The sequence below is a fragment of the Salminus brasiliensis genome, chromosome 17 (genome assembly GCF_030463535.1).
Source record: "Salminus brasiliensis chromosome 17, fSalBra1.hap2, whole genome shotgun sequence".
In the NCBI taxonomy this organism is placed as follows: domain Eukaryota; kingdom Metazoa; phylum Chordata; class Actinopteri; order Characiformes; family Bryconidae; genus Salminus; species Salminus brasiliensis.
The window spans coordinates 8,940,334-9,012,422 of NC_132894.1; the positions used below are offsets into that span (position 1 = coordinate 8,940,334).

The 72,089-nt window shown below is 39.9% G+C and overlaps 2 protein-coding genes across 2 annotated transcripts; one reads left to right on the top strand and one right to left on the bottom strand.

Moving 5' to 3' along the window:
• The first annotated feature begins 3,517 nt into the window (after nt 1–3,517).
• On the top strand, nt 3,518–31,148 carry lingo3a (leucine rich repeat and Ig domain containing 3a). The gene is made up of 2 exons (XM_072660833.1): nt 3,518–4,123; nt 26,669–31,148. The coding sequence occupies exon 2, from the start codon at nt 26,713–26,715 to the stop codon at nt 28,525–28,527; it is 1,815 nt and encodes a 604-aa protein (XP_072516934.1). The 5' UTR covers nt 3,518–4,123; nt 26,669–26,712; the 3' UTR covers nt 28,528–31,148.
• Nucleotides 31,149–43,594: 12,446 nt separating this feature from the next.
• On the bottom strand, nt 43,595–56,690 carry LOC140538214 (uncharacterized). The gene is made up of 2 exons (XM_072660666.1): nt 56,472–56,690; nt 43,595–45,399 (listed from the first exon to the last, which is right to left on the bottom strand). Exon 2 carries the CDS (start codon nt 45,270–45,272, stop codon nt 44,481–44,483), a length of 792 nt encoding a protein of 263 aa, XP_072516767.1. The 5' UTR covers nt 45,273–45,399; nt 56,472–56,690; the 3' UTR covers nt 43,595–44,480.
• Nucleotides 56,691–72,089: the final 15,399 nt, after the last annotated feature.

Sequence of the window (72,089 nt, forward strand, 5' to 3'; positions counted from 1 at the left end):
TGCACTTCCACTGCCTCTGTCTCAGAAAGGTCAGGCAGTCTCTTTTGGGGTAAAAAAACCCCAAATATCTCATTCCTGTATCTTCACAGTCCCCTGTCTCCGCATTATTCTGTCTAGTTCTCTCCAACTTCGCCTCAGACTCCCTCCATCTCTTGGACATTTTAATTGTGCTGCGGCTGGACTGTGCTGTGTGTGTCTGTGAGACGTGGGGGTGTCTGTCAGAGGCCTCATGCATCTCAGTTTGGCCAAGGCCATTAGGAGCACCATTACTTCTCCACTGTGTAGGTGTGTATATGTGTGTGTGTTTTGATTTCTGAGCATTGTTTTCTTAATAAGCGTGTTGCCGTTGACAGTAATGTGTCTGTTAACAGTAGCTGAGTTGTGAGGGGGTAATTTTCTGGACGAGAATATCTTTCTTTCAATTTGTCTGTTGACAACAGTAAGACATCATGTCTTAAGTCAGTAATAGTCAGTAATAGTCAGTAATAATCAGTTTGGAAGAAAAATAGAAAGATCGTGACCATTTGGTGCCCTTAAAGGTGCACCTAGAATGCATTTGTTGAGTATTGTAAAATCTAAAATCTAAAAATGCCCATACACAGTTTTACAAGCCTATTTACCACCCTGTTATTTCACTTAAACTGGAAGCTCAGAGAGCTTTGAGACACGTCACATATTATAGCACATATTGTAGTTTTAACACTTTAACAAAAGCCCTGTAATTATTAGTCATCCTCTTAGCCCTGTGTGCTGTTAGCAAGTTACAGACATTGTAACCAGTTAGCTTTTATCCTAGCACCCATTCACTCCCCTAGGTTTAGCTTTCTTGAATCTTACCATTAAAAGGCCCAAACTGACCCTTCTGATTTGTGTTTAGCTGTGGTAGCCCAGTTTGTTTTTGAGGGAGTGGCCAGTGATGAAAAAAACGGCAAAAGCTAGTTGGCTAGCGTTAGCTTTTAAAATAGCCAGAATAGCCCTGTTTGCTTGCCCAACTTTCATGTCATCCCATGAGTTTTAACATTCCTTCTGTAGACTCTGACACAGTCCTGTTTAGTTCCCATAACTAGCAGAATCTGTTGGTGATGTGCTGCTCTCCAACAGATATTCACAGTATCAACAGATATTCTCCTAAAGCAAAGTGGTCACATTTAACCAAATCGTCAGCTTTGACCAAGGCTGAGGACCCTAGTGGGCTAGTGGGCTGAGTTTATGTACATTTTGAGGGTGTGAAAAAAAAAGTGTCATGACTGCTGGAATTGGAATTTTTACAGCTCTATGTGGATGATGCCGGACGTTCAACATATGGTTGGAAATATTGCACTTGCATGTATCGATCTCTAATTACTCATCTATGCCAAGGTAAATACAGTTTGACATTTTATGGTTCCTTTAAATTTATTAGCTCTAAAAATTGTCCAAAAATTGGATGATTTTTTTTAACATGCTTACAAAAACTTTCTCACCCCTGACATGTACACTCAAATTTACACTTCGCGTTAATAACATGCTTTTTTCAAATAAGTGATGACATAGTGGGACCTTAAGTCACATGTTGGGCAACACAGCCTATGTTTTCTGCATTAACGTTCTCAGCTTAAAAGTGAAGTGGGACAGGAACTTCAGCCCTCACTAAATGGGCCACTGCCTGGTGTCTTTGAACTGTTTGTGCATGAACAGCTGAAGCTGAAGAGGGCTGCCTAATAAAAGTTTGAAGGGTATAAATGCTCATACAGAGGGTATGATATTTCAGGAAAGACTGTATTTACACTGTATTTACAGTGCCATCGTTGAGTAATGAGAGTTTGCTAGATAAAAGTGACAAAGCATGAGCACTGTTGTCTTTTGATAAGAAAAGAAACAGAGCTGTAAAACAGGCCCATTCCAAACCCTTAAAACTGTATGTAACAGTCTTGAGTGATTTTATTTAGACCCCCAGAATTTACATGCACACAGCCCACTAGTGAAAGCCCTGCAAGCCCCGGTCAAAGTGGCACAGGGGGTAACTGTAGTGGCCACTTCAGGAGAATATAGTTTTGCTAATCATTTTAGGGCTGATCTGGTAGGGCACATCACCACCAGACCCTTCAGGTTAAAGATTGCTACGTCATGCAGGCCTTGTGCCACTGTCCTTAGAAGGGTAACTCAGACTCACAGAGCGAGGAAGCTAAAGCCGGGAAGGGAGCAGGTGTCCATGCTGGAATGGAATTATCGAGTAAGACTTGGTCAGAAATAATAATCCCCAAAACAACTCCAGTGTTCTTGGCACAGTGCTAAAACATAGCTAAGCTATGCTGTGCTATGCTACATGGGTTCCAGTGAGCCATTGCAGTGATGTAAACCAGCCAAAAAAAGCACAGCTCATCATTTTTTCACAAGGTCTCACCATAAAAGGAAGAACAGCATGTTTCATTGTGAGGCTATTTAACAGGGTGGTATATACGCTTGTAAAATTGCAAAACAAATTAAAACTTTGTTTTATGTTAAAACAAAGTCACATCTTTAATAAATATATATATCAAATAACAATGACAAATACTGAGTAAATGCATTCAACACCTTTATCTATGAAATGGGTCAGTACAGAAGGAAAGGGACACATGTTGCCCTATATGTGGCACATAGCTTTTATTCACCAGTCACGTGATATGTGAATTTCACTTTGGTTAAATCAAAAACACAGAAAAGCATTAAAAAATATCATAAATGGATTTGATTAAGATAAGCTGAGACTGTGTGTTCGCTGAAACAGTAAGACTGCAGCTGCTTGTTTTCCTGTGGAGTAAAATCCAATCCTCACTGGAGCTGGTTGCCAGCTGGTTAGGGGATCAAGTCGGTAACAGTCAATTAGGAAGAAAAATGGAAGCGTATTTAGCATTCTGAGTAATTAGTGCCCTTAATAAAAGTGAACAAAAAGTCATTCGGTGACTCGATTAAATTTGCTGTTTTACTCAATCGAACAAAATTGTATTTTGTTTGGTTCAGGAGAGGCAGTGAAGTCCCTCAAATGTATACATGTTTTAAGATGTATACATGTTTTAGCCCACAGATGCATCCATAGCTTCCATTTAGGGGTCATATGATGTGTGAATCACATTTTGGTTAAAGAAACCTTTAAAAACAAACATAATAAAAGAGATCTTAAATGGATTACACCCTAATCAAGATGATCTAAGGTCATGTGTCCCCCTAAAACAGTGAGATTGCAGCTGTTTTTTTCTTTCCTATTGACTACAATCCAATCCTCAATGGAGCTGGTTGCCAGCTGGTTTGGGAATGTGTGGCAAAGTCAATAATGGAGCCTGGAAGGATGGAAGATGCTGTTGGCGTTTTGAAAGGTGTGAAGTCTGTGTAATGTAATTCATGAGTCAGTGCCGTTCCCTCCTTCAGATGTCATTGTGGTGGTGCCAGGTGGATCTCTGCCCAGAAGACTGGCCCTGTACGTTTTTTCTTTGGCACACACTTTTTAGACGATCCCTAGGTCTGTCTATTAGCTGGCAGAGTGAGTTTAGAAGCTGTGCAGCCGTAGTGGTGGAGAGAGAGAGGGAGAGGGAGCGAGGGAGAGAGAGAGGCAGGAGCTTTCCCCCTTATGCATACACATATACACACACACACACACACACACACACACACTCACACGCACACGCACACAGAGAGAGACAGCAGCTTTAGGGAGCAGAGGCAGAAATAGGACTGTCCCTGACATACAACAATCTTTCTTCCAATATACACACACACATAAGCCAGTGCTTACGCTCCCACCCCCCACCAGCTCTCCTGTCAGTGGGGCAGTGTGAGCCTCTCTGACCGATGCCTATAGGGAGACAGCAGTAAGAAACAAAAGAAGCTGGAGGAAGGCTGGCTGCTTCTCCCTGTGCTCCGGCACGGGCTGAGATTGGAAAAGAGAGGGAAAGCTGATTGTCCTGAAGAATAGAGAACGCTGGGCTCCATGTCTGATAGCACAGGCTGATATAGCTGCATCTGCAAGCCTTATTATTGGAAGATTCCAGTGGAGGGAAGTCCAGAAGAGGAGCACAGTCAGAGCGTCCAAATGCGTTCTCACACGCTTGAAGAGCTGTCAAGGGTTGCTGATGTGGAGGCATCAACTGTCAAGTTCCAGTCCTGGGTGAGTACTCTTGCACTCTAACCCAACACCAGGCTTCATTTTTTGGGGATCTTGGAAGGAGGTGATGGTAATAAGAAGGTCCGGCATGCTTCGTTTATCTCAGAAATTGCATAAATTAATAAACTTCTGCTTTTGGAGTTAGTGATTTGTCTCATATTGGCTCATGGTATAATGTCCAGACTTTGGAGCCTTTGCTTCCACAACTATAGCATCTCAAGAAGAAGTAGTGTCAAAACGGATGATAGGCACCAGTGCCGTTTAGATTCAGGCTTAATTGTCCCATGAATTCCTAGTGATTTGTCTCATGTTGGCACATGGTATACCATCTAGCCTTCTTCTCAAACAGCTTCCGCAACTATGGCTCCTTCAGAAGAAGTGATTTGTCTGAAATTGGCTCATGGTGGAAAGCGCTGGCTTGCTGAACAGTTTCAAACAGTGCCAGCTTCAAAAAAGAAAAGAAAGCTACAAAGCTATCAAAGAAAACTACTGATGTACAACAATGCTGTACAACGCCTCCCAATTCAGGTTTAACTACTTCATGTGGTGCCCTGTTGATGTTCTCAGACCAATGGATCAGTGTCCGACTCTACTTGTCTGCTTGGTTTATAATATAATGCGTATCTCCATGCCTTCACAAGCTCCTGCTAAAGAGCAATGTGCCCGGGCATTATGTGGGTTAGCGCCATTGTCTGTGTATCTCCTTCCCCTGTATACACTTACAAATTACTGGACATCGCAGCCTCATCACCTTACAGTCAGCCAGCCGATAATCGCATGCATCTCTGTGGCCAGCGGCGGTGGCGGCAAGCTCATCACCCAGCGGAATCACTGATAGAGGTGGCACCACAATATGTGTGAAGCACATTAAATCGCTCTGATGGCTGGAGGGAGTGTGCTGGCCTGGATGTTAAACTGCCCACTGCATCGTAAGTGACAAGGCGTCTCTTTATAGGATCAGGGAAGGTGGAGTAGCGTGTTATTTCTTTGAAGGGAGGCTTTTGTGAAAGGAAGCGTTGGGATGCTGATGTGGATTTGACAGAAGCTGTTGGGATATGTGTAGGCTCTGGAGAGTTGAAGATCTGGAAGGCAGGTCTTATAGGCAGGAGAGCAAACACAAGGTTAGGGTTGGGTGTCCAGGTTTTTTTTTTGCTGTAGGTCACCATACCGTTTGAACACTGGGATTGTGTTACAGCAAGCAGAAGATGCTTGTAAGATGACGAGGTATGTGGTGTTCAGACACGTAAGTGCAAACAGGGTTAAGAAGTGTAAATGGCTCGAATCAGTGCTGTGCCTTTCAGAGAGGAGCTTCTGTGAATGCAAGTTTAAGTGCTATTGCTGACTCTGATCTTAGAGTGAAAGGAGACACACGTCCATGGATGTCTACTATTAATCATCCTGTATGAGGAATTACTGCCTGAGCTGTTTGCTTTTGGCAACACGTAGGTAGTGCAATAGCTCACATTGGCCTGCATCTGATGGACTCCATAAAGGATACATTGAAGCACTCCTGTGCCCCTTCTTTCCCTCCAGTTCACTTTCTCAGCTTAACATATTCTCTTTTTAGTGGAGTCTTTGTCAAACTGCGCTGTGCTCAAAGCTAATGACGTTAGCCTATGACCCCACTGTATCATTAAAAGAGTCAAGCAGCTCTGGGCCAAAAAAGCATGAATCTTGAAAAGACGAGGGGCAACTGGGAAGCTTGTGTTTTGCATTTCACTGGCTCATTTGCGGCACCAAGCAAGCAGAGTTACAAGCCATTTTTTGTGCCTATTTTTGTTTTGCAGAACTTTAACAGATCATTAACAGTATCGCCGGGCTTGTGTGAGCAGTCACAACAAACCTTAAGATGCTGATCGCTGAACAATGAGTGTCAGCTTCAGAAATCCATGTAAACATTTTTTCTCGCTGGTATCAAGCGCACATTGATCCACAAACTGTGTGTGCTCGCCATCAAGCTCAGTTCGCAGTGGTCTTTAGCTCCTTGCGGACACCAGCCGAATGATCCTAATGCACCCAGACAGGGTGGAAAAGTGGGACTGCTGTAATTCTTGGAGTGGGGGGCTCGCTGAGTTTGCCTGCTCTGGCACGCCAAAGATAAACGTGACTGCTCCTGTCAGTCTCTCCCGTCCATTGTTTGAAGGATTCTCCAGGGTTCTGAATTGTAAACCACAGTTATAGATCTCAGCAGGGGTGGAGAAGATTAGTCATTGGGAATATCTATTTCCACTAGCAGATTGTGTCTCTATTTTGTAGCCTTGCTGTCTTGCTGTCCCTAGAAATCGCTTTCCTGCTGTCCTTAGTAGATTCCCAATGCCTCTGGAGGAGCTCAGGTTACACGTCTTTCCCATTGACCCTGCCCTCGGCCTGCATTCTTCCAGCTCTTTAATTTATGTAATTGGATTACCAACACACTCGTCAAACAAGCCCGAAGCCATTTGTCCTCCCTTGCCATTATGTGATTGATTTGATGGGACTGGTATTTGATTACCTATTCCTGTATTTTTCCTCCCATCAGTTGCCAGCAGATGGTAGTTGATTAATTTTTAAAATGCATGCTCAGAACAGCCCCTTCACACTGGAAATTCACCTTTCCACTCCCGCCAGGTTACACAAGGGCTGGATATCTTGCGTAAGATGTAATTGATTGCTCAGTCCTATCTGGTTGAGATGTTGACATTACATTGATTAATCAGGAAGCCATGATCTTTACACAGCTGCTCATAACAGATTGGAAATCTGGTAGAGGGAGTCAAGGTTTGGACGCTTGCCTTAAAAGTTCCACTCGGGGCCAAACCTAGCCTGTCATCATGAGCCTATAGAAGTAGTCAGTCATTGCCTGGCTATGACCGTGGGCTCAAAAAACTGTGATGGAAAAGAGAGTCCTGTACACGGGCAGAATTCATTCTCTTGTCATGCCACTGGCCCTAATACCAATTTAAAGGCTTCTATCTTGCTTCTTTTCTGGATTACAAAGTCATGACTCATCTCACTGACACTCTTCACAAGGCCGATACATCGGCAGAAAAAAAGCAGACAAGGCAATTTAGCTGGGTGTCACGTAAATTCATAATTCATCTCTCCTCACGGGAGGGCAGCACACTGAGCTAATGATGGAAAGACTTGTTTTTGTCCCCTCATTAGCCTGGCCTAATGCAGTCAATTGTCTAGCAAGTAGCACTAGAAATAATCCAGAAAGTTCTTTAATCTAACTGGTTCAGGAGACTGTGTCCTAGATTTGAAAGTGACTGATATTAGCAGCTACTGCAGTAGTTAAAGTGACTGAGTGTGATGTTCGTCATGAAAACACAACCTGCTCCCTATGGATGAATTTAATTGTTAATATGCCTCTGCCGTGCCTTACCCTACAATATGACGCCAGATGGTGCATGAGATCAATCTAAACAGACTCCTTCCCGCTTCCTCTCCCCTGTGGTATCTGTCAAAAAGACCTAGATCATTTAATCAGATGGACTTCGTAATGATGCTCAGCTTCCAACTACAGTGGAATCGCGAGGGAGATTCCTTGCTACAACGTGTCAAGGTGCATTTGTTGATAGTTGCAGGAATCAGGTCACATCTAGACAGAATACCACAGGATCTGCTGTAGATTGATGTCTAAGAGTGGCCAAATGAGCTTAGTTTGAAGGATATTTTTTGTCTCTGTTGCTTTATAGCCTTTTTAACAAACATTGGGATGGAAAAGCTGTGAGGGTAGGGAAAAAAGCTATATTTCGATGCGTTTGATCAGAAATGTTCACAAGTTGCTTTTTGGGAGTCAAAGTCAAGTCTTAAATCTCTGGGGTGCAAGTTTGAGTTGATTTTCAAGTCTCAGTTCCAAGTCTGATCTCAAATCTCTGGGGTCTGAGTCACAAGCCTCTGAGGTGTGAGTTTGAGGTCAGTTTATAATGAACTGAGTCTACAGTCTTTGGGATCCAAGTTTGAGTTGAGTCTACAGTCTTTGGGGTCCAAGTTTGAGTTGAGACTACAGTCTTTGGGGTCCAAGTTTATGTTGAGTCTACAGTCTTTGGGGTCCAAGTTTGAGTTGAGTCTACAGTGTTTGGGGTCCAAGTTTGAGTTGAGTCTACAGTCTCTGGGGAAGAGTTTGAGTTGAGTCCATAGTCTCTGGGAGAGTTTGAGTTGAGTTTAGAGGTCTTGACTCTCTGGTGTGAGTCTAGGTCGAGTCTTAAGCCTCCTAGGTCCAATTTTGAGTTAAGCCCAGAGTCTCTGGGTTGCGAGTTTGAGTTGAGACTTAAGTCTCTAAAGTGCAAATCCAAGTTGAGACTTAAGTCTCAAGGTTGCAAGTTCGAGACGAGTCTTGAGTTTTTGGGATGCGAGTCCGGTTTCGAATTCCTAGGGCGTGAGTCTGAGTTGAGTCTTGATTCTCTGGGTTGCGAATCCAAGTTGAAATGTAGGGAGAGGACATAGGAAAGCGGCAAAGTGACTTAAAGCAATTGGTCAGTTTGTAATTTGCATGGTAAATATGCTAGCTTGTGTAATAGCTAATCAAGCTGAAGTTTTAAAGCAGATACAACAAAAAGGCTGAGTTGATTTGCAACTTTGTTTAAGGTCAAGGTTGGATTTAGTCATGAGTCAATCCTCATCTCTGGCAGTAACAAATACCCGTGACAATGCTTTATCTTTTGGATGAGCTGAAAATGCTCCTGCGTTTAGCTGGACAGGGGACTCATGATGATCATCTAAGCATTGTATTCCACTTCCTCTAAGCCCTGCAGGGCAATACCAGAGGACGTATCATTATCCTGATGACAATGTATCCATCTCAGTAGGCTGTGTTCGCATGGCCAACTCTGACAGAACCTGTGCCACGAATTTCTCATGTGTGTTAAAATAGGCACGCAGCAGACTTGGTCGTCTCTGGGCTGTCACCCCTGCGTAGCTAAATTATTCACTTTTCCCAAGAAACAAATTCTCATGGTGATCCCAGAGTCACTGATTGAAGCACTTTCATAGCTGCAAATGAGCAACGTTCGTTTAAATTCAGCCTTCCTTATTCTTCCCTGCTTTGTTTCTCCCATTGCTTCCTTGTCTCTTCTCAGCCTGTCATCCTGGTTCACCTTGACCGCGACACTCTCTGAGGAATGCTCTGTCGTGCTGAATGAAGCGTTTCAGCAGGGGCAGGTGGGCAACGGGGTCGTCCTGGTATTGCTTTGCCTGCCGTTGTCAACTAGGGGTATTCATTGCACAGCACTGTTGTTCAGGGTTTGGTCTTGATCAGGGGATGTTATGGATATATTCAGCATAACGCATTACATAAGCCCAGGCAAGTACAGTGATGCCGAGGACAACATGAGTCTTTTCGTGTTGTATAATGCCAATTATTCCAAAACCCTGCTATTCGGAGCTCGGATTTCTTTGTTTCTGTGAGCCGTTTTCTAGTCACAGACCTGACGAAATGCTGTTCAGGGTTCCCTGTGAGCTGAGGTGTACCCAAAGAAAGCTGCACTTAATGTTCATCCCTGGCACTGGGGTCAAAAGCCTTCAACTTGCTTCTTGAGTTTCACAGCCAGCACACAGGGTCAAGGAGGGCCTTTGGAAGTCTTACGGCTTGACGAAAAGGTGCTGAGCACTCAATATTCTTTCTGCTCATTTCTCCTTCACTCATCTCTCACCTTCTCTTTCTCTCTCTCTCTCTCTCTCTCTCTCTCTTGCTCTCTTTCATCCCTCTCTCTTTCTTCCTCTTTCCTCAGCCTTCCCCCTTACTGCTCTTAAGCTTGTCTCACAGAGGCCTTAGGATTGTCAGTCATTTGTGGGGGCTCAGAGCTAAGTCCCCTCAGATTCTTAGGCATCGTCCTGGTCTCTCTGCAATTGGATTTTCACCTTGACAGCCCAAAACAGGTCCTAGCAAAGAGGGAGACGGGAGCACCTGTCAAAGTCTCATCCAATCATGCTGCCTTCATTCGAAGGGCCTTGGATTTTGCAAATCCTCTTCTCGGTTGCCCCTCCTCTCTCTCTCCTCTTCCTATAATCCTCATCGAATTTCCGAAACCATTTTGCACTTTTTTCTACATTCAGTCCCTCACTCTATAATACAGTAAAACTTCTTCCTAAGGTCCGAGAATTGTACGAGTGTTTTTAGATGACCATTAGGACATTAGGACATTAGGATTTTCTGACAGAGTTGAAATCTTTCAGCCAATAGGATGCTTTTGCTGTGAGTCATCTTAGTCCAAAACATTCTGGACATAAGGACATCTCGTCCAGTTTGTGAACAGCAGTGATGTCTGATTGTGTGTTAGAGCCCTAGTTGTTTTGGCAGGCAGGGGATTAAACAGTAGCACTAAAAGAATTATCTCAAAGCCCAAACTCAGCAACAACAGCTTTTAAAAACAGTCTAGGTTTCTAGGAGTGATGGCGAGCGATGAAATACAGTTAATTAAATTTTCTATTGATCCATTCCTCATGAAGTGTTCACACAATGTAAACAGCAGCAGATAATTTTTTGGACAGCAATGATGCCTAATAATGATGAGAGCAAATTAATGTTTTTTTTTTGGATGTATTAAAAATATTATTATATAACTTATTTTAATAAACAATATAATATTATATACTTTTTAACATTCATATTTATTAAATTTGGAACAGAATTTAAATAACTTTTTAATTTTCACTTCCAGGAAAAAAAAACCAAAAAACATGTGGATAAGAAATTTCACATGAAACTGCAAGGGTTTTGCAAGGGTGTTATTTTATCCAGTTTTGAGACTCTTCCTATCATCGTAAAATGTCCAACTTGTTTTCTCCACTCCTTTATCCTGCATGTGTCAAAACTTGTTTCTCTAAAATGAGAAAAAGGACATTGTTGTGTCTGCTCTTTTTCTGTTGTGTCTGACTTGTATTACTAGGAAAGCACTGTGTGGAAAACTGGACCTTCCCCGGCATGCAGGAGTAATAGAAGCAGCACAGAAGTGTTATCTGAATTATTTAAAATGTAATCTGTTGCTGATTAATGCCATTTTAATAATTCAGCTGTTGGTGTAAACAAGTTCAAATTCACCTGCCTTTTAAGTATATCATCACAAAAACCAACAAAAACATTTTATTACATTTTCTATTGACCCATTCCTCATGAAGTGTTCACACAATGTAAACAGCAGCTTCTATATTCAGAAGGTATCAAAAAATAAAAATAGATAGATTTTTTTGGACAGCAATGATGCCTAATGATGATGAGTGCAAAGTAATGGTAACATTTGTTAACAAAATACTTTTTCTTTGGGTGCTGTTTTACCTAAATGATGATTGTATTAAAATATTATTATATTATATTATATATTATTATTATTAACTTATTTTAATAAACAATATAATATTATATATTTTATATTTATGTTTATTAAATTAACTTTTCACAGTAAAAAATACTGTGTTAAACATCAGCAGGCAGCATGTTCCTGACCAGTTCTTGGAATAACTTCCTGTAGCTTTTAGGGGCATTAAACTCTTAAGATATTAATTTATCACTTTATCATTTAACAATTCTGACTCTGTACATTTCTCTAAAATGTCAAACTTTACTAATTACATTTTTATCTTATATAATAAGACTTTATTAATATTCTATTCTAATTCGTAATAGTTTACATTTATTTACAATGTAATTGTGCAGAAATGCTAAATATTTAAGTAATACCCATTGTATTTTTCTATAATCATCTATAAATAGACATTTATTTACAATTTAATTATGCAGAAATGCTAAACATCTGATTATAGGAAAGAATGATAAACCAGATGTGTAAGGTGACATAGTAGAGCAGGCATTCACTACTTTACTGTATCAAAATCTAATGAGAAAGTTCCACTTCTACTGAAGCAATGTTTCACAGATAGTGTCACAACTTTCACTCAAGCTTTGATGTACCACCGGCTCCACGGCCGACTTCTATTTCTGTTGTTTTTACATCGCTGTTTAACCAGTTGCAGTTTAGTCTCATTTTATTCTACTGGGGTCGGTTGTCCCCGACAGCCGTCTGTTGTCTTGTCTGTGTGCAGATTAGTGCGGGTTGTAGGTAGCAATAGAAGCTGGCAATGTGCCACAGGATTAGGGGACCACTCTGAACTAGGCCAGGCCCCATATTCAGCTCTAAAAGTCAGATGCTGCTGTCACAGAATGTAGGCAGTGCAGTGTGTTAATCCGTCTCTTTTACGCGGTCACGTGTGTCGTTTCACAGGCTGGAGACGTAATGCGGATCGCTGACTGCTGCTAGCGATGGAAGGAAATTGTGTGTAGTCCCTACTTTTCTCTCATCAGAAATTCTATTACAGTGAATATCAGCTCTCTCTTTTATCACCATGCAAAGATAGTAAAATTGCTTCTAATTTTCAGGGGCTGCAGATGTATTACGTGGTGCTGTGCCAGTGGTTCTTTGTTGGTGAGTGCAGCAGTAAAATTAGCAGATGCTCCCCCTGCGTGGTAGCCAGTTCCTTACTCTGAGCTACCATTTAGAGCCACCATTTAGTTACCCGGATGTCTTATGAGGGACATTTCTGGTAATGCGGCGTGAAGACTGCACCATGTTTTGTCTGTAACCGAAGCTGGGCTGTATAGGGTCAGCAAGGTCTAATTTTTCAGCCTGAAGCGAGGGGCCTGCTTAGACGCGTGCCACCCAAACCTAATTTAAGAAGATCAGCACTGTGACACACCTGTTAAGAGGAGGTCAGCTGTGACTTGGTGATATGTAGCTGCTACTCTGTTGTCAAATTGTGTATCCATGTGTATGTATGTATGTGTGTGTGTGTATATATATATATATATATATATATATATATATATATATATATATATATATATATATATATATATATATATATACACTAAACTCTTTGTTGTAATTTGCTCTGAAAGGTTTTGGATGCTAAAAGTAGGCTAAAAGTGAGAGAGCTGGTGCAGTGCGGGAAAGACAAAACCACCAAGGAGAAGCTTATTTTAAAAAATATTCAGTTCAGTGAGTTTTTGTGGTGATTCCCAAGAGAAGTTTATGGGTGCAGTATGATTGGGGTAAAGGACTACTTAAAGTCAGGCTAGCATTATGCAAATTAGTGCAGTCGCCTTATTGGAGCAAGTTACTTACTTTTGAAAAGGTGTTCTTTTATTGATACATTATCTAAAAATTTTAATTTTGTCAAATATAACTGCATATATAACAGATTTTATATAGTTTAAGATTCATGTCTTTTTGGGAATACTGAGTTCTGTGCACAAGTGTGTGAGTTCTTACTGAATTCCACACTTTTATTAGTTTGAATGCTCTCATCAGCCCTGTATTAAAGCATGTAAATGATATACAGTGAGAGCTAAAGTAGAGCCTCCGCACAGCAGGATTTAAGGTGGAAATTTAAAACGGCATTATAAATGGCCTCCCAGTGAAAACAATGACAGAAGTCCATATTTCCCAATATACAATAGACATTGTTTGTATTTTGGTGTGCTGACATTTCCTTAATCTGTTTTTTTGGCTTGGAATAAACTGGTATTATTAAAATCTTATTTTAATTCATTAGATCTGCTTAGTCATGCAACAAAAAAATTATTGTATGCCATTTTTACTTTTTGACTAAATGTGAATCTGGCAGTTCTTTACATTGAACAGTTTAAAATTCATGAAAATTCTCCAAAATGACTTCAATCTTTTTCCATAGATTTTTTTTTCCCCTTTTATAAAGTTGCCATTTTGGAGTCTTTTTGTGTGACAATGATGATATATTTATTTAAATATATTTATTTATTCATTTTTATGTATTTAGATTTAGATTGGAAAACTCATCTTAATCAAACAACAAAAAATGAACTGGTTTTCTGTTTCTTTTTTGTATTGCTGTAACATTGACTGTTAAAACTAAACCCTTAAAGCTCTATTTAGATGGGATTAGTTTTACATCGGGAGGTGGAATAATGTAATTTTACTACAGGAAGTCTGTTAAATGTAATAGGGAAAGTTTTTAGATTAGCAGTTACATGTTCATAACTTGTATGTAGGCTATAGGCTACTTTACACAATGACTTGCCTAAAGCTCCCAGAAGTGCCGTGCCTCGAAGTGCTGTGCCTTGCTTAATTTTTAACAGAATTCGATTGGAATATTTACCCACATATCGAGTCACACAGCAGTAATATAACCTGCGGTTAGTTTTATGACTTGTTTTACAGAAGGTAAAAGGCACAGGAATCTTTACTGGCTCAGGAGCATACAGTCCATGAAAATGACTGACATGGTGCATTTGGACAGGACTAAAATCACTAAGACACTACATTACTAGTAATTACATTACTCCACCAACTCATGTACAACCAATCATGTCTATTAAAATGAGCCTATTCCATGGAGTAAGTTGTAATAGTACTACAAAGTCTGGAAAATTGATGAAAACATAATTAATTCATCATGGACCAAATGAACCGACATGAACCAAATGAGCTTTACAGTTAAAATTGATAAAAATACATGAAAAGAAATTAGTGAAAAAGAGTCTGTATTATTGGGTACCCCACTAGTTACGTTTTCTGTTGGAGCAGTGATGTGGAGGTATATACAAACCTCAGCATTCAGGTTAGTTTAGATCTTAAGGGCCTAAGTCTTCATTAGCAAGCCTAATAGATGTATTAAATAACAGAGGCTCCTGGTCACTTAAGTTCTTCTCCAGTCTAATGGATTACTTACAGGTTGTCTCACCACTGACACTCTTCCCTTGGATTTAGAAGATAAAGGATGAAACGCTGTTAGTGGCACTGATGTCAGTGATGTTCCTCACTGCATCCTCACCCTCAAGCTTCGTCTATTTTTTCCAATGATCCTTGTTTTCCACGTATCGATAAAAAAAATGTAACCTGAGAGCCTGTGAGATCTTCACAGTATGGTTGTAGTTTAGATAGATGTCTTAATGGATCTTAAATCTCCAGCTGTGTAAGGTACCCTGTACAAGTGTGTTCTTCTCTAATTGATTTAGAGTCAATGAGGAGTAAATTACTGTGAGTGTGTAAATAGGCCGTTGGGAGAAAAGTGGAAAAATTAGGACCTAGGAGTTTTGGAATTCAGTCAGCAGGGAACACCTCGGCACAGGCTCTCGTGGCTTCTTGACAATTCCAGTTAATAGTGTTTAATTGCTCTTGCTGATCTGTAAGCAGTGTGAACCCTGATTAAAAAAGACTGAATGATGCTTAGCAAAGACACAGAGTGAGATGCCAAGAGCTGGGGCCGTGGGTCTAGCTATCACTGCATTCAGAAGCAAAGCAGATCTCAACACTGGGGAGGACCACTGAAACTAAAGAAAGTTAATTAAGCTTATGCTGATATGCCTAATCATACCCTTATGTGATTGGGTTAGATATTGGCTATATACCATGATCTATAGTGCTGAGTTATATACCACCTATATTGATGTACTGTGATATTAACATTAATGAAAGAAAACAGTCCAATCACAACAAGCTAGGAGATGTATTTAAGAGTCTAAAGTAGCAGCACTCAGGACTCTTACAGCACCCACCTAATTAATACTGAACTATATATTCTCTGGTACAATAATCATACTGTAAAATACCTGGGAAATATATAAAAATACCACGTTTACACCTGGTCACTTTATGCATCTTGAGTATCAAGGTTATATCTGGATTATTTGGAGAAGGCCAAGCCACATAAAAATGCAAGTGTAAACACACTCAAGACTCATTTAAACCAGATTCAAACCTGATCACTAAAACCACTTCAGGAGGTGGTCTGAGACGCATTTGAGCTACGCAGTGTAAACACATCCGTCTCACCAAGACACATTGAACAACCAAAACTCCTTTCAGTACAACCCAAACACCAGTAATAACTGCCCTGCAATGAGTGAATTTGCATATTCCGTCCCACACAGCAGTCGGATTTAAGTCTAACTAACTGGATTACCAACAGTAAATGCATGTGGCTTATCAGGATACAATGCAGATACTAGTCCCATGAAGTCACCAGGTATTAACTGGGACAGCCTGAATCCATGGATCCAACCTGCCTTGTGTCCAGGCTGGTGGAGGCAGGGGCACGGCCAGAGAGTTTGGGCTCCTAAAAAGATAATACACAGGGCCTCACAACTCTCACAATTCTGCCAGCACACTCACATAACACATTAATATGATTGTGGCTTGAATGCTGGAGCCTGCTTGAGTATTGCTGCTGACCATGTGCATCCCTTTATGTCCACATTTTACGCATCTTCCATACTGGCTTCTGTAGTGTATGGCCTGAACAGCGTTATACGGGCTTTGAATACTTGATGTTTCCAAAGAAGTACTCATTCTCAAAACCACCTTTAAAAACAATAATGTACATATACAATAATAATTATAAAATTCTTTATTATTATTTTTACTGCAGTTCACAAGATATCCAGTAGGCTGCAACAATGTATTAATACGGTACCCCATGATATGCAAATTAACTGAAGTGATCTGTTTCTAAATCTGTCTGGTTGGAGCTAACAGGCTGAGCATAATGTGTAAGAGATGTAGACAGACCCAACCTGCCATGTGTCAACAGTCTAGGCTGCTGGAGGTGGTGGGGGAATAGTGAAGGGAATGTTTTCTTGGCCCAGTCTATTTGAATATTGTTGTTGACCCTGTCCATCCCTTCATGACCACACTTTACCATCTTCTAACGGCTACTGCCAGCATAATAATTCACTATGCATTAAAGCAAAAGTCTTCTCAAACTGGTTTCATGAACATGACACTGAGTTCAGTGTTTTTCTCTGACCTTCCCAGTCACCACACTCGAATCCAGTAAAACCCCTTTGGGATGTGGTAGAACGGGATATATGTGCTTCTGAAAAATCTGCAGGAATTGCATGACGCAATCATCAGCGTCAACATGGACCAGAATCTCAGTTTTAAACATCTTGTTTTGAGACCAATAGGAGGCCCAACCCAGTATTAGTATACTTGTCCTAATAAAGGTATTAATATAGCTCAATAATTAATAATCACGACATTAACATGACTCTACTTGAGTATGCCCAAATCTCTAAAGAATGTATCTCCAATGCAAACGAAAGTCAGACCTTTTACAGGAGAGACTAAGCTTGACCCCATACCCTGCACACATGTCCAGTCTAACGGAACACCAACAAGCTCCCCACCAGGCAGAGCTCAGGTGAGTTGAAGTGATGCATCTTGACAGACTCAGAATGCCACTGAAGGGTGTCCGTCAATCCTCCAGACCCAGACTGAGGAAATCGTTCTCTCCACACTGCAAGACTAACTGTCCAAGCTGGACTGCGAGTTGTGCTCTTTGCCTGAAGGTGTTTTTTTCATACCATGTATGTCCCCTAGTTTGTCTCCCCCACTGCTCCCTCATCCCATTTAATTACAAGCTATCCAGCTCATTCTGACTGAATCAGTTATGCAACTCAGTTGTCCTGTGTTTACATGTAATTGGCCCCCAGAGTCAAACTCCATAATGAATTGGTGAGAAGGATAAGAGGCATCTTGAGAGAACCATGATAGGAAGTGTCACAATTAGGCTTTGCAAGTCTAATGATTCAAGGAGTGCCGTAGTTGAATTGCTTTGCTGTTGGTATTAGAAGGGTACTGAGTAGGTCAAGAACAATTTTAAGGGAACATACCAAGAGTTAGAAGTAGTTGATAAACACGGTTCACGCCTCTAAATGTACTGCTCCTATTCCTGCCCATATGGACACTAAGGTATTAAAAACTGCCCAGTATGAATGCCTTGTTTTTGTGACGTCTCCAGGACCTGTGCATTTGCATAACTTACATTCATAGCAGTTCAGCCCACTTATACATGCTGAAGGTGTGTTTGTTTCTCAGCCTGAACTGCTTTTTGAATAAGGCATAATACATGACAACCAATTAGAACAGAGATCATTTACATATATCTTATGTCTTAACCCTTTTAACCCTTAAGGCCTGTATGTTAGCATGTATGTCAACCGACAAGTTAGCATGTAGATTCTGAATAATTAGTACTTACTGGATAATAATTAGTAGATACTAAATAGTAGTATATTTTAAATAATTAATAAATATTGAATAATTAGTTGATACTGAAAAAATGGTATGTACGGAATAGTTAGTATGTACTACATTAGTAAGTACTGATTATTTAGTATGTATAAAATTAGTTGGTACTAAATAATTAGTATGTTGTAAATATTTACTAGGTACTAAATTGGGTACTGGTTGATTAGTATCTACTTAATTCGTATGTACTGAATAATTAGTAGGTACAGAATTAGTAGGTACTAATTACTAATTACTAAGTTCTATATAATTAGTATTTACTACATTAAGAACTAATTCATTAGTATTTAACTAAATGAGTAGATTAATTAGTAACAATTAAATTAAACTAATTGATAATTAATTTTAAAGTAAAAAAAATTAATGAGTAAATTACTTAGTATTTACTACTTGATTAGGTACTGAAGAATTAGAAGGCACAGAATAATTAGTAAATACCAATAATACAACTCAGAAATAAGGTAATGGATTTAAGGGGTTAAGGAACAATAACAAAGACAGCCTGTGTAATTCTAGGGGAGTAAATGAAAAATTATTATGTGAAGATGAACTGAAAAAATATGAACTGTCAGATGCATAAAACAGCACAGGCATCATAGGGGGAAAAATATTAAATAAATAAAGTTCGGATATGACTTTTTTAAGATGTTATGCCAAAAACATTTTTTTGCCTTCTTGGGAAGGAAGATGTGTGCAAGGCTGTGTGCAAGGCAATACTTGTTATCTGCGACCATGACCAAAGTGTTTCTTCTCAACTGATTCCCAGGCTTTCCTGAACTGAAGGAAGAAGGAAATAGCTTTTGCCTAAAAACTGTAACTCTGCAATTACAGCTAATATCCAGTAATTGCTTGAACCTTCTCAAAATAATTGCAGAAAGGATGAGAGCTCTACACGCTTTGCTGCCATCTCGTCTCTTTTTTACCGAGCGGTCTCTGATAGCAGTCACGAAGGCATTCCTCTCTTGCCAACTTGCACTTTTGTAAGTCTTACAGAGAGGATGTTCATTTCAGTGTGCTGCTGCCTGCACCCAAATGCCAGGGGTGCTGCACATGGCTGGCCTACTTTTGGACCCCGGCCTTATGCATACTCACAACAGCGATGTCGGAACCCTGGCTGCCCCGTGCAAGTCATTAAATCTTGCATAAGCACCACTTGACACTGATCCTGGACAAGCCAGTAGAATAGTAAAGTATTTTTAAACACCATTCACTCTTGTAAGTGGACCTTTGTGGCGGTTTGTAAAGAGGAGAGTTGGGCTGCTCAGCTGTCATGGAAATGAAAGTGTTTGTGCGAGAATCATTTTAAGGTGATGAGGAAACGAAATGCCGGAGGATCAAAATACTTTTGAGCTTAGGAGAATAGCTCGCATTGTGTTAGTCTAGCAGAGAGAGACACTGGCCATTGCCTTTGGAGCAATTCGCTTATCCAGGCTTGACATACTTGACTGTCCTCTTGCATGCGAGAGAAACATGTCTCCTTCTGAGTTAATTTAAGGAATTATGTATGCTATGTATGTATGCAGTAAGCTGTTTTTCACTGACATGAGAGCCTTGTGTGCGAGAAATTCTGTCTGATGACGGAGCCGATACTGACCTTGGAGCATTCTTCTAATTTAGACATTGCATATCATTACTGTCCGAAAAACTCCCCATGTATCTCCAATTCTTTATTTTGAGTTAGTTTCTTTTTTTTTTTTTTACATGATTTGAACACACCAGCTGTTCTTCACAACATTTCATGGTGAATGTTTCAGAATCACGTGGAATGAAATGTTTTACATTAACTTTGAAATTACACAGAACAGAACATTTTCAGTTACTATATTTTAAATGGACCAGCGGTGGGTCAAAAGTGATCCTACAAACTTCTATTACCAAGGAATAGACCCACCAGTTTGTACAGACGTCCCTGTAGTTACTGAGTACTACACCTTAGCGTGTAATAAGCTCTGCTGCTTGATAATATGTCACATCATTGTTATTCAAAACCCGATGGGGGAGATGGAAAAAAACTTCGTAACTTTCAATGGAAGTCAAAGTAAAAAGAATTGATTTTGGTCGTTGAGGGGTTGTTTAAACACTTCAGCAGCACTGCTGCGTCTGATCCACTCGTATCAGCGAAACACACACTACTAACACACCACCACCATGTCAGTGGAGTCTCTGCAGTGCTGAGAATGACCCACCACTCAAATACTACCTGCGCTGTGGTGGTCCTGTGGGGTCCTGGCCATTGCAGAACAGGATGAAAAGAGGCTAACAAAGTTGCAGAGAAACAGATGAACTGCAGTCTGTACACAGAGCTCTTATAGGGTCAGTTGGCGCTGACATAATGGGCCATGTTCATTCCAAACCAGGGGTGGTCCTAATATTCTGATGTGACTGAAGTCATTACTTGCATAGAAGTAGATTACTAACTCTTTCTGTACACACTGCGTCTGCTTCCAGTCTCACACAGGTAGAGATAAAAGACAAAAGCCATTAGATTGAAGATCAAAGGCACCAGCACCCATCACTACACCTACTGCAGGAGTTCTCATGAGCAATGACATTCTGTCCCTGGATGCTTTTTGTGTAGCAGTCACCAAGTTTTGTCAGTAATTGTTCCTGAAAAGTCGGAGTATCTGTGCCTATCTGTCCCTATACGTAACTTACTGAATATTATCCCTATGAGAGGAGGAGGTCAGTATCTCTGTCAGTGGGTCATGTCCATAGACCATGCAGGCCTCAATAATTCATGCTCGTCAGCGTGCTGTACAAACCTTTTGGTGCGTGGCGTGGAGCGCGGTTTCTTGTCTTTCACCTATCAAATATACATGTTGGACAAGTCTTGTTCCCTGCTTTGGGCTACGCTTTTGTCTTTCCTGAAACGCACTGATATTCAATCCCTTGAAGAGTCATGTGATGATACACGCAAAGTGGTTTGGAGTTGATCTGCCACCACAACGTAAAAAAAAAAAAAGATGTTAAATTTAAATATATTACAATCAGGTCTATAAGTATTTGGACAGTGATATGATTACATGATAAATTATGGAGATGGAAGGTCTGGAGCTGATTATAACTGTTATAAGTGAAATTTGGTAGCTGTTTATGGAAACTCATGGGAAAGTAACACACACTATATGACGATGTTTTGTTGCAATCATTGTTTCTTCCAAAATCAAGGGTATTAATAAAGAGGTTATGCAGGTTTTTTGGTCTCTACTGTCCAAAGAAGGCTTTCTACTAGATTTGGATAGATTGGAGAATTGCGTTAGTGAGGTCAGGACAATGGATGACCACTTCCCCATCTCATCCACAACTTATCCCAAAAGTATTGGATGAAGCACCATCATTCCAGAGAACACAGTTCCACTGCTAAATGCTGGGGGGGGGGCTATTTCATTTTTTGAAGCATAGGCTAGGTGTGCTTGACTTTGAAATGAACGCCAAGGCTGTTTTCATACCTGCACATTTTAGTCCAGTTAAATCTGACCCTGGTTCGTTTTCACTCTTGGTCGAATTGACAGGGGCAGATGTGAATATAGTAATTGATCTCAAAACAATCGTACTAAGACTCGTGAGAGTAGGTGGTCTTGGTCTGATCCCAAAAAAACTCTGGAGTGGTCTATTTGTGGTGAGAACCTGATCTGTCCTTGATCTGACCCAACTGTCAGGTGTAGTCTACTAGATTGAGCTAAATGGCTACCATAGCCAGGAGTTAACCTGATATACAGCCTAGATAATCACTACAACTATGACCAAATGGCATCTCTGCCAGTGCTCCATGTTAAACTATACAGAAATCTGCACTAGTCCAGAACACAGGATCTTCTTTCTGTATTTACTTTCTTGCTTGCGCCCCCCAGACAGTTCTGACCAATCAGCGGAGAGAACATTCTTGCATGGTTTCTTGTGAAGCAGATTGGCGCATTTTTCCTGTGTGAACACAAAACAATGGAAATGGAAAAATGCTCATTATGACCTTTAATCAATGGACCAAGGTGAATCATTTAAAAAAAAAAACAATAGATACCATGATAAACCTTTGCCAGCTGATTACGGATATTCTGACAGGCCAATGTAATTAAAGTTTAGCCACCCAACGGTGTCTCCATGTAAGTAGCACACAAGAAAGTCGTCCCTCATTTACAGTGACTCCAGTGCTATCGAGGCACATAATGTGAGCTATTTAGAGAATCCGCTCTTCGTTTGTCATTCCCTTTGACCTCTTAGTCCGCTGAGTATGAGAACAGACGTGAACTCTAGCAGCCCGCTGCATTTCAGCGGGAGGCCGCTGTCCTTGTCCGCTTTGTTAGGCCAGCCCTGGCCCTGCTGTCGTGATGTACCCGAAGACTTTGAGAGTGGACCTCCTGGGAATGGGCACTCGCCCACAGTATCCATCATGCTCTTAGCTTGCCTTTCCACTGCCCTGCAGCGCCACTGTGCTCCCCTTTCAGCTGCCTGTGATGGATTGGCCACCTTAGACGATGTGCGTCCGAGCAGAAAGCTTATGTATAGGTACGTGAAGTGTTGTGTGGGCAGCGAGCAACTGAAATCGATGCGAGTTGAAGAGGGCCATCAGCTGAGCTAAAACGGTGCAGCTCAAGTGGTGATGGGCGGGTTGGAGTACAGTTCTGATGCCCCCACATCACTTGCACTAGCCTGCAGCCATGCTTACGGGCTCCTCCATGTGCTCCAGCAATGCCTGTACCTGACCTGTACCTGGAGCAAGATGTTTGTGTGCTATGCTTGCTCAGTTTCTATGCTCTCTATGCATCCATCTGGTTTCCATTTTTTCTTTTTGTCAGTCTGCCTCAAATATTTACATTTACACTGATCTGTGTGTACCTGCTTGCTGAATTCACTTCTTCAATATTGGAATACCAATGGAAGCTTGTGTTAGCATCATCAAAACTGCATGCCTTAATCATCACCTTGTGTTATCAATAAACGAATACCATATGGAGTAAATTCAAGTTCCTAGATGACAGCTGTCACTATTGTTTACCGACACTCTGGAGAATAGAGGTGCTAAAAGGTTTGTGGAGTGACACCAAAGAAGAGCAACTTTGGGTTCTTCCATGATTGTGAACACCACTTTTAGAGTGGACAAGGCACCTATGTTTATTTTTCAGATCACAGTATGTGATACAGTGTCAGAAACTATATAAGCAAGTATTTTCAAAAGAACTTAACAGACTGGTTTGGGAGTTAAATCGTAAGTCCGATCCCATGTAAGTTTAAAGACACAGCCATCCCTGGCCATGAGTCTAAAGGAGTATGTCTGGCCCTCCCTCTTCCCCCATCAATGGCATCAGTGTTGCTAAGCAACCGAGGTGTCTGTTAGCTGATTTGTGATTAGCACAAATGGCAGTTAGTGTTCGACTCCGAGCGTGTTCAGGTGTCCAGTGACATTGTATTAGCAGTGGTTCAAAAAGATGTGGCTGGCTGGCTCCAGAAGCTCTGCAGGAAGGAGTTGTTTGACCTAACCCTCTCAGTGCTGGTGGCATCATGTGATGGGGGAGCCCTATGGTAAGAAGAGGCTGGAAATTGGCAACAGCAAAATGAGGGTTGGGACTATTTGACTCTCAAGACAAACCAAAGCAATGATAATTTAAAGCAACAGCATGTAGAATTTTTACCTTAAAATGAAAACAGCTTCAATATCAGAGATTCTGCACTGGCCTGTAATAAGAACAGCTTATCATTTGTTGCTTTTCCAGGCAAACACAGCAAACTTTCCCCCACAAATGCCTTTGCACGTCATCTACATTTGGGCTAAGGGCAAAAATAGTGTATATAGATTTCTGGCTGATTTGAGGCTTTTTTGCATTATGAGGGGTTTCATAAAGAGCCCATAGGATGCTCTAAGGCCCTGACTGCTGATCATTTGAATGTAATAGATGCTTTTCTGAAGCCTGACCTCTTATAATTCCGCAGGGCACACAGAGACCCTTGTCTCCATGATTACATAAAATGCATTAATCTGTAGACAGACCAGCCGAAACACTGCGAGTAGCTGGTTCGATTAGGCAACACTTCAGCGGTGCCCTTTTCCTGATCCTCGTTTAATATTGCTGATGGTCTAACGTGGATATTTCACACTTGACGGTCCTCGGCAGTGCCGGTTTGTAAACATGGCCTCTAATCTCTAAACTCAAATCCACACATTTGCTTAATTTGTGCTTGGTTTTTCCTAACAGCTGTTACGTAACCCTCACACGGGCGCTGAGCACCTGGCCAAGGAGAAACGTGTTGTGTTGAGATGCCCAGTTCTCTGTGGCCTCTACTGTACCTCATATTTAATCTTTCTCTTGTTACAGCATTTGCCCTGAAATGTGATACATGCCTACCTATGCCTGGGCTGATTAGCCCGATGTGACGCATGTCAGGGCCTCCAGTTGAAAGTCTGTGGGTTTGTTTTTCCTAGCTTGCGTGCTCCAGCTCCTTTTAGGGACTGGGAGATGGGATAGCTCTTGGCCCTGTGCCTCTTATGAATACAATGATGCCATACATTATTGATTCTTCCAATATTAACTGAAGCTCAGGTGCCTTCCACTGGCATCAGTATCCATCAGTGGAGCAGATACAGAAATTCATGCCGTGGGTTGGTTGTATAAAGTAACAGAGAATTTAAAAATTTAATCTCATGTGGAGCCTTGAAACGTAGTTCTGGGAGCAGTATGACAGGGCAGTTATTCATCAGCGTTCCTGCTTTAAGTGTTAATTGATCTGGAGGAAACGGGCAGTTAACATGCAGTTCAAATAGGCTCTGTGGAAGTGGAGCTTAGAGGGAGGTGTCAGTTCGTAAATCACTGCTATGGGCAGTAATCATCATTTCCAGCATCATAACCTTCAAACCAGCTGAGCCTGAGAAGCCGGAGATGCTTGAGGGGTTCTTTCGAGGCAAGAGTGTCTCGTTCATTTGTGTCGCAACTAATGTCCTGTACCGATTCCTGTATGCCACCTGTCATTCGTTAAGGAGGTCAGTGCTGAATGGAGGGATTCTGAATGTCACCTGATAGGGGGTTCAGTGAGAGGCTGGTCATGTGTCTGGGTTACCAGAGACTACGGGGGGTGGTTGAGAGAGGAGGGATGGGCTCTTGGGGTCCTTATTTCTGCTTAAAGGGCACTTTTTCTTTTACAGCTTGGCATTTGAGAACTTAGGAAACAGATGTGTGTCCTGGTCCCTCATTATGGCAACCTATGGAGCTTAGGTTTTGAGCAATCTGTCAAAATGTACAGCATGAGAAAAATAACTGCCTGCAATATATGGGTCATTGCATAGCAGCCTGTCTAGTTATATTCTGATCAGTCTTTTTTGTTTTACATGCCTAAAAAAGGCATGTAAAACAGATTTCAACATATTTTCGAATGTCTTATATTTTATAAATTTGTAGTTACTTATTTTATATATTTATACACTTATTTTAGATGTCAGTTCTACCTTATATTTTATCCTGTTGTTTCATGTGAGCGGACAGTTGTCAAAGCATTTCACTGCTAGTTGCACTGTGTATAATTATGTATGTGACATATAAAACCTTAAAACTTGCAACTGTGATGATGACGATATTGAGCTCAACACCATGGTAGGCATCACATAACTATGGTCTTGCGGTGATATGATTATCGTCACAGCTCTTATCATACAGTTATCGTACAGAACCTCGTGAGCTGGCAAGGAGAGACACACACGCACCATTTCACTTCCCTCAAATATTGAAAACTGATAAATCTCCTGCTACACTCTGTTTAGAGGCAATAACCATGCATCTCCTTAAGCTACATCAGTCACCAACCCTGCCAACGCAGGGAAATCGATGCAGTTTATGTCAGTACATTCCAAAGCACTCACCAAGGTTCAAGGGTACTGTTGTTATTCTTTGGCTGTTTGACAGAAAAAATAACATTTATGCAGTACAATGCCGTGGGCAATCAGAATTGGTTTTGGGTGGGTGAAAGTGTGTGTGTGTGTGAGAGAGAGAGGATATTGTGGATAGTGCTGGTCAGGCCAGAATGGTCTAAAAGTTATTCCTGTTGGCTTTTTTTTTATATTCAATGACAGAATGCTGTCCAGCATGTTGGGTCTGCACAATGACCTACATTTCAAACCTTAGTCTGCAAGATTTCTGGAAGACAAGTCTGGCTTTCTAAACTGATATCCAGATTATATCACCTTGCATGCTAGAGCACATGTGATCACCTACATGAGCTCTTAGTTTCCACAGTCTTATTTCACTGACACATTTCTCCCCCACTAATCCCTGTGTTTTCCAGCCTAATGGTAATTTCCACAATCCCGTTTTACTCCCAAATAAAGTGCTGATGTTAATTTTTTTGTGTTAAACACAATTCACAAAGCTCAGTTGTAGAATCTGTCACACAAATCCATGTTTACATCACCCATTCAAAATCTACAGCATTTCACATAGTTGGTTATTTGATTATTTCCAATAGAAAATCAGATCCCATTAATTAAATGTATATTCTGTCTTCTGTTTGTTGTTGTGTCTAGGTGTCTGGTGCACTGATCCAGCCCCAGTAAGGCAGAGAAGGGGCATGGCGGACTGTCCAGTCCTAGGCTTGCTGGGCCTTCTGCTACTAGTCACTGCACCCATATCCCAAGGACAAAACTGTCCACAGCGCTGTGACTGTGTTCCCCAGAATAAGGCTGTGCTTTGCCAGAACAAGCGCCTGAGTTCTGTTCCTAATGGAATTCCACTGGAGACACGGCTGCTAGACATGAGTGGAAACAGTTTGCGTTGGGTGGAACATGGAGATCTCTCGTCCTACATTAATTTGGAAGAACTAGATCTTAGTGAGAATCTCATTAGTGTGCTAGAGCCTAATGCGTTTTCCAGCTTGCTGAATCTACGGGTGTTACGTCTACGCGCCAACCAGTTGAAGCTGGTGCCAATGGGTGCCTTCTCGCATCTTGCCAATCTCACAACTCTGGACTTGAGTGGGAATAAACTGGTCATCCTGTTGGACTTCACTTTCCAGGATCTACGTAGCCTCCGAAATTTGGAGGTGGGTGATAATGACTTGGTGTATATCTCAAACAAGGCATTCCTGGGCTTGGTTGGCCTACGGGAGCTCACCATTGAGAGGTGCAACTTGACCTCTATCTCAGGCCAGTCCCTTTCCTACCTCCGTGGTCTGGCCATGCTGCGACTACGCTACCTCAGCATCGGCTCGTTGGAAGAGCAGAACTTTCGTAAGCTGGGTGGGCTGCGGGGTCTTGAGATTGACCACTGGCCGTTCCTACAGTACATTTCCCCTCACAGTTTTCAGGGTCTCAATTTGTCCTGGCTGTCCATTACCAACACCAACATTACCACGGTTCCCACTGGTGCCCTCCGGAGCCTGATGCACTTAGCCAGCCTGAACCTCTCTTACAACCCCATCTCTGTGCTTGAATCCTGGGCCTTGCGGGACCTGGTCCGTTTGAAGGAGCTGCATCTTGTTGGCACCAACTTGGTGTTGGTGCAGCCTTATGGTTTTGGAGGCCTGCAGCAGATCCGTCTGCTTAATCTGTCTGACAACAGGCTGGTCACTCTGGAAGAGGGCTCTTTCCACTCAGTGAACACACTGGAAACTCTGCGGGTTGATGGCAACCCACTTTCTTGCGACTGCCGCCTGCTGTGGATCCTGCAGCGCCGGAAGACTCTCAACTTTGATGGCAAGTCACCAGTCTGTGCTGCACCAGTAGAGGTGCAGGGTAAGGCTCTGAGCTCCTTCTCCGACTCGGCACTCTTTGACCACTTCACCTGCCAACGGCCGAAGATCCGCAACCGAAAACTGCAACAGCTGACTGCTCGTGAAGGTCAGGTGGTGTCGTTTTTTTGCAGGGCAGAAGGTGAGCCAACTCCGGTCATATTTTGGATTTCACCTCAGCGCCGACGCATCACCACCAAGAGCACTGGCCGAGTCATTGTGCTACCGGAGGGCACACTAGAGATCCGCTACGCCCAGATAACAGACAGCGGGACCTACATCTGCATTGCCAGCAATGCAGGAGGCAATGACACTTACTTTGCTACACTAACAGTCAGTGGACTGCCACTAGATGCAGCTGTCGCAGCAAATCGCACCTACTATGCTGGCGACCTCAATGACACTAACCTGAACGACACGCGTGTCTTCCTGAAGTTCACATTAGACCTTAAGACCATTCTGGTCTCCACAGCCATGGGCTGTATCACCTTCTTGGGTGTAGTTCTGTTCTGCTTCTTGCTTTTGTTCGTGTGGAGTCGTGGGCGTGGGCAGCACAAGAACAACTTCTCGGTAGAGTACTCTTTCAGAAAGGTGGACGGTCCTGCTACCAGTGGGGGCCAAGGAGGTGCTCGAAAATTTAATATGAAGATGATATAAGGTTCATAACCCTAACCGTGATGACAGGGTAACTACAGTAAGTTCTGCACAGAAAGATTTTCTGTATGCATACGCACCCTTCTGTTTTCTAGACCGGGTTTTACATCTTCGTGTCATGATGTCCCATTGTTTTAGAGAATTAAGCCATGATTAAAGCATCATTACTGTAATGGGTTGATGACACTTTGCTTCAGCAACTTGCTCACTTTAATTGCTCAGTTAATTACAGGGTGGCACAAAAACTAATTAAACTGAATTAATATTTGTATAACAGCATAGGGTGTTATTATGTCATCATTTCAAGTATTGACACGAGTTAAAGAGAGCAAATAACAAGTCGGAGGTCATTTGCACATATCCTCATGCTCTGGATGCATTGGAAAGGGTGCTCTCTGGTTGCCAAGGAAATGCCAAAACTTTATATGGAGAAACTTTATATGAAGATTTGGATAAATACATAAATAAATAAATATATATATATATATATATATATATATATATATATATATATATATATATATATATATATATGGATTTTGTATTCTGCCCTAATTATCTCCTAATGTCCTAGAACTTTCCAGTTATCAGCAGCAGTATGTACAGTTTGCACTGCCAATCATCAACCAAAAGGTGATCATCAACCTCAGTTGTTGGAAAACCGCCACCTTTTTCACCCAGTGGCAGGAAGAACTATTTGACTGTTTGTTTTGTGTTTTTGCCTTTTTAATGAGGGACTTTGACCACATTCTCATCTTACTTTGCTCTAATTGTGGTCAGTCTCACATCCGGCGCACAAACCTGCTCACGACCAGTAAGAGATGTTCACAGCGACAAAGCAACTTTTTTTTCTGTTTCAGAGGAAGTCAGTTATGCACCATTAGCAGCAGTGTGGTATTTTTATTGTATACATGTTCAGATGTTTGTATCTTACCTGTATATATGGCTGTTTTATGTGTTGTACTTTCTGTGCCCAGGTTTGTTGTCGCATCGTTTTGATAACTTTTGAATGCCTGCATATCATCAAATAAGATGTTTATTCTATGGGAAGCTTTCTAAACAGATAATGCTGGACGTAACACACATTTATAAACACCTTCTTCCTTGGAAAAAGGAATTGGGAAATTGGGAAATGGAATTCCACGTTGTGTCTGGGGCTGATTTTGTGTTCGATTTTGTCACATGGCAGACATTATGGTATCAAAATGTAGCAAATAAGTCTGCCTCTGCTCTCCGAGATTATTAAACTGAGCTACTCTGCTGCCCTCAGCTGGTATGAAGTATTTACTAGCACAATGTTTTAAAGAGTAGTTCCAATGGATTTATATCCAAAAAATGTGCATAATTCAATTGTTTAGATGTAAAGAGCCATTCAGAGTGATTTGATGTGAAACTGTGCACAGTAGAGAAACATTCGTCAACAGGAAACAGGGGTCACGGTGTCTGCAACACAAAAAGTAAACCATTTTATTTACTGTCCATTTACCACCAGCGAACACACACATCTGTTTTAGATTTGTAAGTAATGTAGACAACAGTAATATAAATGATGTTAATGATATATGATGTTTTCTTTGGGGACTATTTGCATTACAACATGAGCCATGCAAGGACTGAAAAAAATACATTTTAGGCCAATAGTGTATCTCTGAATTATCGTAAAACAAGGCATCTCAGGCATTGCAAAGGTATGTAATGTACATAATAGCTTTCTTTGATTTCTTTGATACTTTAGAGGCATTGGAGGAAGTAAACACATTGAATTAACCATTCAGACTCAACATATTTCACATGAAACCACACCAAATGATTTCACTTTCATCTCAGCTATTTAATTATGTAGAAATGTGGATAAATTGGTGGAATTCCTCTTTAAAACCCTAACTTAAGCCCTTCACATTTTTTTTCATTCAAAATTTTGCAGAACAGCTGTCCTCACATAACAGCTGTCCACACATGGCCTTTGGCTCCCTTGCCATCGCAGAGTGAGTCTTTTACTCGGTCATGTGCATTCATTTGCTGCTGTTAGTAAGTGCGGATTTGCAGATAGAATTATAGGCCCCGCTCCATACGGTCTATGGAGGTACTTTCTTTTGTCTTTGTAGTGAAACCACTTTTGGTGTGCAGGTACAACCTGAGGTTCAGTAAACGCCTCTGTCATTTATTCTGATTTATTTGGTGTATAATGGGATCTGAACCTGTCATTGAACAGGCAGAAATTTAAGGCACTTTCATTTTGCACTAGAGAACAGCGTCTTTTAGAGTTCTTTATTTATTGTTGTGATATCTTTTCTCCTGGCAAGGTTTAGTAAAGACTGCCTAGAAACCATTTAGGGAGTGACATGTTTTTTTGGTCCTTCAACATCTTTTATTTTAAATAATTATAATCTACACATTATGAACACATTTGCTGTTGATACACAGGATCTGAAAACTGCCATAAATAGAAAATAAATAAATACTAAAACATGTTATTTTTTATCTTTTTTAAGATGTATCAAGTTCATGTCATGGCCTGAACTAAAGAGAATGAACATAGAAGATGGTTTTATTCTTTCATTGTCAGATGTATTATTCTTATCTTGTACAAATTATCACTGTTTATAAAAGCATGTATCCTAAAATGCCTCGGTTGTCTTTTCTTAATTATTCATACAATTTGTTTTCAATGAATGATTAATTCCTTTACCAAACGCCTTTAGTGTTTCGACAATTCTACAATTTCTACAATTGCACTGTAGAACCTGGTGAGTTAATGGTGAGATGTTATACCCTGTTCAAGGAGTTAACACAGTTCCATGGGGTCTTATTGACATAAAGGTCAGTGACATGCTTTGGTCAAAAAAAATCACAAAGATCAAACACCCAGAACCTAATTATAGGAATGGCTGATTTGAGTATCTGTTATTCAAAATGATAATGAGCCACTGCTTTCACTCACCCTTTTTTCCTGCTCCTCTCCTGGCCACACAAATTTCTAGACTTTCTAAGTTTATTCTCATTTGCCATGTTTGCAGTAGCTAGCTAAGGTTTTACTTCACCTTGAGTTCACATCTCACGCTTAGCTTTTTAGTGTATGACATTCTAAACCATTTAAAATATTATATATAGACTAAATAGCTAATAGTAAACTAAGAGTAACCCAAGCTCTGAAAATCTAGTCAGACTAAATATTGGTGTAAGTAAAAATGTATAAATTGAAGTATTGTCATATTATATTTTGCAGTACTGTTTAGATTGTCAAAAACACAGTAATTAATAGTTTACAGGTAAATATTGGTGGCAGACAGTGGTTCATTTTGTGTTGTGTTTAAACCCTGATCACTAGATACAATAAAAAGTCAAATTTTCTTTTACCCAGATTTGATGTATATTTTATGTTTTTTTATCTATGAAAGTTTTCCAAATAATGTCATATAAAAAGCTACAATATAACACCTAGCTTTCAATATCACAATATACTTATTGTATGGCCAAGTTTTGTCAATACACAGCCCTAACACTGTACAATTGAAAAAAAGGCCAGTGATGCAAAACAGTCAAAATAAAAAAGTTGAAGTAAAGTTACAGTTATGTTAGTTCTATCATTCCATTAAGAAGTGCAGTTTCTAGTCATCGAGTCCATGACATTGCTACAAAACAAAGTCCTTAAAATTATGAATTACTTTACATGCAGAGGTTATTCGTTGGAAAAAATAACAGGTTGCCGTAAGCACCTTGTAGTACAGGTGCACATTATATTAGACGGACTGAAAACATCAGGAAAAACTACAGGTGGTTTCCCTGGCACATGCACCGGTGGTGTAGCCACAGCTATGTTATTACATAAAGTGTTTTACTCTGAAAACTCAACCACATCACAAAACATTGACTTTCCGCAGTGATGTGAGCTTTCTGTGTGCTATTTCTGGCACTGACAAAAAGGTGAGTCAAAAAATCTTTTTTAAATAGTTGCGTGACCACTTGTCACATTTTAATTATGTAAAGTCAAAGAAACACAAGGTTTGAGAAAAGTGGCACTGCAAACATCCATGACTCTTATCCGCTTCTTCCTAGTCAGGGTCGCAGAGAGCCTACCTGGAATTACTGGGTGAAAGGCAGTAACAGACTGCATCCTGGACAGGGGGCCACTTCATAACAGAGTACCACACACCCATCGCCAGGGAGTAATTTAGCATAGCCAATTCACCAACCATCTGTGTTTTTTTGGGAAGAAAGCAGAAACCAGGTTACCTGAAGGAAGCCCACGCAGACACAGGGAGAATACACCAAACTCCATACAGATAGCATCTCTCCCAGACAGCATAACAGGCCTCACTCTTTCTGGATAGGCAAAATGGTCCATCTCTTCCCCCCCCATTAATCACCAGTGCGATGCTAGCCAGTGTGGGCGTCTGTTAGCTGATGTACCAGAACTTGCAGTGAGCTTTCTCCTCCGAGAGTGTTCAGCTGTCCAATGATGTTGTGTCAGAGGCAGTTTGATAAGATGTGGTTGGCTGGCTTCATGTGATTCAGAAAAAGCATATGCTAGGCTTCACGATCCCAGCATGTTATAGAGGGAGCCTTAGCTAGTGGGTGGGAAATGGAAATGGCTAAAACCATGGATTGAGTTAGACAGCGAGATAATATCTTATTCCTATTTACAGCAGCACTGTGTGAGAATTGGTATTTCTTGCTCCTGGGCTCCCTCTAGAGTAGGGAAGTGGAATTTGTGGTTTGAGCCACCGTAAAAGGATGCGCTTCACACATGGATTTCTGGACAAGCTAGGAGATACAGAACCATCACTACAAGTGGAAGAAGCATGTGAACTGAGACGGTTACAGGATTTTACCCAAATAAGACTCGCAGCATTAAGCAGTTTTCCTGGAGCTACAATGATGGAACTCTGTCCTTTCTATTACAGTGGAACATCAACAAGATTTTACATACCGTTGCTTTAACATGCTGCATTTCTAGTTCCTTCTAGCCATACAAGTTGCAGATTCTCTTTGAAATTCTCTTTAGTCTCCTGCATATTTGTAGCTGAGATGGAAGCTGAGCCTCATGGCCACAAGCCTGAGCACTGCTGGCTGGATGGATGGTGGTTTGGCTTGAGTACTGTAGCTCACAGGTGCATTCGACTACATGAAAACACCGGCTGCCGCATGCCAAAAAAAAAAAACGGTGCAAAGAATGGTGCAAGCAATTAAAAGCATAAGAAGCAAGAGACTGCATGAGGCTATGTGGACAGAAACCAGTTGAGTCCTGCACTGAGCAGCTAATTCAATTTCTCATTGATAAAGGCAGAGAAGTAAGGTAAGGAATATTTCTAGTTAAACATTAAGCTGCTGTGCCTCGGCAAATCTAGAAATCAGTGTCTGTGCGCCGTCAAACTGCTGGGGTTTCGGAAGCATGAGCATCAGTGTCGTTCAGGGCAAGGATTAGGTTACTACTACTGCCTTTTGTGGTCTTTGAATACTTCTGAAAAACATACGTTCTCTGGAAGTTTCACTTTCGCAGAGGCAGAGGGTTCAGTTATGATAGAAACTGTCTGTGGAGAGGAAGAGTCATTCATTTTACTGATAGATTCTGAGTAATGCTAGGGCTATATACTTACAAAGTCCCATGTCCCATCCCATGTCTTATAGTATAATAATAAAATAAATAAAAATAAAATAAGGGAATAACCACCCTTGGCTTGGATTACACTAGCAAGGTCATGGCACGGACAGTTTTAGGTGACGGGAGGTGTTCATAATAAAGGTTAACTGGGGCACCACTGTTATGCCATTGGGATTTTCATTCTCGATCCATTCTCAGTACACCTTCACTATGGCGGCTCTAGAACATCCCATGAAGTTAGCGCTTTAAAACATGAGAAAGGTCTTGTGGGTTTGTTGGTATGTAGTGCTCAGTGTCTCAAGAAGCGGTGAACCAGCAACAGGGTCGAGGACACCTAAGGCTCATTGATGCGGTCCATGGAGGCCCGAAGCTCACAACTTACAGGCCTTAACGGATCTGCTGCTAACGTCTTGGTGCCAGAGGTCTTGTAGAGTTCATGTGTCTTGTAGAGGTCAGTCTGTTGTGGCGGCATAAGAGAGACGTACTCAGTATTAGACAGGCGGTATTAATATAATGGCTGATCGGTGTATCAAGTCAATGTCATAAATGGTAGTGTTGAATTAAAAGAGCCCAATATTTAAGGTGATCATGAAACAAACAATACACAGCTGTTTACAAATCAACGAATCCATGCGTTTTAAGTTTCTAATGGCCTTTAAATGTCAGACTCTGGGATTGTCCTGTTTAACACTGATGTGTCAGTTAATCACTGTTAATAAAGCCCCGCGTTCACTGCTGGTTTGAGGCTGACCTATGATATCATTATTACTCAAAGGTGCGTAAATAACTTATAACCTTATTAGTCTAAGGTTTAACTAGTAGCAGCAGTCTTATTTCGCAGCACCTCCATTGGCACTCCACTGGAAATGAAGAACTCAGAACGAAGGATTGTTGTACATGGTTTACATTTTTTACTCAGGAAAAATCATAAAAGTACACACTCCTAAATGTACTTCAGATAAAAAAGTGGAAAGATTTCCTTCTAATTACTTGATTTTAAACATTTATTAAATATCGTATGCTTTTTGAATTGAATATTGAATATGCTTTTTTAGTTACAGATGAACGTAACCATGACATAATGGTTTCTGCTAGAACTGCAGCATCATCTGCAAAATCATACACATGACATTTTAATCTCTGACTGTTTCTGTACAGAAAAAAAATAAAACTACTGTAATTAAAATACTGAGTTTATCAGTTTCATGTTCCGCTCACAGATGATAAGTGTGGTAACATACAGTTCTCAGCTCCGATACCCTGAACATGTGATTGACACTACTTGCCTGTTTCTGTCTTTTCACACAGGCCTTCATTTTAACACATTTACTTAAATACTGTTTTAGCATTTCTGTGAGATCATAATCATTTTTTAACTAAATTAAAAACTAAGACCATCCATCTGAAATCGACAACCCCTCAACTTCAACTAAACTGTGCTGGTTTCCAGTTATTTCCTGGTTTTAAGAGACTGATGGTAATGATACAGTTTATCCAGATAAATGGTGAAATGTTCACCTTTGTCCGTGTTATCCATTCAGAATTGGAAACCCGTTTCTCAGACCAGCATTCCCACCGCACAGGACTAACTGATTAAATTCTACTGAACTGGTGAAACTCATGATATGGCTCTTGCTAGCTATACAGAAGAAACGGTACTGAACTCTACTCGTGGCACGCGTCAAAAACAGACCCAAAGCACGGTCCTGCGTGACTGGTACAAAAGACATTAATTAATAAAGGATCGGATTGCACATGGCATGATGAACCGTGGTTACCACGTCTGGTGTGAAATGGACTTTAGTTTTACCTGGCTGTCAGATTTAGCTTTAAACGTAACCTTTTTTTAATGTGAATCAGGTCAGGGCCAGATATCGACAGTAATCTGGGACACATTTGTCTGTTTTGTTAAACATTATGAGACAGGAGAAAGGGTTGAACACATACTCACAGAACTCCCTCAAACACGTGGTGCAAAATTCACTACAGGCGCTACATTTTCCATAATGGCCCAGCGTCTTTCCAAACCCTTGATCAGCTAACGTTTTCGGGTAAGAGCCAGTATACATTGGTTTGTTTCACAAAGCAATGTGCACTCGTAAACATTTAAAAGAAAGTCTTGGTTGAGACCACTTATGACTGTATAACCTACCAAACATACATATTAGACCACTGAAGCAAAAGGATTAATTAAACTAGGAAAGGCATCAGTTAGTGCTACATTAGCATAGGCTCTGTTTGTGCCAGCAAGTAAAAGGGGGTGTTGATAACACAAGCTTCGAGATCCAGGGTCGAGATCTAGTCACTACAACTACCTATGAGTTCTAGCGTATAGTTTTATGCCAGAAAGAAAATATTTCATGCATGTGTGACAGTAATAATACTACTATTTTTATAAATAATAAAACAATTAAGGATATCATTACTCATTATTATTATTATTTATTATTATTTATTAACCAGCAATATTAGGCAAGCTGGGGGCATGGCTGTGCCCTTCTAAAGTCTGTGTGTGCTCCAATGCAACAAGAAGCCTATGAACACCTTTGATATATAAGGAGTAAAAAGTAGAGTTGTACTTTGAAATGTAAAAAGTATTAAGTGACAGAAATATTTAAGTACAGTACATGAATCTACACATTAAAGAATAGAAGGCCTCTAGTCTTCTGAGCTTTCATGAGTGGTTAAACAATCATCTCTATGATAATACTCATCTCTGGAACCCCTAAAAATAGACTATTAGCAAGAAGGGTACTTTACAGTACTGCTGAAAGAGGTTCTTTGACTCGTAATGAGACTGCAATTCTTGCTGGTTCATGTGCAAAATGTTTCCATCAATGTTATGAAGCTTTTAACAGGCAAAAAAAGTGCATCCAAATGTTTTTTTGGGTTGACGTGCTACTTTATAGAACAATGGCCAACGGTATGTGAGCACACATAGCATGTGTGAATGTGAATGTGCGTTCTTGGCATTAGCCCTCATGTTTGTCAGTCTAAATCTGTCAGGAAGGAAAAGTAAAGACGAAGACACAGTAACTGGCTATTAAAAGAATGCCATGCAACTGACAAACAAATAAGACAATAGTGTTTCAATGCCGCACGGAAATTAGGTAGTCTGTGATGTTGTGTAATGATTAAAACTGCATACGAGAGTTATGAGCATAACAATGTACACCAGGAAATGTTTGGTTGCTTGTGTGCAGTCAGTGCTAAAGAGATACTAAAACTACGCAACCAGATTATGTACTTCTGTCTTCTGTAATGTAGAGCTCATTTGCATTGAGGATGTGGTATAGTGATATAAAAGACAAAGGCTCTCTTTCATGTTCCTCTTTTCTCTTCTTTCCTGCATCTTTGGTGGGAAACAGCAGAAAAGCAGAAAGTTGAAGAGATAGCTCATAGTTCAGTGAGAGCTGTAAGACGCCACATCCTCAAAGCTAAACAAGTAACCCAGCTCTATTATATCTATATACACCAGTCAGCCATAACATTAACTGTGCCACCAAAACAGCTCTGACCTATCAAGGCAGGGGCTCCACAAGACCCCTGAAGGTGTCCTGTGGCATCTTTCACCAAGACGTTAGCAGCAGAAGTCCTGTAAGTTCTGAGGTGGGGCCTCCATGGACAGCAATGAGAACAACAATGAGCCTTGGGTGCCCATGACCTTGTCGCCGGTTTGCCGGTGCTGACCACTGCTGAACACCCCACAAGACCTGCCTGATGTTTTGGTCCTTGTTGGAGTAGCTCAGATCTTCACATTTGCCAATTTGTCCTGTTTCCAGCACATCAACTTCAAGAACTGACTGTTCACTTGCTGCCTAATATGTGTATTTTAACTCTCAACAGGTGTCAATGTAACAAGTGGTTTAATGCTATGGTTGATCTGTGGAGATATCCACCTCTTTGACATGTTTGACATGACTGACCTCTTATCACACCTTGGGTATAGTCATGACACCAAACTGACTGTAATACTGTACTGTACTGTACAATGAATGCACCTTCAAACAGAGCACAATGTAAACCCATATACACAGTAAAAACGTGCAGCAAGTCAATGTTACATTTTGTTTTTGTTCATCTAAACTAACATTTATTTGCATTACCTAATTCAAAGTCTCAATTTGAGTAAAAAAACTATTGAATTGCTTGTTTACCATATTAAGTCATTTTAAAGTTGAGCTGGTGAGTGTGAGTTAGGTTAGGTGCATTACTTTTATGTTCTATTTGTATTATATTTCATTTACTAAGACAATGTGAGTGACATGAATTGCTGTTGCAAATGCTAACAGATTTCATATTGGCAATTGACTTTCACAAATTCCACTTTTTGTATGCACATCATGCCAGTCTAATCTGAAACTGGTTGGAGATTTACCTCAACCACATGTTTACCTTTATACTACTAACATAAACCTCAACACCAAACACTCTTATTTTGGCAATAAGAATTTATTTCTTACATTTCTTCTCCTAAAGCTTTGAAGTGCACCTTCTAGTCCCTCTTTGTCTGTTACTTTTCCTCTCTTTCCTGCCCAAAATATTATGGGTCACCAGTTAAACAGGAAAACAAGAGTGAGCTGTACCGCTATGCTGGCAAAAGCTACTTTTGCACCTCTGTGGCAAATTTAAATATCATATTAATATGATGGAAACTAGAGGTATAGACAAAACAGAACTGCAGTGCAACTTTTAACAGAACAGAACTGCAGTGTTATTTTTGATTGAGCTTAAACATTAGATAAGGCTAGCGTACGTAAACTAGACGATGCATTAGAAAACAGGCTAGCACAGTGTTAGTTACTGAAGGTACTTTCCTTTGACTTTCACTTTTAACAGCACTCTATTAAAATGTAGTTAGTGATATCTAATAAAATCTCTGTTGACGTTTGCTAGAAAGAACAGACCTTTTTTTAAACTGAGAAAATTAACAAACAAAGAACTTATTGGCAAATCTAATGTTTATGTTAGATGTTATTTATAAATGTTTGACATCTAACATTTTAAAGAGAACTCTAATCTTTATTTATATATGTTCTAGTGAATTTTAAATATAAAACTGTCAATTGAATGTTCTGTATAATAAGTGAAGGAAGTTTATTTACAAATAATATTCATTAAACTTAATATTTTGTTTAATATTTGTGCCAATATATATTTGAAATGTATTAAACAACATAATTAGTTTTAATTAAATAAAATGTAGATCATGTCTGTTGACTATATAGGACAATACTATTTTCCTTCATTATGGTAAATACAACAAATACTGGACCTCTAAAATGCATTAATATCTAAGCTGAGGAAAATGTGATTCCCAAAAATGAACTTCATTTGACAAGAACGAATAAAAAAGAAACAGAAAATGAAGAGCTAATTATCAAACAAACAAACAAACTTACAAACAAACATACTGGCAAGCACCATCTTTTCTAGCAAAGTAAAACTTTCCATCTATCAGTTTCATTACCTTAAAAAAGAAGAACCTTGTGTGCTATGGTTACTGTAGTTTACCTGTTAAATATTATTTTTTTGTTCAATCCAGTTTAGAAATTTCAGCTTCAGAGAAATAGGATGTCGAAATAGCAATGAAATCCTTTAAAAGACCCAGTTTACAGAAGCTGGGATAATTTAACATCAGCTTTAAACACTACGGATACCTTGAAACAGCACTGAATGACTCAATCAGCAAATCCATTTCACAGATTTCTATAAAGTTGAGCAACTTTTTCTAATAGTAATTTTTCCACAATTCTATAACATCCCTTACTAATCTCATTATTGAACATTCATCAACACATCATTTGTTAACTCTGGGTTTGTCTTCTGAAAGGGGTAATTGTAAAACAATGCACCGTTCATGTGGAACTTTCGAGTAACTGTAGATTTATTTTAGAGTAGTAGAGAATTAGTCACTGCTGCAGTGAGTCAAGGATGTGTTGAGGGAAGCCTCAGTCGGTGGTGACTGACTGTGCTCTTGCTCAGTGCTGCTAGTATGCAATGTGTTGTTTGTGGGGCTGCTGGAGACACTGCAATTAATTGCTAACCCAAAGTGACTCATAACTGCTGAGAAACCCCTCCCTCCACCTTTCCAGCCCCTCATTGCCACTGAAACTTCACATGCAGTCCCCTGTCTTAACACTGCTAAACCACAACAGACCCTGCTGATAGGTTTACTACTTCCTTGTCAGCCCGTTTCACAGCAAAACGGCAAAAGAAAGCTGTAGACTAAAAGCCAACATAAGACAAATATTGATTACATAACACAGACTTACACATACTGTTCAGTGGTACCTAACTGGTTTCATCTGTCTTTTATCTGTAGTTAGGACTGTACAGTTGATCTGATGTACAGCAGAATTGTTCTTCCACTCCTGAGACAAGATATAGGCAACTATTTCGGCGAATATATAACCCTTTTATTTGCTAGAAACATGACCAGAGAATCCAGAGAGTCTTCTAATAAACCACCCCTTCAGTTTGTATGTGTTTGTAGACAATAATAAATAAGTGGTAATTGCTAAAAGTATCTTTGTATTTTTGTTAAAAAACACTCAAAATGCATACATTCATGTCAAGATTTTCTAAAATTACTTTATTTTAATCCTAATGATTAACTCATTAATGCATAAATATTAGACAAAAATCTATAATGACTTCTATAGATATAAGAGTTTTAAATCTTAAGGCTTTTTAATATTAGCTTCTCAAACCATTTGACTAGCTTTGACTAGCTGCAGGGACCATTTCACAGAGAACAAGGCAAAGCACTCCCAAGTTAAGAGACCAGTTCACTGCTAGGCATAAATGCCAGTTTAGCATTGCCTGTCACACATTCATCCATGTATTTGGAACATGGGTAGCCCACGTGGAGAAACCTTGAGCCAGACGGAACCAGAACCCACAACTCCGACAGCGACAGGCGAATGTGCTAACCGCGACACCCCCGTACCACCTTGAACTGCCTCAGCTGAGTTACATTTCTGAGTCACTTTCTCTTTTAATCGTGAGAAAAAAAACAAACAATATAATTTTCCATTTTCTAATTTCAAAGTTAACGTCACTTCTCTGCCTTTTGGAGCAGTTATAAGCCAACACTACAGAGACAACACAATGAATACATCCAGGTGATCAATGACTCAACCAGTCAGACCACCATTTCATACCATTTCATCATTGTCAGTCATGTTTGAAAGTAGAAATTACATAAAAAGGCCCGGGCTTTCCCCTCAGTGAGAATTCCTAGGATTATAATGTACTCTGGGAAAGATGAGAGAAAATCTCCTCTACACCTGAAGAAAGCCATTAGCATTAGCGCCTATTCATTTTAATGGGATTTGCTCAGTGGCAATTGTACACCCTGAAAGTATGTGTCCTGAATCCTGCCATCTTTGCTTCCTGGGGACTTGACATTAGTCATACATTTCATGTCACTGACGCAGAAATGTGTGAACTGATGTGTTCACAGTGCCGATACGCACTGGCAATAGTGTCCCTTTTAACTTGACAATCAATCATCACACCAGCTAACCTGTGCTGCTCAGCATTTGTGACTGGGCAATGATGTAATATCGAGATACACGAAAAGACCACTTTAACACTTCCAACCCCCCCAAACAAAACATAATTAGCATAAAAAATCCAACGTATTTAAACTACTATCGTCTTAAATGCAAGCATTTATTTGTAGTCTCCTCTATTGCTTTTTGGCACCATATGGGAATATAGGCTTTATGGCATTTAGCTAGTCCCAGCTGGCTACCAACATCTACAGACATTGGTATCTGAGACATTGCCTGAGACATTGGATGACCAAAATTCAATGTCAGGCCAACGTCAAATACCAACATCAAGTTGATGTAGAAAAGTTACACAGCTGACTTGGTTGTTGTGAAGAACAGGTCATACTCCAAACATCCACTCAAGGTGACATTCCAACCTCTAGACCTTAATATCTGGTTAAAAGGATTAGATGTAGGATGACCACAATGGAATGTTAGGACAATGTTAAATGGCAGCATTGATGCAGAAGAATAGTGACAGTGTCCTATACCCCCGGACACATCCTGTCCCCCCGGACACATCTTATCCCCTAGTTAGGACCTAGTACTTTGCCAGCCAATGTAGCTAGCATGCTAGCAGATGTGATCATGCCCCCCCCCCCTCTTCACAGTGTGTATTATCTAGTGGTAGTTGTTTCTTTATTGCTTTATTATTTTATTTGGATCCCAGTTATCTGCTAATCTTGCACAAGGTTAGCTCATAGTGGATAGCAAGTGGACGATATGTAGCTTTACCTGTTGGTATCAGCTTTATATGCCATCGTTGCAACAACAATATTATATCGTTGAACTTAAAGTGTTTAACATTTAATAAATAAAGTTAAATAGCGACGCTTTATCAATATAAAAACATTCTTAGTAATGATCAGTAAATATCTTTTAATCTGGCATATAAGTAGGACAGCTGCGTGAATATGTAATGACAATTAATCACATGGAACAGTCGAGCGGATAGGATGTCCGGGGGGATAGGATGTGTCACAACTCCGACAACTGACATTCCACACATAATACTCTGAATGTTGTTGTTGATTTCATATTTCATAGATATGGTTTCATATATATATGTATTGTTTCAAATCATAGTAAGGGAACCAAAATCTATGTAGAATATTGACATTTAGTCATAAGTTGTGGCGACTAAAACCCACCCTCATTCTAACATCAATAGAAGTTAAACATTTTATCCAGCCGGATACACCTTATCAGTCAGAGCTCACTCTGACTTTCGGTGGGAGATTTTATGCGCAGAAAGATGTGTGTTAGCCCCTATTCTCACAGGTTAAAAGCACTATTGTGTAACAGCAAGCAGATCTATGCTATGTCCCTCTCTCATGCTGTTACTGGTCAGGAATTGGATCCTTTCATTAGCCGAGCATAGCTTTTAAGCATTTTAGTTTCTGTGTTCTTGGCTAAGTGTGTGGTTAGCTAGCTGAAGTGATTGTAGCCAGATAGGTTAGTCATCTAGGTTAGCTTTTGGCCTAGAATGCGACTAGCTTGCTTCACCAGCTTCCTCCATTCAACCATTCTCCCTTTTACAGTCAGCCTAGCATTAGTTTTTAGCCTTCTAGTCCCTTTTAGCTGCATTTACCTACATTTTGCTAATCTTTAATTGTGTGTCTGGCATTATTAGCAGCAGCTTATGCTACAAAGATAATATATTCATTTGATGGAAATGACATGAATTGCTTTTCATCAAATGTATTTTGTGTCAACTGATTAACAAATTACTCTAAACACATATAAAATTAGCACTATGTAAAATATTAATTGAAAACAGCTTGATAAATCACAAATGAATGAAGTTGTGGTTTCATGCATTCAGGCCAGAACTCAATATCAGAAGCCAGTTTGAGACTTGTTTACCTTTATTCTAGTAAAACAGACTGACCTGCTGAATCTCACTGTAAATGGACCAAGTATGTTACCTGTAAAATGCAGCCATGATCTAACCCCTTGCATGACGAGAATGTGAAAACCCAATGTAAACTTTATTTGACAAGAAAAAAGAAAACAAAAAACAAATGATCTGAAAGCACCGTCTCCTCTCGGAAAGTAAAACTTTCCAGCTACCAGTTTCATTCACTTAACAAGGGAAAAACCACACATGCTATGTTAACTTCATGTGTTTCATCACACACTGTTCTGTCTTCTTTAATCAATTCAGTTACTGATTTCAATTGTAGGGTTTTAGCTATAGATTTAATATTGTGCACCCCCCCCTCCCCCCACACACACACATGCAGCTATAATCTTTTTTAAAAACAAGCTTGTGTTATTTATTGCTTGTCTGGCATTATTAGCAGCAGCTCATGCAAGAAGAATAACAGGTCAAGAGTCAACGATGAAACAAGCAGATTACAAAACTGATGTGCCTTGAGATAAGCATGGCCTGCTCTTGAATTCCCTTTATTTGGTGTGAAACCATAACAGAAATGTGTTTCCACCACTATAAACTAACAAGGATTTTTGATTGTGGTTCAGTTGTCCAAGTATGGGTTGAATGTTCACATCTGTCCGATTTAACTTTGCTACAGATGTTTGGTTGGTCCACATCAATCATGGCAGGTGTGGAAGCACCCTTGTTGAGAATGTTAAGCAAAAATGAATAGAAATTGAAACATTGTATCTTTAAAAAAAAGAGAAAGAAATTCTCCTAGAGGTGAATCACAATGTCCTAAGAATGTCTCCTAGCCAACCTAGGAGGACACTTAGTCCATCTAAACCCCCTCCTAGGCCCATCTAGGCCTTCTATCCAAGTTAAACAGTCCACCTGCTAGTTTGGTTTGGTCTCAGTCAGACACATATATCGGGCTTGGGGATATAGCTCTGTTGTCTTTGTGCTCTGCTACTTTGGGGTTCTTCAGCCTCAGTTTGTGAGGCAGTGCGGCACTGGCGTCGGCCGGCACCTGCTGCTCGCCCTCCTCATCTGATGTGAGCCTCTGACCTCCAGCTTTCAGCAGTGGAAGTTCTGCACAGGAGGTAGCCAGAGGGGGTAACACAGGAGCCAAAAGCATGGAGGTGTTTGTAGAGGGAAGGAGACCAGGGGCATCTAGAAGGTAAGGATATGCTCTGCTGATGGGTAGGGAATGTGTGGGGAGGAGGTTCGAGCCAGGGTGGGTAGCTATAGTTGCAGGCCCTCGTTGGTATGCAGGAAACTGTGAAGGTTCCTGACTCCTTCTGCCCCAGTAAAGCTCTCTGTCTGGGAAGAGGTTAGGGGTTTGAGGGGCGTATGAATGCATCTGAAAGAAGCTCCTCTGGTGGGCCGTGTAAGAAGGACTAGCAGTGAGGAGACCATAGCGAAGCTTCAGAGCTAAAAGCTCGGACCGTAGGGCTGCGTTTTCTTCACTTAGGGCCACCAGCCGTGTCTCCAGCATGTAGTCGTTCGCCCGACGCTTCTCTCGAGAACGCTTGGCCGCCTCGTTGTTCTTGCGCCGTTTCTCCCAATAGGAAGTGTCCTTTTTTTCTTCCGGGGTGAATTCCCGTTTACGACGCAGGCCGAGGCCTCTAAGAGACGGCTCGTCAGACTCTTGCTCTGCTTCCGCCCTCAGCCGCAAGAATGCAGACTGCATCCTAGCCAGCATCAGCAGGGAGAGGGATGCCCTTGTCTGTTGCTTCAGAGTGTGTTTGCTGTCTGTGAGATGAAGGTGCTTGGCTATGATGGTCTGTATATGTTTCCACAGTTGCTTTCTCAGCACTCCTTGCACGATACTGGAAGGACACATAAAAAGACAGTTTTGGGGTATGAATTGTCTTATATGATGCTACATATTCTACATATCTTCATAAACAGTCTGATTTAAAGAGTTATTACCTACAGGCACAGTGACATATCTCTACTGAGCATCTCATTTGATGCCTGCTGTTGACCACAGTTACATGAGCTTCACATAGCTTTGGTTTCATAAAGCTATGTATAATTACATTCCTGTAATGGCCTCTATGAGCAACAGAGGTGTAATGAAGAAGGAAAATTCCCCTTGTGGTTGTGACAAAGTGTTTGAAAACTCATCTAAACACCTCACAGCTTGAGTGTATGTTCAGGTAATGAAAGAAAATTCAGCTTGCTGTTGATTGGTAGTATGATGCAATCAGTGATAAAAAATCCTAATTGCAGTACTTTTGAAGAATGATATTACTGTAGTGAAAAATGTATAAGTGAAGTATATTTTGTTTAAGCGAAGGGGAGATTTTGCAGTAATTTTTGATGTCGCGTTAGAGTCCAAACTGCAATGTAATTGGTAAGATGGCTTTGTGCCCAAGCTGGACTCACAAATATCCACTACACACTTAAAGAAAATGTCCCTCAAAGGGTTCTTTAAGCAATTCCATAGAAGGATCACTTTGCATCCCCAAAAAATATGTGACTTGTGAGCAGGGGCAGTGTCAGTGATTTTGGGCTCCATGAAAAGATATTACACTGGGCCCCACAACTAGTTCTGGCAAAATATTGAATTAATACATTTTTAGTGCCCTTGTCAGTCCCTTCAGTAATCATTTAACCTACACGTTCGTAACCCCATCACTAACAATGTCCCCAACACTAGGAGGGTAAAGAGACTTGTCTTCTACGATACATTCAAACCCAGCCACACCAGCCAACAGACACCAAGAGTGATGAGGGGAGAGAGCGCCATCTACCTACCGGGAGAGCCAACTGTGCTCTCTCAGACTCTGGCTGTTGATGGCAAAGCGGCATAGCAAAACGGCATGGCATGAACCATCCATTGAAAGTTTTTCAGGATGCCTAGGGCATTGTGCAAAGAACCCTTTTTTGGACAGTTTTCAATAGCATCATTGTGAGTCTGCTTAGGTACTGGAAGCTGAATCTGTGCAGATTGAATCATGGTGAGAGAAAGAGAGAAAAAGAGAGAGAGAGAGAGATTGTAAAAGTGCCCATAAAGTTCAATGTGCTGTCATGCGAACTTCCTTCCCTTCTGTAATTCTGCCACATTGGTGCTTCACTGAGGAGCTATACTTTGCTTTCCTGTCTTGCAAAGAGATTGTCAGATTTGGTTTGATGAGTTTAGCTGCACAGGAACCAGGTTAGCCTGACATACAATAGGCTGACATAATTCAATGGGGGGCAGATAACAGATCAAATCAACAAAGACTTATGGAAACCATTTGGTCATGGAACCATTCAAAGTTGTTCCTCAACTCATCCCTCATCCCACTCATCACCAGCCTCCACCTTCTTGTTTTGGTCTGTGACTTTTGACCTTGTCCACTCTCTTGGTTTGTTGAGTGTGTCTGCAACTGCTGGCTAACCACATCCTCCCACCCCCCACCCCCACATTCCACCTCTTCTAGCTTTCATCTTTAAAACTCTTTTCACAGGTAAGGAAATCGGTGCTGAGAGCAGTATGGGCAGAAGGGCTGAAGCTGTGTCTATGGGTTCACCACAGGGCACAATTAGAAAAAAAAACGGACACTCAGGTCAGAGCAGAAAGCCGCGTGTTCTTTTGATTGAATGAGAAAAAAAGAGTGAATGCTCATGAGGAGATGGAGATGTAGATGCATGTGCAAAACCACAGCTATGAGACAAGCTACATATAGTTTAGACCTTTGCAGAAATTCCTGGGGGGCTTATGTATCAGCTAACACCATCAGAAAGCAAACTCGAAGTGTCAAATGATTTACCAGAATGGAGAGTAGCAATATAGCGACTTTCAGTGATCTTCTGAACGATTAAATTGTCTTTGTTCAATGAGAAGGTAAACGTTCTCATACTCATGAAGTGTGGAGTACAATGTAATGGTGGACCACTGCATTGTAATTCACAGAAACTCACAGTCATAAAAATGACTGATAATGTGCTAGAACTCATCTTCTGGTTGCTCATGCTGTGCCGTCACAGTACATTAAAGACAATACTCAACATAAGTGCAGCATAAGTGAAGGAGTGCCCCAAGAGTATATTTTAGGATCATTACCATTTACTTACATTTGTATATTTAAGTTGTGTTTAAAGTCTTTTTAAAGCCCCTATCCATTCATTTTCCTTCTCTTCTACTTACTTTGAACTGTTGGTTAAAAATACTGGTCTTTCCTGTGGAGAGAGTTTTTGTAGTTTCGTAGTTTTTCTCTGTTGGACTTTTTTTTTATCATGTCATAAAACATCCTATATGAGTCAGATCCATTAATCGGACTCATGAAGTGTCACCACTTCATTAAAACATGCATATAAAAACGGCTATAATAATAAAAATTATAAGGGGTTGGTGGACAGTGGTTATGTTTTCATTTTGATGCCACTGCCAGTCATTCTACAATCTGACATGCCCTCGCAGTTCTGAGCAGGCTTTAGCTTGGGAGTCTATATATATATATATATATACTGATGTACATATAGAGACACATATATCTCATATATGCATATGAGAGAGAGATATTATGGTAAATGCTTTTCTGTGTCAAATTAGTATTAATGAGCGTTAATTTTTGGATTAAGCAAAACCATTAACTAAACACAGTGATAAAATGAGACCATGGGACTCTTTAGTCATTAGCATAAATGCTATTTTTAGACATTGTTTTCCCTTTAACAAGTCTGTATAATTCTAACACCTTTTTTAACCTGGTTTGTGCTAACCGCAATAACATGCAACACTGGCTTTAGATATCCTCTAGATGTAAAACGGGCACTTTCCTGATTTGGTAGCACACTTTTTTTTAAATTTGCACCATTACCAAGACGCTGACTAATTAAATTCAGCAGCCTACGTAAACGTTTATATATCTGATCATTAGCACAAATTTATCTCAGATACATGACAAATTTTCCGATAAGGCGTTCACAACTGCGGTCTTTTGTTGTGAGGCAATGAATGTTTTTAATAGCTTCTCCAAAATATGAGCCTTACAATGGATAAGATGCTAAAGTTTAGATTGGTTTGCCACATGGTTCTGAACAGCTGTACAAATTATGGGAAATAATAAGGTTGTATGAAACATCATGTTGTATGTTATGTTGAGTCTTTCTTGTACTCGACATGTCATCACATTCAGCCTAAAGTGGTTCTTTTGGCGACTTTATTGTCTGTATGTTTGTGCCATCCAATAAGAAGCTAATTTAATATTTATGGCTGAACTTTCTATGTAGAAACATCCCATATACTACAAGCAAATCCTTTAAAGTATACTTATTAAGACCACATTAAGACACCCAACAGACATAACATTAGCATCACTGACAGGTGAAGTGATCTTCATCTACAGTGGCATCTGTCAAGAGATGACTAGATGATGTGTTGTTAAAAGCGGGATGACTGGGACGTCTAGACGGCATCTCCAAAACATCAGGCAGATCTTGTGGAGTTTTCTGGTTTGCAGTGGTTAGTACCTAAAAAATTGCTCCAAGAAAGGACAAGCGGTGATGCGACAACAGGGTCATGGGCACCCTAAAGCTCACTGATGCAGATGGCCCCACCTCACAGCTTACAGGACCTGAAGGATTTGCTGCTGACTTCCAACTATCTTGGTGCCAGATACCACAGGACAACCTTCAGAGGTCTTGTGGAGTTCATGCCTCCATGCCTCGAATTGGCAGATCTGTTGTGTCGGCACAAGGGCGACCTACTCAACACTAGGCGGATGGTGTTAATGTTATGGTAGAATACGTAATGAAATGAAAGAAGCAAAAACGGGTGCAAAAAAATGCAATATAAATGTCATACTGGGTCAAAATATGTAATCTGTAATGATTTTAATCTGTATGATTTGTCGCCCTAATTATATGTCCGGCCCAAGGTGAAATGTCCTAAATTAGAAATGGTACTTTGTCCCTCAAGAAAGAAGATGCCCTTCTCACATCTAGATGGTTTATACGCAGTGTTCAGTTTTATAGTGGCTAGCAAGACTTCAACTAAAAAAGGTCTCCTAGAATTATAATGACTTCAGGAGGAACTACAGGCAAGATCTAAAAGTGTGACTTATGGAGACTTCTACACAGAAAAATGTGCTATGGTAGGTTCTTTAAGCTTCAGAAAAAACATTTTTGGTTCCATAAGGCATCCTTTTTTATTTTACATCTTTAAATCTTTGGAAGGTTCTTTGCAAATATTTTCTTATAATGGTTCTTTAGGGAACAAAAAGTGGTTCTTCTATGTAATTGCCCAAATAACCCTTTGTTACACATTTATAGTGCAGAAGCGTTTCCTCCTTAAGTGACTGTAATTCTAACACCATATAAGACCTTTTAAAGTTTACTAAAACGTCTACTAATTTAAACCAATTATCATTTCTATTACAGGACATTTTGCATTAGGCAGAATATAAGAATATATGATGAGGCTGACGTATCCCACAGAGTTCCCAGTAATATTTTTAAAGCTCAATACCGATGTATTCACAGACATGTTTGTCTGAGATGTGTTTTTTTGTGTAACAGTTTTTGTTCCTCACTACTCAGTATGTAGTTGAGATAAGTTTCACACATTTCTGTGATGCTCCGCTTCAGTGGCCAACTGTTAGCTATTGTCAGTATTCTCTCAAAGTTGTGAACTGTTATCATAGTTCATTAGTAGCAGTTTAAAGAACCTGAAACTATCACACGCTTAATTTAATATGTTGCACTTCTTAATGTTGCTAACATTACCACCAGTGGTGGTAATATTCAAGTAAATAAACCCTTTGCTTTATCTGTCCTATAGTGTGCACTGCATCTGTGATTCTGCTCAGGGTGCAAGTCTGTGTTACTCAGTCCACAGGGTAGTTACTCAGAAATAATCCATTACAAATTACTCATTACTTCTCAAAAACTGCAAAATGGGATTACTTTACTTTCTGGAAAAGGTAGTCTCAATACTCATTACTTTACTTCTAAGTTGCTCTCTAAGACACCTACAAACCTGTACCGAAAGTGAAGTACAAGAATGACTAGAATAACACCTTAGTGTAGTAATTAGGGCCTGATTTACGCTTTAGCGTACGAGTGAGATAGGTGTCAGGGAAGCACACTTATTGGAGCTCTGTGTTGATTCTTTCTCAAAAGAAAGAAAATCAATAAGTGTGTTTACACATTAGGCCAACCTGGTTAAGCCTCATCAAGCTCAAGCTGAAAATGAACTTGCTGCTTATTACAACATGATTAAGCAGCGTTTTCCAGAGCACTTTTATTTAGATGATGTTACAAATGCGTTGCAATAAATCGAGACTGGTTTCCCTCTCCAAGTCAAGTCAAGTCCATTTTAAACTAGTACTACACTTTGTGTACTACACAATAGGTGCATGGATTTTGTGTAATTGGCCTCCAAAAGCATTTACAAAATTCATTGCTTATATTTTGTACTTGAGAGCAACTGCAGAGAAAAACCACACAGCCACAATTTTCATTTGCTTCTTGTATAAAATATGCTCATGTTAGTCTAGTTCAATGTTATGTTAAGGGATGCACATTACACAGAAGGTTCACTAATGTTTAATAAGCAGATAGATATGATATTATAAACTACTGTACTTTATAATGCCTTTAATAACGTAAAGAAATCTCCAAAATCACAACTTTACTAAAGAAAAAAAAATGTTCAAACCCCTTAACACAGCAAGGCTTATTTCACACTAAGTAGTATTACTCAGCAACTACAGGAACTTCTGTACAAAATGGTGGGGCTATTCTTTGGCAATAGAAGTTGGTAAAAATGCTTTCAGCCTGCCGGTCGGACCATTGGCTTTTTAAGGGGTTAACTTTTAATGGAAGTGAATGTAAACAGATTCTAACAGAATGTAGAGAACAACTGCAAGATTTACATTATGTCAAAAGGAGAAAAATGTAAAACATGAAAATGCAAGTTTTTGAAAGCTTTAAAAAATGCATTGAAATAATACAGCCTATGAACATAAAAGAGACACAATTAAATGCCTATAGGTGTTTTTTTAATGAAATGAGTAGTAAAATTACTGAAGATGAGATTACACATTTACCCTGATCTGATCCTAGAAGTTTTTATTATATGAATTATTCCTTTATTTCAGTGTCTTACATGACAATTATTGGAGACATATTGACACTATGTCTACAATTTCTGTTATGAGTGTGATAGTTTTTTTCTTCTGCTTTGATTAGGACACATCTAGAGAATTTCAGAGTGATAAATAAATTACCTTTCACAATGCAATAAATCCAGACATACTAAAAACATACTTTGGAAACCATCACTCACACTGCACTGGACAAACCCACAAACCAAACTGCTCCAGTCACAGCTGGTGCAGATGCATGCAAAATATGCTAAAGGTCGGAAACTTTCAATCTAGCAATTAAACATATATATTTAAATGCATTGTGTGTCATAGATTTTATTAGCTCGGCATCATATGTTTGCATAGTCAGTAAATCAGGAACAGTAGTGCATTACTCTACTTTGTTACAGGAGTGAATTACATTAGTGTCACGTTGCTCCGAACATTGGTTCCAGTTGTGCCTTGTGCCAGGCTGGTAAGCTGGTTCTGACACATTGTGAATGTAGCAGTATGTCAGAAAGGCATCCAGCAGAGGTACACAGTTAGTGCTGCACTCTAACTGTGTGTTCTGTGTGTTGAGAATAGCATGAATGTAACACCATCCTCCACTCTTTCACACTTCGTTTTAACCCTTTATAACTCTACGAATCTGCGGCCGAGTCCAGAGGGCGAGCTACTGGTTCTTTAGAAAGAGGACATGTGTGAACTTTACAACATTGCTCGCTACATTTGTATTCATTTAAATAGATGAAGTTCTAATGGGGCTCAAGGAAGTTAGGATAAAGGTCATACATAATTCTTGCGTCTTCTTTGGGCACTTTGCATCAGTTCAGCTTCCGCTTTCTGAATGTTTTGTAGGTTGAAGAAAATCTGCAAAACCAATAATTGTAAATAAAAAAATAATGGCTTTCCAGTTATAAATATTTGGGTTTAGGTTTCACATGTAATTCAATACAGTTTTAGAATTGAAACTGTATTGTATACAACATTAAACCTTCATAATATATTAATAGCTATATATTCGGATCAGTGCACTGCATGTATATTGTATGCTAAGATTTTTGACTAACCTTTATATGTGTATTAATGTGACATGACAATAAGCATGATTTTATATAATTTAAAATTGTGCAGTCATATAAAATAAGCAATCATAAGACATTCTGTAGTTTGGACGTTCATTTTTAGGAAAAAATGCTCTAGAGATTTTACATTACTCAGAGTTTTAAAAACAATGTAGAAGAATATATATATATATATATACACACGTGTAGTTTGGGTTCTTAGTAAAGTTAATGTATAGACCAATCAAAGAGCCATTTGAATGGATGAACGGCATGGTTCTTCATACTGTAGATGGACAAAAGTACCTTATTCATTTTTCCTTCCAAAATATTTTGTTGGAATAACTGTCTTAACTGTAAGTTTATTTGACTAGATTCTGGGGCATTTGATTGCATCCAGAGACAACAGTGTTAGTGAGGTCAGGATGTTGTATGATTAACACCCTAACTCATCCCCAACTCATCTTAAAAGTATTGGATGGAGCATCATCATTCTAGATAATACAGTTCTGCTGCACCATATCTCAATGCTGGGCAGGCATTATCAATGCTGCCAGGCATTATAGCCCATGCCTGGCATTAGGCATGGTACCAATAGGTTCATGTTTATGTGCTTTAGAGAGTCCTATTCTATTGGCAGTACTTCTCTACCGGGACTAGACAAATTGCATGTGTGTGTGTGCATTTGCACGTCTGTATTAGCAATGTATCATGCAATTCAAAGTAGCTGAATTTGTTTCACTGTTGTTATGAGTCAAAGAACCTTTTTTAGCCTGCACTATATAGAACCCTTTTGCACTGACTTGTGGCGATGGTGGGACCTTTTGGGGCTTTATATAACCATTTTCTTTCATTTATGAACCCCCTTTTTTTACAGACTTATTGCTCCTTTAGTTTTAAGAGCGCAGTACAGTACAGAAAGCTATTGCAGAACACTTTTTTATTAGTTTGGTTTCTCTGGTTGGTGCCACACCACTGGCCAGCTGGCAAAAGCTGAAAACAGTGAAAAGTGGCAGATCTCACGTGCTTAACAACTAAAAATACATCTACTGCTGTGCTGCTGCCACCACAGGGCCAGCCTCGAAAGAAACTCTTTCTTGCCTGTCTCTTATGCCTTTCCCTTCCTATGATGGTCAGTTGGTTGGACACCATGTCAGACGCTGTACAGTGCTAAAGTTGTAACTGTAAAAAAAGAAGTACTACAACAACAAAAACACTGAAAAAATGATTTTCATTTTTTGGTTTCGCTGGGTGGTGGGTGGTGTGCAGTCAAGGCTCTGGAGCAAGTGGCAGGATGAAGACTTCCTGGCACGCAGTCTCCTGAGGCCTTGGCCAGAGCTGCACCTGCTGCTTATTAACTGTCTAATTTTAGACGTCGCTTTTCAGTAACAAACTCCTGCTTAACTTCTTCTTTTTTGCCACCTAATGTTTCTTCTACAACGCAGCACCTGTTGCTCCACTGAAACGTATTTCGGTGTTATTTTGGACTGAAAACAAGGCATGCTAACTGGAGACCACAGCTGGTCTTTTTTTTCCTTGAAAGTGTGTCAGTAGTGGACGAGCACTGGCAGTATTATTCAGATGTTGTTCTGACCTCTTTTTCTGAGCACTTTGAATGTGTGCTTCTTACACATTGTTCACAGACAACCTACAGTCTCAGTAAAGGGGTTTTACACTGATATGCTGTTAAAATTAGCCGCCTAATAATGTGTAGGTCCTCCATATGCCTCCAAAACAGCTCTGATCATCAAGGCATGGACTCCACAAGACATAGCCAGCATTACCTTTTGCAGCGGTTTGTGCCACAGTAGTTCTTTTGTGGGACCAGACCAGACTAATCTTCACTCTCCATGTGCAACAATGAGCTTTGGGTGCCAATGACCCTGTTGCTGGTTCACTGGTGGTCCTTCCCTGGAGCACTTTTGGCAGTAACACTCTACAAGTTGTTTTGTAGATGCTCTGACCCAGTCAAAGTGTCTCAGATTCTTACACTGTTCACTTGCTGCCTAATATGTAAATCCCACCCCTTGAAAGGTGCTACTGCAACCATATAATCAATGTTAGTCACCTCACTTCGCTTCACATGCCTCATCAGTGTACATATTACTTAAAATGGGTTCTCTGATTCTGTAACAATGCTGGAACCCTTTTTAGTGCCATGTAGAACCTCATGGACCTCAACCACACTCAATTTATCAATTTATCAATACTTTCCAAGTTTCATGTTTTGTTTGCACAAACGTCTGCAAGAGAATCTTCATCATACAGTGAAGCATGATTGAACCAGGTAAAGAACTTAGTAAGCATTTACACGATTCTTTGAGCTGTCATGTTTCTATATAGGACTAGTGCCATTGCTAAAACCCCCCGTTTTTTTTTTTAAGATTGTATAATGGTTACATTTCCCAACACTGTCCTAAAAGTTGTGGTATCACCATGACAGCATGCCATGCTTCCTCACTTTTCAGCCCACTTAATCACTTGATAAGCGTTGTGGCATCATGTCTTGTTTGCAGATCAAATCATTGAACAGATGGGGTAGATCCCATCAAACACATCCAAAACAGGTACTCAATATCAGCATATGAAACTTGTACATCTAAGGAATTTAGAAAATGAAATACTGATGATTTGTTTGTGTGTACACGTTTGTGGGGACTGAATTTCTTGATTTGAGTTGTACATGCTTTAGGTGGTGGTAGAATGTGCGGGTAGGCTGTTACTCCTTAGCAGTTCCCTGGTGCACTTTGATACCTGTTTATATTTAGATATTGAGATTCTATGATGAATATCTGGCCACACATCCGTTTAAAAACCCACCTATACCAGAGGCCAAAGATCAATATCTGCGAATCTCTCCAAAACTGAAACTAAGACACATATAGGTTTAGTAGACAAACAAAAGTAGACGATCAAACATGTTTAGAGCATTTTTTAAAACTGTGTTTCTCCAAAAACAAACTTTAGAGAAGTTATATTAATATTAATACCATAAAAAGGCAGGTTAATGTAAAAAATCTTCATGCCTAGTGATTTTAGAGCACTCCAAAACCTAGAAGATGGTTTGTGAAAGATATGATAACTCTAATCTCGGTGCATAGCTATATGCCCAATGGCTGCCCAGAACCAGTCGTGAAACTGTTAAATTAGTAAATGTTGAGCTATATACAGTAACAGTGCTCTGTGTGCAACAGTTGTACAGTGGGTTATCTAACCGTCATGTTTTTGTAACTTCCTACTAAAAGCTTCAGTGTCTCAGAAAGTCATCATTAGCCAGCTTTAAACGATAGAGACCAGTTGAATGGAATACATTATCAACCCCAGAACATCTTCGATGCAGTAAACACCCCTAAGCTTCTACCGAGCAAAAGTGCACATCAAAACAAAAGTATGCGCTGTAAAGGCGACAAAAGAGGTTCAGACTCAGACATTTTTAATCTCCCTGAAGCACCTTTAAATTGATGTTCTTTTGAGAACCATTACGATAAATTAGCTAAAGAGTGTGGTGGACCTTTTTAAAGGTTCTCTTAGAAAAGTTCTCAGAATCTGAACAGCATATCTTTTTGAAAAAAAGTTATTTCTGGAACCAAAAGTAGTTCTTGTCAGGCATCGCTCAAAGGCTCCCCTTTTAGAGAGTAGTGTATCACGTCATTGGGTAATTTATCTAAATCTGCGTAGTATTCCATGACAATTCCATTCGTTTGAGTCCAGAACTTTAAGTTAACACCATCTAAAAGAACAGACTTGGACTCTTACCTGTTGTCCAGAGAACCCTGCAGGGTCACCAAACATCAGCGTTAGTTTTTTGGACCGTCAGTACGTCTTCAACCAAATGGATGCCATCCGCCACAGGCCCCGCACCCTCTCCTGATAGTGTGTGAACTGAACGTCTCACCTGACAAAAAGTGTCAGTGGGGTGGTCTGCAGCACTAGCACGTGGCTGCTTTGGTGTTATTGTCGCTGTGAGTTAGAACCTGCCTGGCTGCCTCTTACACGATTAATTCTGCCCACAAGCCCCTCCATCACTCTACTCCTCCTGTACAACCAGCTCAAAGGTCTACACTGTGGTCCGCGCACACACGTGTGCGCATGTGTATGTCTGTGAGTGTGTGCGCGTGTGTGTATGTGTGTGAAAGCAAGCCCACACAAACAGTGTGTGCAGTGTGTGGTCTGATACTCATCACATTTACCGATACAAATTTGATGGCCCCCACACAACACAGCAATTAGTATTCTTTCCTTTTCCACCCTACACTTGTTGAGTCTTTGTGTTAACCACACAGTTAGATGGTCTGCCTGTCTAATCCTGACATTTTAGAGAGGAATAAGGTTAAATACATCTATTAATTTATCAAATTTTAAACATACCAACCTTGTTTGAGTTATAAAAAAAGCATCAATATGTCTTTAGCACTGTATTCATGTTGCATTTCTTTAAAAAGGCCTATATTCTGTATTTTCACATAAACAGTTGTGGTCAGAAGTTAACATTCAGTAATTATGGACATCATGGGAATATTGGGCTTTCAGTGCAGGTGGGGTGGACGGGGAGGGGGGGTTCTGAAATCAGTACATAGTCAGAATTATACGTAAAGGGTCAAATATACACACAGCATACAACTGAATATGGGAGGAAATAACCCCTAGCAAATTGCACCTTGACCAGACCCTTTTTGGTTGCCATTAGTAAGCTCCCGGCAGAATTCTGGTTGGATATCTGCAAACTCTTCTTGTCCCAATTTGTAGAGTTATCAATTTACATTAGTTCGTTGTGAGCACAGTCCATGTATTTTAATAGGATTTAGGTCAGGACAACCACCTGTAATTTCTATATGGGGTCACTGTCCTGTTGGAAAACCCAATGATGTGCCACATATCAGTTCCACTCACAGCAAAACATGGGGCGGGATGCTAACCCCACTATGCTCAACAGTTGGTACGGTTGAATGCCTCACCCTTACTGCTCCAAACATATCTCAGGTCATTTTGGCCCAACAAATTAATCTGTGCCTCGCCTGACCAGAGGTCGAGCTTGAAGGTGTTTATTTCAGAGCAGGGGCTTCCTCTCTTTGTCACATCCAATTCAGGATATGCCTATGCATTGTGGTTCTTGGGGTGTTCCTGACCATCTAAACCAATTTCCTCTCAGCTGAGAGTGACAGTTTGGGTCTTTTTCCAGACTTTGGCAGTGGTGGCAGAAGCACACTACTTAGGGCAAGAAGTCCCATACTTCAGTAAAGATACACATATTCCAGTAAGAAAACACTCAAGTAAAAGTAAAAAAAGTAAACATATTTCTTTTAAAAGAGCTTCTAATTATTTGACTTCCTGATTTATTTTTTGAATTACAGATGAATACAACCATGACACTAATGGTTTCTGCTAGAACTGCAGCATCATCTGCAAAATCATACACATGACATTTTAGTCTCTGACTGTTTCTGTACAGAAACAATAAAACTACTGTAATTAAAATACTAAGTTTATCAGTTTCATATTCCGCTCACAGATGATAAGTGTGGTAATATACAGTTCTCAGCTCCGATTCCCTGATTAACACTACTAGCCTGTTTCTGTGTTTTTACTTAGACTTTCGTCTTAACAGTGTTGTAGTATTTCTTTGGCATCATAATTATATCAAATCACAGTTTTTTTTTAGCAAAATAAATACTTGGCTTTGAGTTATATACAGTTTATTCTGAAAAATGGTCAAATGTTCATCTTTGTCTATGCTGTCCACTCAGATTTGGAAACCTGTTTCTTGGACCACTGGAAAAAAAAACCCCGAGTTTAACAGTGGGGAAAACAAGAGATTAAAGAGCGTAGTTGTACCTGGATGGCAGATTTAACAAACATATTTAAGTGGATCAGAGCTGCTATATGAATTATTGTTTGATTAAGCTCCTCAGTGTATCTCACAGAACAGCCTCTGATGCACACCTCTGATATCGACAGTCATCTGAGCTATATAAAGGTAGAGGCTGAAGAACGCGTTTAGCTATTTTGTTAAATATTATGACACAGTGAAAAGGGTTAAACACATACTCACAGAACTCCCTCAAACACATGGCACCAAAAGACAAAGGAACTTAAGACGCGAGGAGGGAGGGTGTGAGGCTGTGCGAGTGTATCAGTTAGAGATTATCTATCAGTGCAGTTTATCATATTAAATCCTTAACAGATCCTTTCTGAAACTATTTAAAATAGATTACACAACTGAGCTCAGTTTATTTTTCACACAAACTGAAGCAGATTCAGATTCATTACCAGCAGTGTGCGCTGTTACCTACCTCATTAAAAACTGTGTGATTAAAAAACATTTTTTTACAAAATAAAATCTAGTAAATTATGGATATTATCCATGTACTGAAGTAAAGTACAGATATTTTTAACAAGTACTTGTACTTTGTTGCCTGACACCTCTGGACCTTGGTAAACACCTTGGTTAGGTAAGTTTTGTAACCTGCAGTTTTTTAGAAATGGCTCATTCCTGACTGTGGAAATCTACAGCCACCCTTCTGAGATCTGCGTAGAGCTCTGTGGACTTTTCCATTGTACTGTATGTTGGTCAATCCAATGATTGCTGTCAAACAAATCCTATTTATTTGGGTTTAGAGAAAAGACCAGCTGTAGTCAATTATGATCACTAACAGGAAGTTGAAGAACTTGGCCTTGCCAAGCTAAAATACATTTCATATCTTTTAGCACCATATAATGAAAAAATTCAAAGGAAGTGTATGTGTATTTTCGATGCTTTTGATGTCAGAAAATGTGTGAGATGTCAGGTGTGTGAGACACTCATTCTGTCCCAGAAACAAAGTATCTCAATATTGCCATGATATTCGTGTCCATGGTGAGTGTATGTTTACCGAATGATCATAAAATAACAATGTTATGTTGTTATAATGATATTGTCACCTTCAGATAAACCCATGTTGCTACCTGAGCAATGTCTCTCTCCTACTGCTACTTGACTTGTTAAACCTGTGGCTTGAGGTCTTCTCTTTTCAGTTGAAACTGAGACTTGGCTACTTGGCTACCAGTTTTTGTCATATAAGCCGCATGTCTCACAAGCTGTAGACTTTCTGAAATGGGTTTTCTTATGCTGTTGTGGATTTTCGTCACCGTTTCGTCCAGTTTCCAAGAGCCTTTTGATGGTTTAGGAAACCATACTCATGACACCCTGGCTTTACAGTTTCTCTAAAGGAAAGGAAAGATTTCTAGGGTGTTATGGGTCTGTCTGGCTTCCTTTGTTGATTGTCGTTTTCTACATCAGCAATTCTGATGTGCAACATTGTCCAAATACTACTATAGAGAGTGTAGTAACACAGTCTGTTCAAACATACCAAAGGTCTAAATTGTTTGCATTAACTTCTAAAACTTCATACAGAACAGCTTTAAGTTGTTAATTAAGGGAAACAATCTTTTTATTTATGTTTTTTATAATTTTTCTTGATTATTTTTTGTTTGTTGTTGTTGTTTACTGCCTACCTTTGTACTATTTCAGATTTTTCCCTGGACTTTTCTCTGCTTAAATGTCAAAGAAGGAAAAATGTTTTTCAACATTTAACCATACACACTCTCAAACAGACTTGGCCTAAACCAAACAGAAAAGAGAGCGCTTCATTTGGGCCCAAAAGAAGAGGAGCACATAAATTGGCATGGACAGTGCTCCCCCTGGTGGACACACATTTCACCTTTGACGTGCTGGTATTTGATTAAACTGTACCCTACTGGGGAGTAAAACACTGACACAGAGGGGGAGAACCCATTTACATCTTAGCACAGTGGCAGTGTCAGTCTATTAAGTTAGTCTATTAACTTCTAGCTAATGGTCAAGAGTAATTATCTAATGAGAAGAAAATACTTCAAACCTGAAATTCCCAATTACTTACTGCAGTGGTGTATTACTGGATATACAGTGACTACAGGACATAATGTATATACAGTGTGTTTGCATCTAAACAAGTATTGCTGTTTCAAAGTTTTTATTACTGCAGTGAAATAATAATTCCAGTGGAACTAAATAACAGGTAAAGTAGCAGCTCAAAGATCTGTTTAAGTGCTGAGTAATATCACATGTTACAATATCCAGCCTTGATCAGCAGAGGAATTGAAGGTTATTGCGTTTATTAGGCATCGTCTTACTTGTTTTGATTCACAAGAAAATGATAATCCCACCACCAAGTTAAAGACATAATATAATTAAACACAGAAAACTAAATAGTAGCTACATTTTATCGACAAAAATGTAACTGACTTAAAATGCAGACAACTGTCCAGAAAATGTGCTTAGGAAAAGTTAAGATATTACAATGGAAAAATACAGAGATTTACAGAAAGCAGAGATTCATCAATACTTTACTTATATACATTTATCTATGCAAGTATTACTATAGTTTAACATCAACCAGAAACACGTTTCAAGAACTTCATTGAATGTCTTTAATTTTGCCGCAGGATCTATCAGTTTTAGTTTTTAGTTCTACCAAATTATTTTACACTACTGAACCCTAGTGATAAAAACTCTATACTAAACTTTATTATGCTACAGTGCACTAAAGTATATGTATAGCCACTCTAATGACCAGTGCAATAGTACAAAATCATAACTTTAAGTATGTAAAGTGTTCTTAACTGTGCTGAAATTGAACTACTTTAAGTAAACTTTAAAATATCTGGATTTCACATAAACTTAAAATGAAATTAAAACACATTTAGTACGTATTGCCGTAAATGTATTACAACTGCATTACTATTATACACTGAGTGAATTAGAAATGTACTAAAAATAGACATTAAGTCAGTTAAGACAGTCAATCCAGTTTCCAGTCCTGGATTTTGTGTCCACTGTAATTATAATTTATAGGCCACAACTCCCAAGAATGACAAAGTCCAGCACTAGAAAATGGTTTCAAGGTCCAAATTTGATGACCTCTGTCGGACGATACTAAACTAACATTTTAGCTATTACCTTCTTCACAAAATGCTGATGGCATAATTCTGCATTAGTGTATGAGTGGTCACTTTAGCATTTAACCAACATGAAGCCATACTCCGCAGCAAGGAAAGTTATAATTTACTCTTACAGCCTTCACCGCTGGTACCATGTAGGCAGCTACAATACTATATAGATTACATGTCAACACATAGAAGAAAGTAGCCTGGAGGGAATGACTACATGCAGATGGTGAATGAAGGAGGAGGAAGACCAGGCCAGTATGCAAATAGGTGGTACCAGGACTAGGGCTGAGTGATATGGTAAAAATACTATAATCATGATATTTTAAGACATTTTTCACAATACACAATATTTAACACGATACATGTAATCACAAACTAAATACATCAGTAGCGACAGATTCCTAGAAAATACTATATCTATTCTACTATTCTAACAAAACCTGCAGTCTCCTCAATATGCTTAGAAAAGCATATTGTGCATCACCATAACAAAATTGATGACAATACGATAAAATATCGTCATATTGCCCAATAGGAAAGTTGTGAGTAGGCTCACTTTAGAAATATAAAACAATGAGGAAATCAGGCTACTGGATGACAGAATCTTATCTAACCAATCTAATGTGTTGTATAAATGCCTGTAAACATCATAAAAGTCCACACACCACTTGTTCCTTTCCGCATCATTAATGTAACATCACATTTCGTCTTGGCTTGTCCTCCTAGTTTGTTTCTCTTGTGGCTCTTCAGACTCCATCACCTGATATCCTGTTGATACCTAAACCCAGTAGCATTTCCTATTGGTGGTTTAATGAAACACTCAAAAAGAGCTTGCTTTCTTTACAGCTAATGCTATACAGTCATTTCTGGACGAACACTGAGTCGTCCTGAGGAGCAAATCGCTACCACTTTGACACTTTCTGTGAGCTTGAGGGTTAGCAGACCTGTGCTACAGCAACCAGCAAAACCTCCAGCCTGTTTCTTGTCTGGTTGACTCACATTTGGCACAAATCTTGAGTTAAGCTTTATTTTGAAGCAGTAAAATTTACTTTGCTTGTGTAAAAATTACAGTAGTAATTCGAGTCTAAGTGCCAGTGGAAGTTAGGGTCTGGTCATGAATCTCATCTTGCTTGTTTTTATGTAATGTGCAAATTCTAGCGGTTTCTTAGAGGGCTCACAGCATGTACCAATGTATAATGTAGGATACACCACAGGCATAGATAAAAGTCCCCTATCCCTTTTTGTTGTTATTATATCATATTGTAGATAATATTATATCTTATGGTAATGCCTGATAAAGAAAAGGTCAGGGATGTATGCAAATGTTTTTATTTATTAATTTAAATGCATTAACATTTGCAGAATGTTTTAATTGTTGAAAATCTGCAGTAGTTCTTTACTTCTTTTCACTTAAAAATCAACCAAATATATATTATTTGGCCCAGGTTAATATAAGCAATACATATGTGAGTTACATAATAAGGTTATAATATTTTCTATGTAATAATTTTTTTTATATTTTTTAAGACTCGGTTACAATGCAACTCCTACAATGCAACAATGAGTGTCTTGTTGTTAAAAAGTTTTATTATTATTATTATTATTATTATTATTATTATACACAACAATTATATAATATAATATATTATATATATATATATATATATATATACAGACTATACATGAATACAGTACAGTACAATACAATACATGAAATCTGCATTAAAACATGACATTAAAGTGAAATCAAAGTGTTTATTGATCCTTTAATGAGGCCTTTACTGAATGTAATACAGTTGTTACTGTAACAGAACAGCAACTGAGTTTAATGTGCTCATCAAAGTGTTGAGAGACGTATTGCGGCTGCTTTAAAATGAGTGACATTTTCTCACCTCTCTGCGGCTGTGAGGCTTTTTGTGTATTTTAAAGTGTTCACTGTGCCTCAGCACATAACTGAATAGAACTGAATATGCAAAAAAAATAATCATAAACAACCTGACTGACATTTTTGGTCAAATTTTTTGCATGAGAAAATGAGAAAATTTGAAAACATGATTATTAAAGATAAATTGCATGCCCCGGGAATTTTTTGGGAGCCGATCAAAAAATCTGATGGACTGTGGATGATAACGGAATTAAACGTCTTTATATTTCTCCTGAAAATGTGATTTTTGCTGCCTTCACTCTCTTTTTCTCCTTCTCATTGAATCTCATTGACATCAGGGTTGTCTCCAACCTTCACACATCTGCTAAGATTAATCATGCAGAGTTAGGACCATTTATGGTGTGATGCCCTGACTTAATTTTATCTCTAAATCTGCTGCTAACTTTCTGCATGGGCTATATTAAAGCTGTGAACATGTGGTTTAGCAGCACACTGCGTGGAAGATTCAGATGCGAGAAATAGAAAAAATAACTGAGAAGAACATTGAGAACACAACATCCTCATTTGTTCATTTATCTGTATGCCTTTGTTTTAGAGAAGCTCAAATCACTTGGTTGTTTCCTCATTGCCCCATTGCAATTAATAAATGCTCGATTTTACCAGATTTGTTCCACATGAATGTAATGCACGGGAGAAGGCCAACCCCATGCGTTCCACAGCCGCAATAAATGAAGCAGAGGCTGCAGCGTGGTTTAAAACTGGGCTAAGCATGGCCTTCCTTCCTTGCTTGGGTGTCGACAGGCAGACGTTTTACTGGCATTCAGAAAGAGAGCAAGTGGTGCAGCTAGTAAACGAATGAAAACAGCCAAAACATCTCAAGCATAATTAGATTACCATGGGCTGTTTTATTAAAAAAGCAAACAAAACTGACAAAATTGCTTAAACTGACAAAGCTACACAAGTTGATAAAAAAAAAAAGAAGTACATAAAGATGTATAATAAATGTGTCAGGTAAAAAAAAAATAATCGCCTTAAAAATATCTTAGAGTATTGCAAATACTTCAGTGTTGTAATTTGGGATATGAAAAATTATTTGGTTTTAAATGTATATATATATTTATTTAAAATATATATATATATATATATATATATATATTTATATATAAATATATATACAAAAAAACTAACTATATATATTTTTTTCTTGTTTACTTTTTTAGTAGCTGTTGTTTACATTGTGGCTAAATTCCATGACGAATGGACCAATAGAAATGCTCTAAAATTACTTGGATTATTATTTTTTTTACATTGACTTCCATTTAAAGTTAAATAAAAATTAAAGCGTTTTCCTTGTCTTGTAAAGTTGTTTTAGTGACATGAGGTTTTGTGTGATATTATTTCTTTGTTGGCTTTTTTTTCAGTATACTGATACAAATACACACTGGGTACATAATAAATGATGCACACAACTTACACAAGTAGGGGAAAATCCATTTGGCACAACATATTCTACATAAAACATTTTACATAATATTATTACTCTTTTGTCTTGATTATGCAAGATACATTATGCTAAAGAAACACTGGCCATTGAGCTCAAAAATGAAACAAGCTTTTTCTCATATAGTTAGGATTAATGAATTATAGCATGAAAAAGTTAAAGCACCTTTCTTAGGATACAGTTTTAAAAGAATGCAAAAATATTATGTAAACATGAAATGTGGGTTATCAACAACAGCACCTTAGCATAGCATTAGCTTTTTCATACCATTCTTAATACATGCAGACGTAAGCCTTTTCTTGCACATTTTAGCAATAAAAACAACACTGGGAGGCTGTGGAGGTACAAAATTCCTATACATATTTACATAAGATCTTGTCACATGGTAAATGCAAGAAATCTTTTAGCACATATAGTATGCAAACAAAACAAATGACTGTCCTGAATGAGAATGAATTACTGGTGATGACCAAAAAACAGTAATTCTAGTAGTCTAACAGTCTAACATGTCACTAAAATATAGCACATCAACAGTGGAAGCTAGTCCCTCACTGTATGTTAGGAGTTCTCTGGCCTTAAGTACCTTCTGAGCTGCGAGATTTCCGCAGAAAGCATGCTGAACTTGCCATTGAGGTTCCAGAAGGAGTTGATCCCGTGATGAGATCCTTCCGAGTCTCTGAGAGGCAGAGAGAACGACTGAGGCCAGCGAGCGTGAAGAGGGGATGGGCGCAGGCACGATGAGCCCCACTGCAGGAGCAGATTGTTAGGCTGATTGGTGGAGTGGTTTGTCCCAGTCAGGAGCCAGTTTTGGGCAGGCTGAGAGCTAAGAGATGATGGGGATGAAGGTGAGGTGGCTTGGGATGAAGACGACTCTTGCTCACTGTTTGGGTCATTAGATGATGATACCAGCTGATGGGCTGCAGAGTCTGCCTCTGACGATCCACTTCCTTGACTTTGCTGCTCTGCTGGCTGGTCCAATCTCAGTGCACGTGGGGCAATGGTGCTGTTCCTTGGGGGGTTCTTGTGCGAGAGATTCTGGGAGGAGCTGCTTGGGGGACTTGTAGAACAGTAACTGTGTTGGGGCCAACACGGATATAGATCTGGGGGTGGCATGCCAGCACTTAACCCCCAGAGGGAAGGCTGGAGATGTGGGGGCTGTGTAGGACAGTGAAAGGGTGCGTTGGAGTGAAGTGAATGGGTAGCATCTGCACCTCTTGCCATGTGGTACTGCAGGCTGAGGAGTTCGGCCTTTAGCTGAGCGTTCTCCTCGCTCAGAGCCAGCAGCTGACCCTCCAGCATGAGATCGTTAAACCTCCTCTTCTCCCTAGAGCGCTTGGCTGCCTCGTTGTTCTTGCGCCGCTTGTCCCAGTACAGGGCATCCTTCTTCTCGGCTGGGGTCATCTCGCGCTTGCGGCGCCTGCTGGGGATCAGAGAGCCTCGGTAGGAGTGGAGCTGAAACAGCCTCCTGGCCAGCAGGGATGGGCCTGGGTGTGGCACAAGCCTCCTCGCACCTGCAGAGTCATCCTCTTCACCTGCCATGTCTGCCGACGAGGAAGGCAAACACATCTCTGCCGGATGACCAGGGTTTCTCCCAGTGGACATAGTTCTGGAAAGTATAGAGAGGTTGGTGATCGTCAGGCTTCATGTCTAAGAGGGACATACTATCACTCGATAGAACAGACATAACCAGCAAAGATTTTAGACCACAGTGGTTTTCAGGTTTTATGGCAGCTGATGGCCGAGTGTGATACAAGGTAACTAACTCAAGATATGGCTGATTGCGAGGCCTGTTGGAAGAGTGAGGGCTGAGATGGGATGCCACATGATAAAGGAATACTGAAACCTGCAAACACTCTGTGTGTTAAATTGTGTGTAACTGAGCTGTACTGAAGACTAATTTCCTAGATAGTAAATGTAGAGATGGGCAGATCAATATCAATATACTAACACTTCTGAGATCCTGAGATTTCTTTTCGAGATCTAAACCTCACATGAAACTACTGATACTAGCTTTTCTTTGAACGGTAAAACGGTGAACGTACAGCTTTTTATGACGCATTCTGTGATTCTGTGTGGGCAAATCATTTGGAGTTATTTTGCTAAGCACTCAGATTTTGTGGACGTTTACTAATCAGTACAAAGGCTTGCAAACACAGCTTTATGTCCATATTCGTATTGCTTTCCCTATTGTATGTGGGCAGCATATGACTTGGTTTCAGATCGAAAGGAAAATCAGTGGTATCACCCATCCCTACATCCCTTGTGAGTGATGACTGGTGTTTTCCCTCTAAAACTACGTCACAGACCAGGGCTGCACAAAACGGGCCCCAAGTGTGGCCCACAGACCAAAGCAGGCCAGCGGGGACTTTTGATTTTGCCTGGCTGAAAGATAGCTATAATATACTCTATATTGGCTCCCCAGGACAAAAACTGTAGCTAGTTCAAATCAAACCCACGTCCAACTTCAGCTTTTATCACATGAACAAACTATACCTAGTTTATCTTCAGGCTATACGAGCCTGTGTGGCACCAACACGTCGGCCTTGCTACTTTACTCTTAATACTATAACCTGAACACTGGCAACCTGGCCTTTTCTGCTAAACGCTAAGCAGCCACCGTTCACTTCACCCGCTTTCCTGTTGGTTTGTGTTTGACGTGGGCAAGAGCAAACCGCCAGGCTAGGACCCCCGTCTACTGAACACTGAAACAGGCCTGTGTCTCGTTCGTGTAGAAAAGCGTAGGTAAGAGTGGTGGACGTTACCTGTTAGGTGCCTCCTCTCCGTCACTGCTCTCACCTTTTGAATAGAGCGGCTCGCGCTGACAGGAGAATAAATCTGTTGAGGAGAGTCGCGAGCGCCGGACTCTGCAGCCAATGAGAAAGGAGAGTGGTGCGCGTCCCCGTGTGCGCTGCAGCCACTGAGGGAAGCAGACAGGCTGCAGGTTTTGGGTGAGGGGCGCATCTTCCGCCCTCCCTTAGCGACCGATGGAGGCGGAAAGTTTTATGTCGAGCATTTTTTTGAACGTCTTTATGACTCAGAGTGTTGCTCGCCCTACTTAACCGAAACAGAGGCTTTCTGACTGGAAGTCTGTGGCTGAATCACCTTCACTACTTGGCACAGAGTGAGATTTACCTTTCAGTGTCCCGTGATTCTTCCTAACACCACTGACACGGTTTAACACACATACTGGGTTTGGGTCGAGTTTGGGTCAAACTGGTTTTAGGGTTCAGGTTCAGACTTCATTAATCCTCATAAATGATCAATTTTCTCCATTGATCCTGAATTTGAAGCATTATGTTGTTTTTAAAGTAATACCAATTCAAATAATAATCATCATCATAATAATAATATCATTTATTAATTTCACATATTAACACAATTCTCACAATTACACAATTATAGTTGGGGCGGTAACATTTTAAATAAGATATATTAATTTAAGCAAGATTATTGTATTTTTTTGTCACCGTTGGTGACATTTTAAATGAATAAAATTAAGACGTGGGAACAAGATAATTAAGTCATGGCCACAACTTAGTAAGGTGTGGGAATGAGTGACGTGAATGGGTAACGTTTGCACCTCTTGCCAGCCCCATGTGGTACTGCAGGCTGTGGAGTTTGGCCTTTAGCTGAGCGTTCTCGTCAGCAGCTGACCCTCCAGCGCAAGACCGTTACACCTTGTTAAAGGCGTGGGAACAAGATAATTGAGTCCTGGCCACGACTTAGTATGGTGTGTGAACATGATAATTAAGCCGTAGACACACTCTCTCAGTAAGGCGTGGGAATGAGATAAATAAGCTGTGGCCACAATTTAGTCATGCGTGGGAACGTTTGGATTTTTGCAACATTTCTGCATAATTTAATCGTTGTGTATTATAGAAGCCAGAGGTTGTGATGTCTATCTTCAAGAGACTGACTTGTCATAGGGAGAAAAGCATCTATATCATGGTTACTCTGGACTTGAGAAATTGAGAAAATGCGTAACACTGCGCAACCTAAGTCATGTTCGTGTGAAATCCTGTACTATGACTCTACCGTGCTTTTTTCACTTTCATTGACTGATGTGTATCTCTCAGCTTGTTCAAAAATGCACGTGTAAGGCGTGTCCTTTAGTGTTGGCTCAAAGCACCAATTACACTCCCTAACAAAGGGGGAGCTCAGGAGCAGGAAATAGCTATTCTTGCATAATGCTGCAGTGAATGTAGCACTTTTATTTACTAAGATTGAGATCATCCTTTATAGCCATTCCAGAGCAGTACAACAGGATGTAGCCAGACTGTAGAGTGGTGCGGTGGGCAGCCACTGTGGTGGCCGGGGAGACATTGTGGGTTGGGTGCCCTGCTTAGGTGCACAGGGCCAAAGAACATTAGGAGAAAAGCACCATTCAAGCTATTCAGAATGACCAGTGAACCTAATCATTATATGATAGTTGTAATACTGATAATGAAAAGAAGTGGGGTAGCTCTAAAAAAATAAAATAATAATTATATATATATATATAAGCTTTACTTGGGGATTACTTTGTGTACACCTGTTAGGTGCCTCCTCTCCGTCACTGCTCTCACCTTTTGAATAGAGCGGCTCGCGCTGACAGGAGAATAAATCTGTTGAGGAGAGTCGCGAGCGCCGGACTCTGCAGCCAATGAGAAAGGAGAGTGGTGCACGTCCCCGTGTGCGCTGCAGCCACTGAGCCACTTCTTGCATGTATGTCTCCGCCGAACCTTCTTAAAACTTCGTAAAACAATGTCTTAGGATAACTGTAACCATTTTAGGCGGTAGCTTTCTGTGAGGTACCCTTTTGAGGCATTAAATGCTTTAGATGTCGGTTTCTTATGACCACCACTGTGAATACATGTTTTGGACTCAGTATGTTGTTCTAGGACAGAGACTTTCACATCAAACCACTCTGAATGACTTTGTTTGCATCTTAACAGAAATTCTGGGAAATTGGTGGAATTACTTTTCAAAGAATGAGAAGGAAGAACAGTCATGAAGGTGCAGAGGGATGGAATTCTGAGGTCTGGGCACAGCACTGATGTACATCTGGTTTTAGAAAACACCATGAAACCAGTACTGATGGATGAGAAAGTGCAAAAATCCACCAATTTTGTACAATATAGATTTGGACAAAGGTTACTAGACAAAGGTTTTATAAAAAAAAAAGTTAAAAGCAGTAGTCGCAATTCCAGCCTGCAACGTATTCCAAACAGGCCTGAATAAAAGACACAAAGAAAAACAAAATAAATATCAAATTCTGTTGAAAAGTTACAGTAGAGGACCAGGGTTCAGTGTCAGGGTAGGCTACTGTACAGACCAGGTAAATGTTCAGGTAGCTACACTTCCAGCAGTTGTTTTGAGGGGACTTTGGTTTCTGACTCATAAACATAAAAGATGACTGGATACATTACTGTGAAAGAATGTAAAGCACCTAAAGAAACTGTGTGTAAGTCTTATCTGAGCCATAAGAAATTTATAACGTAAACATTCCATAACGTTCAAATGAAGTCAACTTAAGAAATGAGTAATCAGTTGTAATGCTATGAATGTATGCTAGCTGAAAGGGCACCTATCACAAGTGACGGACCCATCCTCATTTTGATGAAGTAAGAGTTTAATGTAGAATGTAAACATTGCTGAAGTTTCAAAATGATGCTGTTGACACCCAGTAAACACAGTCAGATGGAAACTAAGCTGCAAAAACAGTTCTGAACGTATTGTTTTTGTGATGTCATGAAAACCAACACATTTACATACGGTGGCATGCAAAAGTCTGGGCACCCCTGGTCCAAATGTCTGTTAAGGGAGTATAAGAAAACTGATTAGGACTGATCTTTAAAAGGCATGAAGATGGAATGTTTCTTGCAACATTTTATGCAAGATTGGTGTGTTTTGTTTAGTTTATAAAACTAAGGCATGGGAATGTGATCATTATGTTGTGGCCATGACTTAGTAAGGTGTGGGAATGTAATAATTAAATTGTGGCCACAACTTAGTAAAAAATGTAGCAACAAGCTCTCGTCTTACTAAGTCATGGCAATGTCTTAAGTAAGACCACGACTCAGTATTATTTATGGTGGATGTCACCAGTAGGCCTCCGTAGGTTTTATACAATTTTAGAATAAAAAATAGGAAAGGAGCAAAATTTCAAAGCTGTATACATATTTGAAATACTTAACAGCTATATATATATATATATATATATATATATATATATATATATAACCTTAATAGATTTAATAAATGTTTGGACTTAGACATAGACTCCTCCAAGCCATAAGGTTAACACCATCTGCCTAATACTGGACTCCACAAGACGTCCTGTGGTATTTGCAGCAGCTTTTTTAAGTCCTGATAGTTGTGAGGTGGGGCCTCCATGGATCACATCTATGAGCCTTAGATTCCCATGACCCTCTCGCCGGTTCACGGACTGCTTTTGGTAGTGACCCCTGCATACTAGAAAAGCAAGACCTGTCTGATGTTTTAGAGATGTTCTGACCCAGTTGTCTAGCCATCACAATCTTGTCAAAGTGTCTCAGATTCTTACGCTTGCTGCCATTTTGTGTTTGCTGTTAACAACACATCATCTTCAAGAACTGACTGTTCACCTGCTGCCTAATATATCCACCCCTAACAGATGCCACTGTCAATGAAGATAATCAGTGTTTTTCACTTCACCTGTGAACATGTGAACCACCTGTGTGAATCACCTGTGAACCACTTCACCTGTGGTTCTAATGTTATGGCTGATCTGTGTTAGGCTGTAATAAGATAGCTAATCACTCCCCCACCATGAACATCATTGAAAATGTGTGTAGACCTCAGTCTACACAGTAGAGCAGTGCAGCCTTTTGCAGAGAAGAATGGGTAAAATCCCCCAAAAAATAACTGACAGAGTCTGAGCTGCCACAACCAGTGTTTACAAGAAACTGCAAAAGATAGAAATAAATAAATAAGTGTCAAAAGTGTCATGATCAACCTTATGCCTTTTGAAAATCAAAAGGCATTTTAACCTTTGCATGCCACT

Bases quoted from the DNA above. Each gene is read 5' to 3' on its own strand.
- lingo3a (XM_072660833.1), top strand. From the start codon at position 26,713: ATGGCGGACTGTCCAGTCCTAGGCTTGCTGGGCCTTCTGCTACTAGTC.
- LOC140538214 (XM_072660666.1), bottom strand. From the start codon at position 45,272: ATGCTGGCTAGGATGCAGTCTGCATTCTTGCGGCTGAGGGCGGAAGCA.